The following is a 64,775-nucleotide window of genomic DNA, read 5'->3' as shown; positions in this document are numbered from 1 at the left end:
ATTAGTCCCTAATCATATCGACATAAAAGGGCTTGAATATTTAAAATGTAAAAATAAATAAACAAGTGATAAGAAGTACCTCCCTTAGCATTGGTTAAAGAAACCAAAGAAATAAATGCTGGGAACTGAATGATACATATCGGATAAAAGTACAAAAAGTAATCTAAATAATACAGATGTAAATGATCCCCATTAGACCATTGTTCAATATCAAAAGATGTGCTGCTCAGTACGCATAAGTTGAACATCCCAAACATATAGATAATGCATAAAATAAGAATAGAAATGAAATATAAAGAGTACAAGTGTAAAGATAATCATTGAAATGATGTTTGATACAAATGTGTAAAAAAAAAAACAACAATAGACCATATCTCTCAATGGACCAGTGTTAAATAATCATATCCAATAACGGGCTGCCAGGAAGCTAAAGCCCAATACTCTGGTCCACTGGAGAATTATATAATTTTATATAATGATATTCGTGAATAAGAAATATATATACAATAATGATTAGTATATACAGTATGTAAAAATAGATATGATGATAAATTAATATACCCCCCAAGGGGTGGCTGCAATATATGTCTGGTCAATGGACTAATGAACAGTGACATAACCTACTAATCAAAGGTCTAACCTAAGCAACATGAGTAGAGTAAGTCATGAATCTCAGATAAGAGAATAGAGGGACCAAGGAAGCCCAGAAATGAGTCTGTTCTTGTTCAATATCTCCTTTCATTTAGGAGAATGAGTTACTTTAAATCGCTAACATCCTTAAGTAAACAGTTATTTTGTTTACCAGCCTTTAATGCGTTTTTTTTTTCACTTTGTGTTGCTTTTTCTTTTTGTATGGCCACAGCTTGGGGTTTTTTCCAAAATCAAAATCCTTATAACCTCTAATAAAATTTAAGTACTCCCCTTAAATTGATTATATCCTGTTTCGGTTCTGATAGCTGTAGTGGATTTTTAGTCAGTTTTTCACTAACATTCTCTTTACTGTTTGGGGGTTCATATGAATTTTATGCTCCTGCTATTTTTGTTTTTTTACAAGATGGCATGATTCCCAAATAGGTAGAAACGTTGATCCAATGAGTTTAAGGAACAAAACTACATGCTGTCTTTTTAAAGGAAAATGAAAACCAAACATTTTCTTTTGTGATTCAGAGAGAATTTTAAAAAAAGCTTCCTATGTACTTCTATTATTATTATTATATTTGCCTTGTTCCCATGATATTCTTTTTTGAAAAAGATACCTAGGTAGGCATCTAAAGCACTACAGGGCAGGAAATAGTGCTGCCATCTAGTGCTTTAGCAAATGGGTTACATTCTTGCAAAACTGCTGCCATACAGTGCTCCAGAAATTGGGAGGCTCATAAGCATACGTCCATGCTTTTCAACAAAAGATACAAAGAGAATGAAGGAAAAATAAATAGAAGTAAATAAGAAAACATAATTTTGCTTACCTGATAAATTTATTTCTCTTGTAGTGTATCCAGTCCACGATCATCCATTACTTGTGGGATATTCTCCTTCCCAACAGGAAGTTGCAAGAGGATCACCCAAGCAGAGCTGCTATATAGCTCCTCCCCTCACTGCCATATCCAGTCATTCGACCGAAAACAAACAGAGAAAGGAGAAACCATAGGGTGTAGTGGTGACTGTAGTTTAATTAAAATTTAGACCTGCCTTAAAAGGACAGGGCGGGCCGTGGACTGGATACACTACAAGAGAAATAAATTTATCAGGTAAGCATAAATTATGTTTTCTCTTGTTAAGTGTATCCAGTCCACGGATCATCCATTACTTGTGGGATACCAATACCAAAGCTAAAGTACACGGATGATGGGAGGGACAAGGCAGGATTAAGCGGAAGGAACCACTGCCTGAAGAACCTTTCTCCCAAACACAGCCTCCGAAGAAGCAAAAGTATCAAATTTGTAAAATTTTGAAAAAGTGTGAAGCAAAGACCAAGTCGCAGCCTTGCAAATCTGTTCAACAGAGGCCTCATTTTTGAAGGCCCAGGTGGAAGCCACAGCTCTAGTAGAATGAGCTGTAATCCTTTCAGGGGGCTGCTGTCCAGCAGTCTCATAGGCTAGGCTTATTACGCTCCGAAGCCAAAAGAAAGAGAGGTTGCCGAAGCTTTTTGACCTCTCCTCTGTCCAGAGTAAACGACAAACAGGAAAGATGTTTGACGAAAATTCTTAGTAGCTTGTAAGTAAAACTTCAAGGCACGGACTATGTCCAGAATGTAAAAGACGTTCCTTTTTTGAAGAAGGATTAGGCACAACGATGGAACAACAATCTCTTGATTGATATTCTTGTTAGAAACCACCTTAGGTAAAAACCCAGGTTTGGTACGCAGAACTACCTTATCTGCATGAAAAATCAGATAGGGAAATCACATTGTAAGGCAGATAGCTCAGAGACTCTCCGAGCCGAGGAAATAGCCATCAAAAACAGAACTTTCCAAGATAAAAGTTTAATATCAATGGAATGAAGGGTTCAAACGGAACTCCTTGAAGAACCTTAAGAACCAAGTTTAAGCTCCACGGGGAGCAACAGGTTTAAACACAGGCTTAAATCTAACCAAAGCCTGGCAAAATGCCTGGACGTCTGGAACCTCTGCCAGACGCTTGTGCAAAAGAATAGACAGAGCAAAAATCTGTCCCTTTAAGGAACTAGCTGATAATCCTTTGTCCAAGCCCTCTTGGAGAAAAGACAATATTCTAGGAATCCTAACTTTACTCCATGAGTAAGTCTTGGATTCACACCAATAAAGATATTTACTCCATATCTCGTGGTAGATTTTCCTGGAAACAGGCATTTGTGCCTGTATTAAAGTATCAATGACTGACTCGGAGAAGCCACGCTTTGATAGAATCAAGCGTTCAATCTCCATGCAGTCAGTCTCAGAGAAATTAGTCTTAGAGGCAGAGTCCATGGTGGAAAGGATGACATGTCCACTAGGTCTGCATACCAAGTCCTGTGTGGCCACGCAGGTGCTATCAGAATCACTGATGCTCTCCCTGTTGATTTTGGCAATCAGTCGAGGGAGCAGAGGAAACGGTGAAAAAAGGCAGTTACACTAACAAAATTTTTACAGTGTATGTAACAAGTTAGCAGAGCATTGCACCCACTTGCAAATGGATGATTAACCCCTTAATACCCAAAACTGAATAATAAAAGACAAAAACTTTTTTTTTTTTGTTTGTTTTTTTTTTCAAACAGTCACAACAACTGCCACAGCTCTACTGTGGCTTTTTACCTCCCTCAAAAACGACTTTGAAGCCTTTTGAGCCCTCCAGAGATGTCCTGGATCATGCAGAGGGAAGCTGAATGTCTCTGTTAGTATTTTCTGCACAGAAAAGCACTAAAAAAGGCCCCTCCCACTCATATTACAACAGTGGAAAGGAAACTGTTACTAGGCAAAATTCAAGCCAGCCATGTGGAAAAAAAACTAGGCCCCAATAAGTTTTATCACCAAATACATAAAAAACGATTAAACATGCCAGCAAACGTTTTATATTACATTTTTATAAGAGTATGTATCTCTATTAATAAGCCTGATACCAGTCGCTATAACTGCATTTAAGGCTTTACTTACATTAGTTCGGTATCAGCAGCATTTTCTAGCAAGTTCCATCCCTAGAAATATGTTTACTGGACATACCTTATTGCAGGAAAACCTGCACGCCATTCCCTCTCTGAAGTTACCTCACTCCTCAGAATATGTGAGAACAGCCATGGATCTTAGTTACTTCTGCTAAGATCATAGAAAACGCAGGCAAATTCTTCTTCTAAATACTGCCTGAGATAAACAGTACACTCCGGCACCATTTAAAAATAACAAACTTTTGATTGAAGAATAAACTAAGTATAAAACACCACACTCCTCTTACGACCTCCATCTTGGTTGAGGCTTGCAAGAGAATGACTGGGTATGACAGTTAGGGGAGGAGCTATATAGCAGCTCTGCTGTGGGTGATCCTCTTGCAACTTCCTGTTGGGAAGGAGAATATCCCACAAGTAATGGATGATCCTGGACTGGATACACTTAACAAAGAAAGTTGTTTAAAATCACATGCTCTATATAAATCACAAAGAAAAAATGTTGCCTTCATATCTCTTTAACTTACAATCAAAGAGCTCAAAGATGCACTATACAACCAAAAGTATTTGAATGCCTGACCATCACAACTATATGGGCTTGTTGGACATCCCATTCTAAAACCATGGATATTCATTTGGAGTTGACTCCACTTTTGTGGCTATAACTTTTCTGAGAAGGCTGTCGAAACATTGTGAACATTTTGAGAATGTGTGAGGTCAAACACTGATGTTGGCCGACAAGGTCTAACTTGTAATCCCCTATTCATACCAAAGGCATTAAATGGGATGGAGGTCAGGGCTCTGTGCAGGTCACTCCAGTACCTCCACATCAAACTTTTCAAACCATTTCTTCATGGATCTTGCTTTGTGCACAAGAACACAGACAGGATAAAACAGAAAGGGCCTTGTCTAAAATGTCTTTGTATCCTGCAGCATTAAGATGACCCTTCACTGGAATTAAGGGGTCTAGCCCAAATCCTGAAAAACAGCTCCAAACAATTAGCTCTCCTCTTTTACATTTTACAGTAGGTACTACACATTCCAGTAGGTAGTGTTATCCTTGCATCTGCCACACCCAGATTCTTCCATCAGACTGCTAGAAGGTGAACTGTGATTCATCACTCCACAAAGTTCATTTTTAGATAACATTGATTTACTCTGATCGCCTGTTAAAAAGCCCGCACAAATTGTTCCTTAAACTCACATGATTTGTAAAATATATTTTTTCCCCATTTACTGTCCCTTTAACTACAAAAACTATGGGGATTTTTTTTCCAATTCTGAGCATTGTAAGTGCACACAGACGACATGCATAAACCTGCTTCATATATGTCCTTAAAGGGCCATAATACCCAAATGTTTAAACACTTGAAAGTGATGCAGCATAGCTGTAAAAAGCTGACTAGAAAATATCTCCTGAACATCTCTATGTAAAAAAGAAAGATATTTTACCTCAAAAGTTCCTCAGTAGCCACCTCCCATTGTAAAGGATTTCTAAGCAGCATTTTAGTGTGTCTGTCCTGGGACAGCTGAAAGGATGAGCCTCGTGAACTCTCATATTATTTCAACAATCAGGTAAAGGAAGCTTATTATGAAATCTCATGAGAGTTAAGTCAAATCTCATGAGATCACAGTAAGAGTTCATGACCTCAGCACTGCTGATGCTGATTGGCTGCTGTTTCATTTCTTTTCTTTTTTACCTGCAGCTGGGAGCAGGTGAAGTATAACTTTTTACACAGCACTTACTCTGCTGAGCTGAGGAGATTGTGAGGTAAAATATCTCCTTTGTTATATAGAGATGCTCAGGTGATATTTTCCTGTCAGCTTTTTCCAGTTATACTGCATCAGTTTCAAGTGATTTAGCACATGAGTATTATGTCCCTTTAACCGGATAACCAGTGTCAGCAAAGGGCAAGATACTGACAAATAATACGTTTTCTATCAAAATGGTAATGGCAAGCCATTTATACTCAAGTCCTTATTGGCCCCTCCAACTAAGGCAAGTGATAGGGAGAGTTCAGTGACCCCGTAAATTGATTATATCCTTGTTAGTTTCTGTCAGCTCTGGTGGATGTCAAAGGTCAGGCTGAATTTTGATTTTATTATTATTCCTAAATCTTTCTTCCATCAGGCCTAGTTCCTTTCTAGAATTTTCACTGAGTGAAATGCGAGTCCATTTTTAGATGCCTTTCTCTTGACTTCTTGGGCAATCATGAATTGTTTGCTCTTGTGGATTTAATTACAAGATTGCATGAATATTAACATTTGATGGGCTACATTCCATCCTTTTTCTCATAAGAAAGTACATTTTCTCACTTAGTGTATTTAAGAGTTATCAAAGCCCAGGGAAGGCTTTTGTTTCTAGGTTTTGTGCTGGACACAAGTCTTCTCTGCTTTGTCCAAGATCCTCTTGAGAATAAACTAGTGTTTCTGCCTCTCACAGTTCTTTACTTTCTCATTTTATTTTACTATCAAATAGAACTAACTGATTCTATGCTGGTACAGAAGTAACTAAAGCTTGAATCTGGTATTTACTATTCAAATCCTATAAGCTTTAAAGCACAAGATATTTTACAGGAACATCTTCCTTGGGCTTCACTATTATTTCTAGGGGTTATAAAGCTTTTTTAAAATAGTGTTGATACGGAATGTCATCGGTTTATAAACTTTGCATTTTGTTGGGAAAACAATCCTTTGAAGGTATTTCTTCTCTTTTTCAAGCATATCATCAAGATAACATTTAATTCCTTTCAGGTATTTTCATCAGTTTTGGAATTATGCTTGGTTGTCTTCAGAGGTTTTCTAACATTTAAAAGACTGGGTTTTTTTTTTGCGGTTTTGTTCAAAACCTAAAACATTTAGAGCTAGTTGTACGCTCTTGTTTTATTGGCTTAGTCATGGGAATAAGACTGTTCTTCTCACGTCTCTACAAGTTCTCTGACAATGGGTAGTTAACAACCCCAGAGTATAAATTCTGTTATCACTAAGAGTCTCTGGCTGGGATTCTTCTGTTCTGCATGAAGTCTCTAGGATATTTAGCTGGACTATTTACCTGCCTGTTCTTTATTCTGGGGTAATAGTATAAAAAAGGAAGAGTCCAAAGTAGAGTTTTGGACATGGCTCTGTGTTCCAGTGGCTAATTAATTTAAAGGGACATACAAACACATTTTTTTTATTTCATGATTCAGAGAGCATACAATTTTAAACCACCTTCCAGTTTACTTCTGTTATCAAATGTTGATCATTTTCTTGTTATCGTTTGTTGAAAAGCAGAATTGTAAGCTCAGAAGTGTGCATGTATTAGCAGCACTATATGGAAGCAGTTTTGCAACAATGTATTACATTAGCAAGAGCACTAGATGGCAGCACTATCTCCTGTCATGTAGTGATTCAGGCATGTGCACACTACCTACCTAGGTATCTCTTCAACAAAGAATAACATGAGAATGAAGGCCATTTGATAACAGAATTAAATTGGAAACTTTTTTAAATTGTATTCTCTATCTGAATAATGAAATAAATGAAGTATATAGCATTAGTCCACAGCTATGGCCATTTCATAGGCTAGCTGTCATAAAGCCTCTTTGGTCTTATCACCCAGGTCAGAGCACACAATCAATGTGTTATGATTGTTTCATCTCAAAAGAGCATTTGGTAAAAAAAAAAAAAAAAGACCAGTGCCCCACTGTACCTTGGAAGAAGTTTTATTTTGTTTTTGATACTGACCCCATTAGTACCAGAATTAATATCACAAGGAATGTGAGAAAAAAAAAATAAGATTCCTACTTACCACTTAATCATTTTGTTTTTCCTTACTCAGTCACCCTCCATAAAGGCTTCAGCTTGGTTTATGCAGGAAAGTGAAGTGTAAACATAGGAAGAGGAGATTCGCAGAAAACCTCAGGGCATTGTCACACTAGTACTTAAAAGGGACACTCAAGTTCAAAAGAAACTTTTATGATACAGATAAAGCAGCAGTTTTAAGACACATTCCAATTTACTTCCATTATCAAATTTTTATATTCACACTTTCTGTGGAAAAAAATCCTACTGAGCATGTGCACAAGCTCATATGGTATATGTATACTAGTCTGTGATTGGCTGATGTCTGTCACATGATACTGGGGTCGGCAAAATTTGTCAAAAAAAAAAAAAAAATCTACTGCTTATTTGAATTCATACTGATCACCTGCTTTTTTTTTTTTGCTTAAATAGAAAGTTTCTTTACAGAGCAAAGCAAGAAACTTTAATAAAATGAAAAATGTCTTCTTTTAAATGGACACAAAAAAATGCACACTATATCCTTATAATAATTACCAACATTTCAGGACTAATTAAAATGAAGACAGCTGCAATCACAAATGGTTTTCTAATACTTTTTTTTAAATCTAAAATATTCCCAAAATATATAGTCTCCTAATAATGTTTTCTTAATAAGTAAATAGACTGAAATCAGTATTTATTTTACTGTTGAAAAAAATAGACCAGAATATAGTGTCTGATGTTTATTGCAATCTCTCTATGTAAAAGTCATGCACGGCAGCTCTGCATTTCTTGCACCTGTAGAGTACAACTGCATATTGACAGCGTATAAAGGCAATTCTGGAATACTGTGTGCATAAATGATGCTATATAAATGCAAATTATCAATCATCTCTACCAAATTATGCCCACAAAAGGAAAATCATAGAGTATACTATTAGCATTTTGTTCTGAATTATGTGCAAATAGGGCAATTACATTCTTACTCAATCTCTGTGTCAAAAAAAAAATGTAGACCTAAGAATATGCGGAGGCGAGCAAATAGCACATAAGGAAGCCTGGTTTCAATAAATGCCTGGTGAATCACCTTACTCGCTCCTGGTGTCACTTTTGATCTGCTGACATATTACTATTCTTGTAAAATGACTGCAGTAATATAACCCTGTTTTTTCAGGTCACATGTTATCAAGGTGAAGGAAAACCAGAAATAAAAATACGGAAGCCAAAAAGAAAATAAATACAAATTTAAGTGTGTGAAATATAAATATATTAATTATTTATATATTAGGGCTGTGCGATTTACCGCAGATGCGGTTTTAAAAACCGCGAGAGTCCGCGGTTTAAAAAAAATAAAAAATTAGTCTGATCGTCATGAAAACTGAGGCGGAGTCCTCCAGGGTTCCATTGTATGAGGGAGGATGAGAGGCGGACCTGAGAAGTCTGCAAAACGTCTTTTTTTTTTTTTTGCAGAGTATGTGGGAGCAGTGACAACAGCCCTTCATCTGGGAGTGTAGCAGTGGTGTGGCGGTGGTCAAACGGTGGGACATGCGCTCAAAGTTGTGACTCTAAAGTGAGTAGTATTGTACAAAAACGTTTAAGTGCCACTGACTTTTTTTTTAATTAACTTCTGTGATGCATAACATTGATTGATTGCATTCCCTGATAATTGAGTTGAGTGAAAACATGGACAATGTGGTAAGAAGAACTGGCCAGCTAATTTCATTCCAATTAGCTGCGTGTGTTTGAGTTCACTTGTTTGTCTTATGTTCTCTAACTATAACTGTTTCACTTCTTAGTGTTCTGTTATGTACTACAGAATAGCGGGGACTGTGTACTGTACACATTAAGATTCTGTAGTGTTAAATACATTTTTAAATGAAAATGTAAGGTGTTTTAGTCATTTTTAATAAAATCGCAAAACCCAATTTTTTTTTTAAATCACACAGAGATACAGGTGGCCCTCGTTTTACAACGTTCAATTTACACCGTTTCAGAATAACAACCTTTTTTTCCAGTCATGTGACTGCTATTGAAAAGCAGTGCATTTATTAAAATAGCCAGTAGGTGGAGTTGTCCGCTTGTGTTGCAGCAAAGCCAAGCAAGCTGAAATTAATCAGTTTAACCAGACCTGAGCTATCGAGCAGATTTCAAAGGAACAAGATCTTCTTGTCTATAAATCAGTCCAGATTGGAATGCATAGAAAGAACTGTTTGCAGAAAAATGCAAGTGAAGTCTGTGTTGTGTGATTATTTTATTAGGTTTATAATGCTGTTTAGCAAATGTTTTTGTTCATTTAACTTAGTTTAATTATATATTCTGTGTTGTGTGATTATTTTATTAGGTTTATAATGCTGATAAGCATTTAAAGTCTTCATTTCAAAGCTTTAAAAATAATGTATTAAGTGTTACTTATGACAATTTTGAGAGGAGCCTGGAACCTAACTCCCTCACTTCTCATTGACTTACATTATAAACTGGGTTTCAATTTACAACGGTTTCGATTTACAACCATTCCTTCTGGAACCTAACCCCGGCTAAACTGAGGGCTACCTATACATACATACATATATATATATATAATATATATATATATATTATATATATATATATATATATAATATATATATATATATACACACACATATATATATATATATATATATATACACACATATATATATATATATATATATATATATAAACACACATATATATATATATATATATATATATATATATATATATATATATATATTATAATAAATATATGTATGTATATATATATATGTATATACATACATACACATACATATATACATACATATATATATATACATACATATATATATATACATACATATATATATATACATACATATATATATATATACATACATAATATATACATACATATATAATATATATACATACATATATATATATACATACATACATACATATATATATATATACATACATATATAATATATATACATACATATATAATATATACATACATATAATATATATATACATACATATATATATATACATACATACTATATATATATATATATATATATATATATATATATATATATATATATATATATATATATATATATATATATATATATATATATATATATATATGAGAGGAGAGAGATTTATATATTTTACAAGGATGATTGGCACCAGAATAAGTATGATTAGATCCAGCAAATACACACTTGCTTCAATTAGGGTACTTGCAAGTGTGCAGTGCACAGAGGTAGTAATATTATTAATGCTTTAACAACCAGAGAAAATCATGGGGCAGAAGTGCAAGGTACTCAAAATTCCCTTCCACAAATGCTCCAAAAGACTACCCTTATCTGGCACAGTACTATAAGTATCACAAATAAAAAATCAGAAAAATGCCACCTTGGTATGCAGAAAAAAAAAGTCATTTAATGTGAATAGAAATATAAATACAAATATAACAACATTAATATGTAAATATGAATAAAGCCACTATAGCGGTGTAATAAAGTAGTGTCCACTGCAGAAAAATATCAACAACAAAAAAATATCAAAAAAAATAATAACTTCAGAGCTCTCAAAAAGAATTAATTATATATCCATATTAGGGTAAAGTTAACCACGCAATAGGAGTTAGTATCCCAATGGTAGTTAATCCTGGTCTCCAAATTTCATATGGCAATAAGCAGTCAAAAAGCAACAGCAGTAAGTCCAGGTTAGAATAAGACAGTAGCGGTAAGATAGAAGCGCACAGAGCAGTCTCCCCCAGTAATGACAATGCAGTCCATATAAAGCAGATGCTAGTATAGGCAGGGTTAGTTAGTCAAGCATGCATTTCCCAACCATAGTTGTCCAGGGCACGATATCCATGTATTTGTATCACCATAGTGAATATAAGATGTGTTACTCACCTAACCCTCCTGACGATATCACAACTAGCTCCAGTGGCTGGGAGGCCGGTTGCCTGTCACTATGCACGCTTACCGTATGGATCCAATGCTGTAATGCTGTTTGCGCAAACTTTTACCTCAATGCATATAAGGTTCCTTGTTGAGGAGGCGGGGCGTAGCCGTGCAGGAACATGGCTGCACTGTAACAGAGCTCCGTTGCCTTTCCCCTTCAATTGGCATATAAACGGAGCAATTTTGCTCTGGCAACCGTAAAAGCAGCAAGCAAACGAACCGGAACTTCTACGACCTCCTTACTGGAACTTACAACTAAAAACGAGTCGGCAGATTCCTTTGCAAATCGGGACTTACAGATTTACAACAAGCGCCATCTTGATAGCGCAACCTGAACCGACTGAGCCCTGCAACAAAAAACACGGGGCACGACAGGGCAGAGAACACCAAAACAACTGTTTACCTCCAACAAACTATAAGTTCGCGCTCCATAACATAAGGACGAGACTAAAGCAGGGCCGCGGTCACTCCTCTCTTACCGCGTTCAGCCACATCACAACACCCCAGCAAGACCACGCGGCTACATAACTATACCCATGGCGGCCAGACTGGGATACAAACAGGTAAAAACATGACCTGGAACTGCTTACCTATCCACATTGGCAATATCATATCATAACAAATGACTGTTTAATGGGGGCTAACACTGTCAATATACATTAGTACAAATAAGAAACAAGAAGATAGCTCAGCTGCAGCACACACCTCACAAATACGTTGCACTTCCCCCTTATATGACCACCTAGCTCCAATACTGGACACTCTGTTCTGGCCAAAGTCATTGGCCTCACCGTCCCCCATAATATTAGCACATGGCAACAAGGAGATCTACTAGACCACATAAAGCACCGCACAAGGTAACACTACCTAAAAAATCACCATCAGTCTGCACCTATTTCAAATCTACGCAGAAAAATTCACCTCACCAGCTGGAAAATCCTGACAACCCTAACACAATGGAATCACAACCTACTACAAGCCTTGCTCCTCTCCCGCAAGACCAACTCTCACAGATACAACAAAATATAGCCTCCTTACCCTCCAAGAGCGACATAGCTGATTTGAAAACATTTATCAAGCATGAGATTTCATCTTTACGAAAAGATATGTCTGACATGAACTCTAAACTTGAATATACTGGAGGAAGGACAAGAATACCTAGAGTCACAAGTAGTGATAACATCCAATGCCTATAGCTGTCCAGACTCCCATTATCAGTCACTACAACTAAAGGTCGAGACCTTGATAACCGCAGTCGTCGCAGCAATCTGCGCATCCGAGGTATACCTGAGGATGTTACCCAGAATCCATAGTCGAATACCTATTACAATTTTTCAAACAATTAGAGCCCCCACAGAGACCTGTGAAACAACCCTTGAGAGGGCCCATCGCGCCCTAAGACCGAAACCTACTCCGCCGAGTCCACCTAGGGATGTGATCCTGAAATTCACTCACCTTTCACCAAAAAACATAATTTATGTAAGAACTTACCTGATAAATTCATTTCTTTCATATTAACAAGAGTCCATGAGCTAGTGACGTATGGGATATACATTCTACCCAGGAGGGGCAAAGTTTCCCCAAACCTCAAAATGCCTATAAATACACCCCTCACCACACCCACAAATCAGTTTAACGAATAGCCAAGAAGTGGGGTGATAAGAAAAAAAGTGCGAAGCATATAAAATAAGGAATTGGAATAATTGTGCTTTATACAAAAAAATCATAACCACCACAAAAAAGGGTGGGCCTCATGGACTCTTGTTAATATGAAAGAAATGAATTTATCAGGTAAGTTCTTACATAAATTATGTTTTCTTTCATGTAATTAACAAGAGTCCATGAGCTAGTGACGTATGGGATAATGACTACCCAAGATGTGGATCTTTCCACACAAGAGTCACTAGAGAGGGAGGGATAAAATAAAGACAGCCAATTCCTGCTGAAAATAATCCACACCCAAAATAAAGTTTAACAAAAAACATAAGCAGAAGATTCAAACTGAAATCGCTGCCTGAAGAACTTTTCTACCAAAAACTGCTTCAGAAGAAGAAAATACATCAAAATGGTAGAATTTAGTAAAAGTATGCAAAGAGGACCAAGTTGCTGCTTTGCAGATCTGGTCAACCGAAGCTTCATCTCCTAAACGCCCAGGAAGTAGATACTGACTAGTAGAATGAGCTGTAATTCCTCTGAGGCGGAATTTACACCGACTCAACTATAGGCAAGATGAACTTAAAGATTTCAACCAAGATGCCAAAGAAATGGCAGAAGCTTTCTGCCTTTCCCTAGAACCGGAAAAGATAACAAATAGACTAGAAGTCTTACGGAAGATTTCGTAGCTTCAACATAATATTTCAAAGCTCTAACAACATCCAAGAATGCAATGATTTCTCCTTAGAATTCTTAGGATTAGGACATAATGAAGGAACCACAATTTCTCTACTAATGTTGTTGGAATTCACAACTTTAGGTAAAAATTCAAAAGAAGTTCGCAACACCGCCTTATCCTGATGAAAATCAGAAAAGGAGACTCACACGAAAGAGCAGAAAATTCAGAACTCTTCTAGCAGAAGAGATGGCCAAAAGGAACAAAACTTTCCAAGAAAGTAATTTAATGTCCAATTGAATGCATAGGTTCAAACGGAGGAGCTTGAAGAGCTCCCAGAACCAAATTCAAACTCCAAGGAGGAGAAATTGACTTAATGACAGGTTTTATACGAACCAAAGCTTGTACAAAACAATGACTATCAGGAAGAATAGCAATCTTTCTGTGAAAAAGAACAGACAGAGCGGAGATTTGTCCTTTCAAGAACTCGCGGACAAACCCTTATCTAAACCATCCTGAAGAACTGTTAAAAATCCTCGGTATTCTAAAGAATGCCAAGAAAAATGATGAGAAAGACACCAAGAAATATAAGTCTTCCAGACTCTATAATATATCTCTCGAGATACAGATTTTACGAGCCTGTAACATAGGAGTAATCACGGAGTCAGAGAAACCTCTATGACCAAGAATCAGCGTTCAATCTCCATACCTTTAAATATAAGGATTTCAGATCCGGATGGAAAAAAGGACCTTGAGACAGAAGGTCTGGTCTTAACGGAAGAGTCCATGGTTGGCAAGATGCCATCCGGACAAGATCCGCATACCAAAACCTGTGAGGCCATGCCGGAGCTATTAGCAGAACAAACGAGCATCTCCCTCAGAATCTTGAGATTACTCTTGGAAGAAGAACTAGGCGGAAAGATATAGGCAGATGATACTTCCAAGGAACGTGATAATGCATCCACTGCCTCCGCCCGAGGATCCCGGGATCTGGACAGATACCTGGGAAGTTTCTTGTTTAGATGAGAGGCCATCAGATCTATCTCTGGGAACCCCACATTTGAACCATCTGAAGAAATACCTCTGAGGTTGAAGAGACCATTCGCCCGTATGCAACGTTTGGGCGACTGAGATAATCCGCTTCCCAATTGTCTACACCTGGGATATGAACCGCAGAGATTAACAGGAGCTGGATTCCGCCCAAACCAAAATTCGAGATACTTCTTTCATAGCCAGATGGACTGTGAGTCCCTCCTTGATGATTGATGTATGCCACAGTTGTGACAGTGTCTGTCTGAAAACAAATGACGATTCTCTCTTCAGAAGAGGCCAAAACTGAAGAGCTCTGAAAACTGCACGGAGTTCCAAGATATTGATCGGTAATCTCACCTCCTGAGATTCCCAACCTCCTTGTGCCGTCAGAGATCCCCACACAGCTCCCCAACCTGTGAGACTTGCATCTGTTGAAATTACAGTCCAGGTCGGAAGAACAAAAGAAGCCCCCTGCATTAAACGATGGTTGATCTGTCCACCACGTTAGAGAGTGCCGAACAATCGGTTTTAAAGATATTAATTGATATATCTTCGTGTAATCCTGCACCATTGGTTCAGCATACAGAGCTGAAAGAGGTCGCATGTGAAAACGAGCATAGGGGATCGCGTCCGATGCAGCAGTCATAAGACCTAGAATTTCCATGCATAAGGCTACCGAAGGGAATGATTGAGACTGAAGGTTTCGACAGGCTGTAATCAATTTTAGACGTCTCTTGTCTGTTAAAGACAAAGTCATGGACACTGAATCTATCTGGAAACCCAGAAAGGTTACCCTTGTTTGAGGAATCAAGAACTTTTTGGTAAATTGATCCTCCAACCATGATCTTGAAGAAACAACACAAGTCGATTCGTATGAGACTCTGCTAAATGTAAGAACGGAGCAAGTACCAAAGATATCGTCCAAATAAGGAAATACCACAATACCCTGTTCTCTGATTACAGACAGAAGGGCACCGAGAATCTTTGTGAAAATTCTTGGAGCTGTAGCAAGGCCAAACGGTAGAGCCACAAATTGGTAAATGCTTGTCCAGAAAAGAGAATCTCAGGAACTGATAATGATCTGGATGAATCGGAATATGCAGATATGCATCCTGTAAATCTATTGTGGACCTATAATTCCCTTGCTGAACAAAAGGCAAGATAGTCCTTACAGTTACCATCTTGAACGTTGGTATCCTTACATATCGATTCAATAATTTTAGATCCAGAACTGGTCTGAAGGAATTCTCCTTCTTTGGTACAATGAAGAGATTTGAATAAAACCCCATCCCCTGTTCCGGAATTGGAACTGGCATAATTACTTCCAGCCAACTCTAAATCTGAAACACAATTCAGAAATGCTTGAGCTTTCACTGGACTGATCTTACTGGGACATGGGAAAAAAAAAATCTCTTTGCAGAGGTCTCATCTTGAAACCAATTCTGTACCCTTCTGAAACAATGTTCTGAATCCAAAGATTGTGAACAGAATTTGATCCAAATTTCTTTGAAAAAACGTAACCTGCGCCCCCTACCAGCTGAACTGGAATGAGGGCCGTACCTTCATGTGAACTTAGAAGCAGGCTTTGCCTTTCTAGCAGGCTTGGATTTATTCAGACTGGAGATGGTTTCCAAACTGAAACTGCTCCTGAGGACGAAGGATCAGGCTTTGTTCTTTGTTGAAACGAAAGGAACGAAAACGATTGTTAGCCCTGTTTTTAACCTTTAGACTTTTTATCCTGTGGTAAAAAAAGTTCCTTTCCCACCAGTAACAGTTGAAATAATAGAATCCAACTGAGAACCAAATAATTTGTTCCCTGGAAAGAAATGGAAAGTAGAGTTGATTTAGAAGCCATATCAGCATTCCAAGTCTTAAGCCATAAAGCTCTTCTGGCTAAGATAGCCAGAGACATAAATCTAACATCAACTCTAATAATATCAAAAATGGCATCACAGATGAAATTATTAGCATGCTGGAGAAGAATAATAATATCATGAGAATCACGATTTGTTACTTGTTGCGCTAGAGTTTCCAACCAAAAAAGTTGAAGCTGCAGCAACATCAGCAATGATATAGCAGGTCTAAGAAGATTACCTGAACATAGATAAGCTTTTTCTTAGAAAAGATTCAATTTTTCTATCTAAAGGATCCTTAAACGAGGTACCATCTGATGTAGGAATGGTAGTACGTTTAGCAAGGGTAGAAATAGCCCCATCAACTTTAGGGATTTTGTCCCAAAATTCTAACCTGTCAGGCGGAACAGGATATAATTGCTTAAAACCGTTAGAAGGAGTAAATGAATTACCCAATCTATCCCATTCCTTAGCAATTACTGCAGAAATAGCATTAGGAACAGGAAAGACTTCTGGAATAACCGCAGGAGCTTTAAAAACCTTATCCAAACGTATAGAATTAGTATCAAGAGGACTAGAATCCTCTATTTCTAAAGCAATTAGTACTTCTTTAAGTAAAGAGCGAATAAATTCCATCTTAAATAAATATGAAGATTTATCAGCATCAATCTCTGAGACAGAATCCTCTGAACCAGAAGAGTCCAAAGAATCAGAATGATGGTGTTCATTTAAAAATTCATCTGTAGAGAGAGAAGATTTAAAAGACTTTTTACGTTTACTAGAAGGAGAAATAACAGACAAAGCCTTCTTTATAGATTCAGAAACAAAATCTCTTATGTTATCAGGAACATTCTGCACCTTAGATGTTGAGGGAACTGCAACAGGCAATGGTACATCACTAAAGGAAATATTATCTGCATTAACAAGTTTGTCATGACATTTAATACAAACAACAGCTGGAGGAATAGCTACCAAAGTTTACAGCAGATACACTTAGCTTTGGTAGATCCAGCAGGCAAGGTTTTCCTGTAGTATCTTCTGGCTCAGATGCAACGTGAGACATCTTGCAATATGTAAGAGAAAAAACAACATATAAAGCAAAATAGATCAAATTCCTTATAGACAGTTTCAGGAATGGGAAAAAAATGCCAAACATCAAGCTTCTAGCAACCAGAAGCAAATGAAAAATGAGACTGAAATAATGTGGAGACAAAGGCGACGCCCATATTTTTTGGCGCCAAATAAAACGGCCCACATTATTTGGCGCCTAAATGCTTTGGCGCCAAAAAATGACGCCACAATCCGGAACGCCGACATTTTTGGCGCAAAATAACGTCAAAAATGACGCAACTTCCGGCGACACGTATGACGCCGGAAACGGAAATGAATTTTTGCGCCAAAAAAGTCCGCGCCAAGAATGACGCAATAAAATGAAGCATTTTCAGCCCCGCGAGCCTAACAGCCCACAGGGAAAAAAGTCAAATTTTTGAGGTAAGAAAATATATGATAATTAAAGCATAATCCCAAATATGAAACTGACTGTCTGGAAATAAGGAAAGTTGAACATTCTGAGTCAAGGCAAATAAATGTTTGAATACATATATTTAGAACTTTATAAATAAAGTGCCCAACCATAGCTTAGAGTGTCACAGAAAATAAGACTTACTTACCCCAGGACACTCATCTACATGTTTGTAGAAAGCCAAACCAGTACTGAAACGAGAATCAGTAGAGGAAATGGTAAATATAAGAGTATATCGTCGATCTGAAAAGGGAGGTAAGAGATGAATCTCTACGACCGATAAACAGAGAACCTTATGAAATAGACCCCGTAGAAGGAGATCACTGCATTCAATAGGCAATACTCTCCTCACATCCCTCTGACATTCACTGCACGCTGAGAGGAAAACCGGGCTCCAACTTGCTGCGGAGCGCATATCAACGTAGAATCTAGCACAAACTTACTTCACCACCTCCATCGGAGGCAAAGTTTGTAAAACTGATTTGTGGGTGTGGTGAGGGGTGTATTTATAGGCATTTTGAGGTTTGGGAAACTTTGCCCCTCCTGGTAGGAATGTATATCCCATACGTCACTAGCTCATGGACTCTTGTTAATTACATGAAAGAAAGAAGCAGTGTGGAAACAAGCCCGTAGCCAACGATCAATATCCTTCCAAGGCCATTCCATCCAGGTCTACCAGGACCTTAGCCCGGCTACTATTGAAAGGAGAAGAAACCTACGCTTTATCACAACCCTCCTGCAAGAACATAAAATAAAATAACGATGGGGATTCTCCCCTTTAGCCTTTTGGTGCATAAAGATGGCAAAACCATCGCTTACAAGGGTCCAGAAGACTTGGAAGCACTATCTAAAAATCTCAATATTAACTTTCCGGACCCCCTTCTCCAGCAGCGTCGACCAGAGACACCGCACAAGATGATCCTCCAAAGGCCCAAAGGTCGACATGGACCAAAGTACCCAGGAAAAATGTGAAAGACCCCAATCCTAAATGAGGCACATATTTCTTACCCACAGGAGCCCTCACGATGCGAGACCCAGTAATATGTGACAGTAAGGTCATATACCTCAATTGTATGACAGACACTGTGAACTCACTAATGCAAACTAACATTTGCTCTTTGCCTAATGCTGAGAAGATACCAGAGTTTACCTGACTTTATCCTTAGCAGAGAAGGATTACCCACAGGGAATTGTTTCTACCACTTCTCTTATCATATCAATCCACCAAAGTTATATTGTTATGTTATGCCTACTTACCCCCTTATTTTTCTTACTAAACAAATGTTTACATTTTAATGCATAGAACATCTACCTCTGCTGACTAACCATCATAGCCAAGATGTTCGAATACAGGTAGATATATATTAAGAGGATTCTTAATGTCCGTATGTTTATTGTTTAATGCCTATATGATGTACTATATACCAATGTTAATGTACCGAGCTGCCTTGTTTGCCTGTTATAGGTTGTTATGTTTTAACATGCTAGGCCAGTAAGTCTTATTTACAAGCAAATTAGTTAAGTTACCATAACTAGTATAAACTGTTGATTGCTGTGAAAAGTTAACTTAAGCCAATGTAGGGAAACGCTTCCTCTACATCTTATTTCTCTCACCAATGTTTTTTTCCACTCTTTCCTCCTTACCTAACCCCCTTACCCTTTGCTGTGTTAAATTACCACTAATACTATCACTTGATCAAACTACCTAATCATATTGACTCCCACACAAACATTGCATTAACATACTCTATAGACAACTACTATAATCTCACTTTGCACTACTCTAATGGCTGAACACTCACACAGAAAACCACCCACCAACTTAATAAGGATCCAATCTATAAATGCAAAGGGACTCAATATCCCCTCAAAAAGACTCAGGCCTTGAGAGATGTTAATAGATACAAGTCAGACCTACTGTTTCTTCAGGAAACACACTTTCGCAAAGGAAGGGAACCCCTCACATTTACCCTCAAATTTGGAACCTGCTTTTATGCCTCCCATCCCAAATCTAAAAAACATGGAGTGGGAATACTGATAAAGAAAAATATCCCTTTTAAAGAAATTAAAATCATTAGAGACAAAGCTGGAAGATATATTATTCTAATAGGCTTACTATATGGCCGCCCAGTCACGTTAGTATCTATATACACCCCTAATACAAAACAAGCCACATTTATCAGCAATATAACTAATCTTATTCTAGAACACCAAAAAGGAGTCTTAATAATCTGCGGAGACCTTAACATGCCGCTTAACCCAACTTTGGATTGCTCCTCCTCTAATTCCTCAGTCCCTACTTCACAGATAACTCGTACACTCACCTCATTGAAGAAACTAACAGCACAAGACTTATGGAGAACCCACCACCCTAACAAGGAAGACTATACCTTCTACTCACACCTTACAAACAATACTCTAGAATTGACTATATTTTCACTGACGTCACAGGCCTGTCACTATTTACATCTACCCAAATTACCCCTATAACATGGTCGGCACCATGCATCAGTACTAGGTACATTAACATGGCCGTCTAAAACCTATACACTACTATATATGGAGATTGGATGAACAGCTCCTCTCCGACCCTATAATATCCCAACAAATATCCAAATCCATATCGGAATACTTCACCCATAACTCCACAGAATACACGTCCCAATTAATATATGGGAAGCCCACAAATGCGTAATTAGGGGCGACCTTATGGCCATTAAGGCCTCCATTAACAAACAAAAGCAAGCATTTCTATCAACACTTCTCTCAGCAATTGACAAATTAGAAACCCAACATAAACGCTGCCCGACTGACCACGACCTCCTACTCTCTATCCAAGCTGAAAAAGATAAACTAGCACTCTACCTAAATAAGGAACACAAACGTCAAGCACTCCGCTTTACAACAAGCGAACTATGAAGGCCGCAACAAATCAGGCAGATCCCCTTGCTCGTTACCTCAGAGTAAAACAAAAAAAAAACTACATCCTACACATCAAGGACGATAACAATACATCACACTTTTCAACCCAGGCTATTACGACACCTTTAGGACATACTTTCAAAAACTATATAACTTGCGCTCCAACCTGGCAATTCAGCGACCCCACAAACAGCCCTATGTGACGACATAAATACATACCTATCATCCCTTCATCTACCCCATCTTACCACTAACCAACAAAACCAACTAGAGGACCCCATAACAGCAGAAGAAATCAAACTAGCCATTAAAGATCTCCCATCTGGGAAATCACCAGGACCAGACCGTTTTAGCAATCGATATTATAAGACATTCCAGAAGAATTACTCCCTCACATTACCTCATTTTTCCAATACATAGATGAATCTAAACAATTCTCCCCTACATTGTTAGAAGCCCACATCATTCTCCTTCCAAGCCTAATAAATCATTAGAACACCCCTCTCATTTTCGTTCCTATCTCACTAATTAACTCAGACGTTAAAATATTCGCAAAGATATTAGCTAAGAGAATGAATCTGATTTTACAGACCTGATCCACCAGGATCAGGTGGGGTTCGTCCCTAGGCGCGAGGCGAAAGACAACACGGTCAGGGCCCTCAATCTAATTCAATACATGCAAGATAAGGAGGTCCCAGGGATCCTTCTGTCAATAGACGCCGAAAAGGCTTTGACCGTGTTGGCTGGGATTTCCTTAAAGCTACCTTAACTAAATTGGGTCTCGGACCTAAGATCATTACCAGAATTTTGCCTTATACTCACACCCCAACGCAAAATTACTTATCAATGGCACACTATCCAATTCTTCAACATAACCAACGGCACAAGGCAAGGCTGCCCCCTATCTCCCTTATTGTTCGCCTGCTTCATAGAAACCTTAGCTACAAAGATCAGACAAAACCCCTCAATTAGCGGAATACAAGTAGGAACACAAACATACGTAATGTCTTTATTTGTCGACGACATCTTATTTACGTTACAAACCCCGAATACTCAATAACCCCTCTCTTACAGGAATTCCAAATCTTCCAGTCACTATCCAACTTCTCTATAAATGTTTCCAAATCCGAAGCTTTAAATATTAACTTAACTGACACAGCTCTAGCACATATTAAAACCCTAATGCCATTTACATGGCGAACCCACTCCCTACACTACCTAGGAATACAACTAACCACTTCTATCGAACAAACCTACACACAAAACTATATACCATACAAAAAACAATTATTAGGGACTTATCATCCTGGCTGGGCAAAATAAATGTTCTCAAAATGAATATATTCCCACGACTATTATATATAATGCAGGCCCTACCAATCCCGATCCCTAAAAACTACATTCCCACCCTACAGAAAGCATTTAGTGACTTTGTCTGGCGCCGCCGCCCCCCCAGGATAAATAAAAACATCATGCAAACCCCAAAACTCCAAGGAGGACTAGGCATACCCAACATATCAAAGTACCGACAAGCCATATTCTTGCAAAGGATAGTTGACTGGTGTATACATTATGAACATAAAAGATGGGTTCAACTAGAACATTCAATATCAAACAACCCGCACCTAGGAAAACAATGCTGGAATCTTGACAACCAACTACAAAGCTTAATTATAACTCTTATCTGACCACAGAAACGTATAAAATATGGGAATTCACAATAGCTACCCACGCCTACATATCATCTAAACCTTCTCCACTAACCTCAATATAGATAATGGCCAATTCACATTAGGAACACCCATAACAACAGACACCCCGGGTTCATACTATAGGGATATCCCTATTCACTATATTATATCAAATGAAAAACTATTACCACAAGCGGAACTGATTGACAAGGGTTACACTCTTTTCCAAAACTGGTTTCCAATATGCCCCGCGTCCATCACTTTATAACAACACATGAACACTCTAGAAACATGGTTCGACCACTAACCAACTTTGAGAAACTATGTATAAGAACTCCTCCAATATCACACACTCTCGCACTAATTTTATAGAATATTAACACAAAACTACCCTGGCCAAACCCCTCCATTCCTAGAAAAATGGGAAGACGAACTAGGTATAACAATCTTACCCCTCACCAGCACTCTAATCTTCCAAATATCACGAAAACATCAATTTCACTCTCCATACAGGAAATCAATTTAAAAATCTTACACAGATGGTACCTTTCCCCGACTAAACTACACCGTCTATACCGCGACACATCCAAGCAATGCTGGAGATGTGGACTAGCTGTGGCAATCTGGCTCACATGTGGTGGTGGTGTAATGTGGTCCCAAAACTACTGGAGAGATATAATCAGAGAAATAGAAAAAGTCCTTGATACCCAATTCCCCCTAGACCCCTCAATCTGGCTACTAAGTAGACCTCCCCATATTAAACAGAAACATTGCCTCAAACTTTTTTACATCATGACTAATAGTGCTAGATACTTACTGGCTAGAAACTGGAGAAGCAAGGAGGTCCCCTCCACATTGCTTTGGATTAAGAGAGTATCAGAATTCTGGACCTAGAGGAGTATTATTTCGTTAAATACGCCAAAATGGAAACATATGCTGAGATGACAGCACTATGGGAACACTACCCTTAAACTATAACACTCTATACTAACCACGCGCAAACAAAACGAATTACAATAAAGCGGCCTAGTCACACCCCCCAAAAAAAAAAATAAAAAAAAAAAAAACACAGATAAGGTGGGAAAACACACACACATCGCCAGCCCCATGAAACCCTAACTGTCTAAACAGAATCCTAAACGAGTCAATTTGTTTTTAACCAAAAGAAAAAAATTGTTGATAACTATCTCAATAAGCACAGCAACACTAACCCCCTACCCTTCCCCTTGTTCATCCTCCCCTATTTTCTTCTTTAACCCCTTTTCTATAGTTTAACTAAATTGTTTTACAATACTTTTTGAAAAATGAGGTTTCATGTACGGGATCCATAAGTGGTCTCTTATTCTCTGTGAGAGCCTTTTTACTGTTTTATGTAGACAAAGGGACCCAAAAGAGGCCCCCTCCGAACCCTAAAAGGCTCGAAGACTGTAAGGCATGTTAAACTCTGTTAAGATTGTATTCCGATATTGTTTTGTTTAAATGTTATCCTGACTTCAAGAATTTTTGTAAGCCTTTATCAAACCTCAATAAAAAAAAAAAAAAAAAAAAAAAAAAGGTTCCTTGTTGAGACTAATCCTTAGTTCCCAGTTTCTGTAGTGGAACACATGTAGCTGCCTTCTCTTGCCTTGCGCTACGTACGTTTAAACCCCTTATGTCTTTTGGAGCATTTGTGGAAGGAATTTTGAGTACCTTGCACTTCTGCCCCATGATTTTCTCTTGTTGTTACAATATATATATATATATATATATATATATATATATATATATATATATATATATATATATATATATATATATATATATATATATATATATATATATTGTTATAAGTTGTAGAAAAAGACGCCGCAATTGAACAAACAGAGACCTGGGGACTACACAGACCTACGGTTGCTATCCAGACGCTGGAGACACATGAAGAGCGGTGAGTGGGCACAGCAAATTACTGTATTTGGGCACGGGCTGCTCTAGGAGGTCCCACCTCATACCGCTAGTGTCAGCAACACTGGGGATCGATTTCCGCCTCAGTTTGTTTGCAGGTGTCTAATCTTGCATTGCTAAGTGTGCATCACAGAGTGAACTTTCACGTTTATAACAGAAGGAGATACACTATATGCTGAGTCTTGCTAAAGAGTATATATTACATTGTGCAGTTTATTGAACACTTCTTTTCTGGGAGATATATATATATATATATACACACACATGCATATATACATATACTGTATATATAAAATTTCATTTTGGTAAATAACCGAACCTCTACATTTGTAATATTAGTTTAATTTGCATACTGAGTTTATGTTATTGATGTTTTTTTTTGGGGGGGGGGGTTATGTCCCTTTAAGGGCTCTGGGACAGCCTCCCACCACAAGGTGCGCGTTCTACTTCCAATGAGTGGCCGGATGTTGATGAAGCAAAACACAATTTCTGTTATATGTAAAAAAAAAAAAAAAAATCAGTCTATATAAATAAATCAATATATATATATATATATATATATATATATATATATATATATATATATATATATATATATATATATATACACATACACACACATACATATATACATATACTGTATATATAAAATTTCATTTTGGTAAATAACCGAACCTCTACATTTGTAATATTAGTTTAATTTGCATACTGAGTTTATGTTAGCGATTTACAGTATAGATTTACAAATATTTGTTTTACTATTTAGTATACATTATTCATTATGACTTACTTAACACTTTTTTGGAATGAAATATAGTTATACGGGGAAAAATCACATGGTTTATAGAAACAAATGCTGTTTAGGTAAAAGGAAATTATATGAAGAGAAGATGCAAAATTTTAAATTAATTTTAAAATATACTTGTACATAAAATTGCTACTCCTCATCCCACTATTTGGCGTTTTGCTAATTTTGGAGTTATTTTTAGGCTTAAAGGGACATTAAACATTATGAGATGGCAATATAAAATGATAAACCCTATATATAAAAATACTATATAAATTTTCATTATTTATTTTTCCCCTTTTCCTGTAATTCCATTATGAAATTGTGAGCTTTTCAGTTGCTGTTAGAAATGGAAGTGCAGAAAACTGTTATATTCCACACAGCCATTGGTTGCAGACTCTAGTGACCTATTTATAACTGTCTCTAATTGGCCGCAGCAAAAAAAGGTAACCTAAGTTACAACATGGCAGCTCCCACTGTTTTATAGACACTAAAACTTTACAGTTGTTTTGTTAATATTTAAACAGCTAATCAAACTTTAAAAAATACACCAAAAATCTGCTGCTCCCTCCCCTTTCCACTCATCTCCAACCCTCTTGTGCCCAGTTTTGTGTTAAAATTAGATCAGCCATTCTTCACTTACCACTTTTTTGAAGTCATCCTCTGCTTCATCCAGCCTTCCTTGTTTCAGCAATAGCTGCCCTCTTTGTAATCTTGCCTGATAAAATACAAGTTGATCAGTTGGTGCATTTAAAGAACTAGAGGCCTTTATACACAGACACACTAGAAAATGAAAATGTCATCATAAAACAAAGGACCAGTTATGTGAATGGGCAACTTAGATTAGTACCTTAAGGCAGTTATCATTCACTTGCTGCCAGCCTGGCTAGTCATAGATCAATAAGAAAATAATGACATTTTTATATATAGAGATTTCCAGTTGTCCTGGATGACTTTAAATTTCCTCCGGACGACTTAGGAAAACGATCCACCATTTTCTATATATGTATTTTATAAAGCCTTACTTCTGTTTCTGAAGATATTCCTGTGCACATGCTGTAACGGTGTACTGTGCACAGGCTTCTGTAGAGAAAGGAGGTGCAGGAAGTAGGGTGGCTATGCAGCATTCAGTAGCCCTGTAGCTACCACTGCTGCCCTGGATGGACAGAAGTAGCATGACATTACTTAGGAGGGCTTTCCCTCTGAATGCAGCCCTGATGCCAGCAGCCTCAGTGCCCAGGGAAGTGCTCTGCCGCTCATATGTGCTACCAAAGGGCACTTTCTGCTGGTATTGGACTCACTGCTGACTCTGTGTAGGTGCCTAGCTCTCAATAAAATTACATTCTGTTTAGAAATACATTTCTGATTGATGAAAATGTACTCTGTAGACTGTTTTGGTATTGTAGATGTTTGGATTTTATGCTCCTCTCTTTAATATTGTATATAGGTTTTTATGTTTTATGTTTTAATGATATACAGACACTGTTCACCTATTCTATTGAAAACCCAAAAAGACATCATAATAAAGAATTGATGTACTATATGTTACAACCACAAGATGTCACTGTTGCAATTGCAACAGTTGTGTTTTTCATAGAAAGGGCTAATGAACAGCAGATTAACAGGTGAGGGTATAAAAAGCAGGAACCTGTATAATTAAGATGTACATGATTAAGAGCCTAATGTTGGCTTGAAACGTTGTATATTTGGACCCAGAATAAGATAATAAAGGTATTTTAATGAAGTTGGAGGCTGGAGTTTTTTAAATTTGTAGGTGCCTAGCTAGCCATGCTGTGTATTGGCTCCTGGTCCTAGCTAGTTAATAATTTTACTGCTTCATTCTGAATTATTGGCTGTGGTTCTCTGTACTTATGATCATGTGCTATCTGCTAATGTTCTTGTAGGTCATTCTAGATTGGTGATACTAGTTTTGTTTAGTTAATGTCAGAAAATCCAGAAAAAGTGGGAGCACCGTATGGAAATCAATATTTATTAGCACACAAACACAGCAACGTTTTGGGAACCACTTCCCTGTGTCATGACTAAGGGAAGTGGTTCCCGAAATGTCGCTGTGTTTGTGTGCTAATAAATATTGATTTCCATACGGTGCTGCCACTCTTTCTGGATTTTCTGGATTTTTCTGGATTTTCTGATATTGTGACTGAGGGTACAAGTAGTGACCCTTGAGTGGCGTGCAGTGGCCTAAGGTGCTGGACTGGACTCTCTGTCTTACTGGATTTGTTTAGTTAATGTTCTGTACTCTTTACCCTGTGCATGGCAAGTCCCCTGTGGAGCAAGTTGGTGCATTCTCCCCTCAACCTGGCTAGTTATATTTGTGTCATTTGCCCAGTGCTCTGACTATTTACCCACTGGTTCTTTCATTCTGGTAACTTTAACTACTAGTGACCAATTATTTTCTGGAGCTTTTCTCACTTTCAGAGGTCAGATAAGAGTTAATTTGACATTATTTTATCTGGAGGATAATATACCCAAATATGGTGTATATACATGATAACCCATATAGGTTGTATATACACGATGCTGTGAATGTATTTTAGTATGAAATGGACTGGAAATGTCCACTAAACCTAGTAACTAACTGAATCAAACAAGAGATATGGCTTTTTCAAAAGTGAAATGAACTAGTAACATTGTGCCTTGATTAGTATAATGATATGTATATACAGTGCCAGTGAAACCAGATAATGTTTGTGCAGTGACCTTGTGCCCAGGTATAAAGTAATATTATTGAGGGTGCTTAGTGTACAAGCCTTGTATTTTAAGCAATAACCATCAGTTGGCGTTGCCAGGATCTAAGCCAGCAAACCATTGCCTTATTATGTGTATGTGTGTCTGACTTTCCCTGTATGTTTGTTTGTGTGTGTGTGTGTGTGTGTGTGTGTGTGTGTGTGTGTGTGTGTGTGTGTCTTGGCCCTGACCTTTGTGAGTATGAGATTGTATATATGCATTTTGCGTGTTTGTGTGTGGCCCTGTCTTTGTGTGTATCTGTCTATCCTTTCATGAGTGTGTGTCTTTTTGCATGTGCTTTTATGTGTTTAGCCTTGCCTTCCTGTATGTGTCTATCACTTTCTGTGTGAAGGCACATGTATGTAGGCCTGTGTAAGAATGTATATGTGTTTTTATGTGTGTGTGCGCGCATTGCTACCTTTGTGTACCTGCTTGTATATGCGTTTCCTTCATGTGTGCCTCTGCCTGCTGTCATATTAATAGTGCAAAAGCTAGTGAAGATAGTTAAGCGCTAAAAGCACGGGTTAAATATTTTACAAATAAGTGTAAAGATTATTTAAAAATGAAGGGCAGATTTTAGCTAAACATCAGAAAAATAGTAAATGTTATGTTACCAGTGTAAAGAGGTAAAAGATGTGTCAAAGTGAAACAACTCTAATGTAGTCAGAATAACAATTTAATAAAATACAAATGTATCCTGTAAAACATATAAAACATGATAGAAGGGATGTCTCCCTTATAACAATTAATGACTACTAATTAGCTTAGTGGTGATTAAAAGCGCAAGTACTTTATTTTAAGCAAAGTTTTTTTTATCGCCACTAAGCTAATTAGTAGTTATTAATTGTTTATATGGGAGACGTCCCTTCTATCATGTTTTATATGTTTTAGAAGATACATTTGTATTTTATTAAATTGTTATTTTGACGCATTTTTTACCTCTTTACACTGGTAACATAACATTTACCTTATTTGCTACATAATTCAGCGCACTTTTATTGTATATTATTTTTCTGATGTTTAGCTAAAATCTGCCCTTAATTTTTAAATAATCTTTACACTTATTTGTAAAATATTTAACCCGTGCTTTTAGCGCTTAACTACCTTCACTAGCTTTTGCACACCACGTTTTCTTGGAGGGGAAATCACTAGTTGAGCAGGGTTCTTATATCCTCTAAGCGCTTCTACTTTTTTCTTTGTCATATTAATAGTGACCAGCCTCTGCCAGTGTCCTGGCATCTTATGTTTATATAAGGCCTCAACCCGTTTCCATCCGAATAAACAAACATATTTTTTTAGGTAAGGGAATATGTTTATATTATTTATAAGTAAATACAAATAGTGTTTTATTCTTCTTAATATAAATGTATAATAGAAGCATATAACATATTACAATTTTACATATGTCACTGTGAAAATTTTGGAGTTGAAAAAGTGGACTACTAAGAATTAATATAAGGAAAAGAAAACCCACTTTTTAACCAATCAAAACAGGTGTATATAGATGTCAGGGTTGTGTTACCTGTAATAGCCTTATACTAGGGGATATGTTTACCCATATTGCTACAGGCAAGAAATATATCTTAATTGTGAATCTAAGTGTATTATCTACAAAATGAAGTGTCCAGGTGGGCAGTCCTACACTGGAAAGACAGAATGTACCCTTAAAGAGATGATTGCAGTGCATAGCTCCTCTGTTAGACAGGCATTAGAACAAGGAAAAACTGATCAACCAGTGGCCCACAAACATCAGTTATCCACCCTAAGATGTTGTGTTGCCCCAATGGGAGGTGATAGAAAATCATTATTATTACAAAAATAAACAAACATTTTGGATAGTGGAACTAGATACCCTATACCCAAAAGGGTTAAATACCTATAATTTTACAGGGTTTTTTTTTTTAATGAAAACTTATTGTATATAGTAACATCAATGCGTTTGTCAATATGTAATAACAAAGTATAACTTTTTGGTTAGATTTTGTATTGTGAAGAAAATGTTTCATTTGTAAACTTATTTCTGACACTTGTTTCTCTGTTTATTTTTACAGCAAGCAGAATACACCAGTTTGAAGCAAAGGGTGCTACATAGAGAATGGCCAGTAGATGGCGGTAGAATAGTGAGATTGCTTGTGACGTGTCAGAGTAAGCGGCTGTTAATTCAGATGGATAGGCTGTACTTACTATATATGTATTACCCAAGGAGGGACAAAACAATGGGATTACACTATGTTTGGGATAAAATGGAGTTATGAGCAAGTTATGAGTACTGAGTCTTTGTATTGGAACTGTTTATTTTATTGACTTTGGTGAATAGAATGTTATATATTTGGAGATTTTTTGATTTATATACTGTATACTGTGTAAAAGGGGACAGTAAAGTAAAAAACTTAACTTTTTGATTCAAATAAAGTCTGTCATTTAAAAACAACTTTCCAAGTTATCTCTATTATCCAATTTGTTTTATTCTCTTGGTATCTTTTGATGGCAGCGCTATTTCCTGCCATATAGTGCTTTAGATGCCTACCTAGGTATTTTGTCAACACAGAATATCATGGGAACAAAACACATTGGATAATAAAAGTAAATTGCAAACTTTTTAAAACAGTATTCTCTGTCTGAATTACAAAATATATGGGTTTTTTTTGGGGGGGGTTATGTCCCTTTAAGGGCTCTGGGACAGCCTCCCACCACAAGGTGCGCGTTCTACTTCCAATGAGTGGCCGGATGTTGATGAAGCAAAACACAATTTCTGTTATATGTTAAAAAAAAAAAAAATCAGTCTATATAAATAAATCTATATATATATATATATATATATATATATATATATATATATATATATATATATATATATATATACTATATATATATATATATATATATATATATATATATAATAGTAACAAGCTAAGATACGGAGTAAAAAAAATGAGAACGTTTATCTGCTGCTGGGCACTTTGTTATTGGTTTTGAGGTCAAGTGTTACCAATTGCAGGTGACCCCTATAAATAGGATGGAGTGTGGTCCCTTGCTCAGTTTTAAATAACAGAATCCTACCTGTAATTACCCTCTACATAACCCCCCACCAGTAAACCCCATCTAAAATCTAAATAACCCCCCATACAATACATATTAAACACACAACATCATATATTAAAACTGTTTTTTACAATTTATATTACACCAATTATATAGTTTTAAAAAAGCACATTTTTAAACATATTCTTCAGTGAATGTTTTTTATCCTTGAAACTATACTAAAAACATCAAAATAAATAAATTTCCCAAATGCATATTTATCTAAAAATAATGACTGAATACAAAACAACTCATTAATATATTGTGTCACATACTATAAGATGAAGCAATATATTGTCTCACATACTATAAGATGAAGCAATATATTGTCTCACATACTATAAGATGAAGCAATATATTGTCTCACATACTATAAGATGAAGAAGCAATATATTGTCTCACATACTATAAGATGAAGCAATATATTGTCCTCACATACTATAAGATGAAGCAATATATTGTCTCACATACTATAAGATGAAGCAATATATTGTCTCACATACTATAAGATGAAGCAATATATTGTCTCACATACTATAAGATGAAGCAATATATTGTCTCACATACTATAATATGAAGCAATATATTGTCTCACATACTATAATATGAAGCAATATATTGTCTCACATACTATAAGATGAAAAAGCAATATATTGTCTCACATACTATAAGATGAAAAAGCAATATATTGTGTCACATACTATAAGATGAAGAAGCAATATATTGTCTCCCATATATTGTCTCACAGAAGAAGCAATATATTGTCTCCCATATATTGTCTCACAGAAGAAGCAATATATTGTCTCACCTACTATAAGATGAAGAAGCAATATATTGTCTCACCTACTATAAGATGAAGAAGCAATATATTGTCTCACCTACTATAAGATGAAGAAGCAATATATTGTCTCACCTACTATAAGATGAAGAAGCAATATATTGTCTCACCTCCTATAAGATGAAGAAGCAATATATTGTCTCACCTCCTATAAGATGAAGAAGCAATATATTGTCTCACCTCCTATAAGATGAAGAAGCAATATATTGTCTCACCTACTATAAGATGAAGAAGCAATATATTGTCTCACATACTATAAGATGAAGAAGCAATATATTGTCTCACCTACTATAAGATGAAGAAGCAATATATTGTCTCACCTACTATAAGATGAAGAAGCAATATATTGTGTCACACACTATAAGATGAAGAAGCAATATATTGTCTCACCTCCTATAAGATGAAGAAGCAATATATTGTCTCACCTACTATAAGATGAAGAAGCAATATATTGTCTCACCTCCTATAAGATGAAGAAGCATTATATTGTCTCACCTCCTATAAGATGAAGAAGCAATATATTGTCTCACCTCCTATAAGATGAAGAAGCAATATATTGTCTCACCTCCTATAAGATGAAGAAGCAATATATTGTCTCACCTCCTATAAGATGAAGAAGCAATATATTGTCTCACCTACTATAAGATGAAGAAGCAATATATTGTCTCACCTCCTATAAGATGAAGAAGCAATATATTGTCTCACATACTATAAGATGAAGAAGCAATATATTGTCTCACCTACTATAAGATGAAAAAGCAATATATTGTCTCACCTACTATAAGATGAAGAAGCAATATATTGTCTCACCTCCTATAAGATGAAGAAGCAATATATTGTCTCACCTCCTATAAGATGAAGAAGCAATATATTGTCTCACCTACTATAAGATGAAGAAGCAATATATTGTCTTCACCTCCTATAAGATGAAGAAGCAATATATTGTGTCACATACTATAAGATGAAGAAGCAATATATTGTGTCACATACTATAAGATGAAGAAGCAATATATTGTCTCACATACTATAAGATGAAGAAGCAATATATTGTCTCACATACTATAAGATGAAGAAGCAATATATTGTGTCACATACTATAAGATGAAGAAGCAATATATTGTGTCACATACTATAAGATGAAGAAGCAATATATTGTGTCACATACTATAAGATGAAGAAGCAATATATTGTGTCACATACTATAAGATGAAGAAGCAATATATTGTCTCACATACTATAAGATGAAGAAGCAATATATTGTCTCACCTACTATAAGATGAAGAAGCAATATATTGTCTCACCTACTATAAGATGAAGAAGCAATATATTGTCTCACCTACTATAAGATGAAGAAGCAATATATTGTCTCACCTCCTATAAGATGAAGAAGCAATATATTGTTTCACATACTATAAGATGAAGAAGCAATATATTGTCTCACCTCCTATAAGATGAAGAAGCAATATATTGTCTCACCTCCTATAAGATGAAGAAGCAATATATTGTCTCACCTCCTATAAGATGAAGAAGCAATATATTGTCTCACCTCCTATAAGATGAAGAAGCAATATATTGTGTCACATACTATAAGATGAAGAAGCAATATATTGTCTCACATACTATAAGATGAAGAAGCAATATATTGTCTCACATACTATAAGATGAAGAAGCAATATATTGTGTCACATACTATAAGATGAAGAAGCAATATATTGTCTCACCTCCTATAAGATGAAGAAGCATTATATTGTCTCACCTCCTATAAGATGAAGAAGCAATATATTGTCTCACCTCCTATAAGATGAAGAAGCAATATATTGTCTCACCTCCTATAAGATGAAGAAGCAATATATTGTGTCACATACTATAAGATGAAGAAGCAATATATTGTGTCACATACTATAAGATGAAGAAGCAATATATTGTGTCACATACTATAAGATGAAGAAGCAATATATTGTGTCACATACTATAAGATGAAGAAGCAATATATTGTGTCACATACTATAAGATGAAGAAGCAATATATTGTGTCACATACTATAAGATGAAGAAGCAATATATTGTGTCACATACTATAAGATGAAGAAGCAATATATTGTCTCACATACTATAAGATGAAGAAGCAATATATTGTCTCACATACTATAAGATGAAGAAGCAATATATTGTGTCACACACTATAAGATGAAGAAGCAATATATTGTGTCACATACTATAAGATGAAGAAGCAATATATTGTCTCACCTACTATAAGATGAAGAAGCAATATATTGTGTCACATACTATAAGATGAAGAAGCAATATATTGTCTCCCATATATTGTCTCACAGAAGAAGCAATATATTGTCTCCCATATATTGTCTCACAGAAGAAGCAATATATTGTGTCACATACTATAAGATGAAGAAGCAATATATTGTCTCACCTACTATAAGATGAAGAAGCAATATATTGGCTCACATACTATAAGATGAAGAAGCAATATATTGGCTCACATACTATAAGTTGAAGATCCTTTGAATACTTCTTAAAATAAAGATTTAGGCTTTGCTGAGTATTATATACCAGAAATATTTAAGCAACTGATTTTGTTCCTGCCCTGTGGTTAAGCTTAAAAAGAACTTACTGATGTAAAATCTGGCTTCAGTTCAATTACTCTACTTAAGTCAGGAATTGCAGCTTTTGATTTGCCCATAGCCAGGAATGCGGTGGCTCTTCGATAGTATGCCAGGTAGTTATCTGGTTCTCCATCTAGTCATAAATATAGAGAACAATGATTACTAATAAAACTGTAAATGTTGTATTAGATTTAAAGGGACAACGTATTGTAAAATTTGTTTCATCGTAACATGCTTTTTTTTGTATTTGAAATAGCTGGTTTAACTCACTGAAACCACAACCCATTTTAACACACAGAAAAACAACTTAATTTTCTTATCTTTCTCTTTATACAAAACCTTTTTCATCTTAAAGGGACATTATACACTAGATTTTTCTTTGCATAAATGTTTTGTAGATGATCCATTTATATAGCCCATACAGTTTTGTTTTTGTTTTTTAAAATAGATAGTTTTTCTTATTTTTAAATAACATTGCTCTGATTTTCAGACTCTTAAACAAGCCCCAAAGTTTTAGGAGAATACTGACGTATGCCTACTCCAGCTTGCTCCTGTTTGTGTAAAGGGTCTTTTCATATGCAGAGGAAGGGGGAAGTGTCTGATATTTCCCACTTGCAGTGGGTATTCCAGTAACCTTTTAAACAGAGCTAAACTGAAAGCTTCTAAGTAAGTTTTTTTTAAACGGTTTTATACTGGATTTTTAACTCTTTCAGTGTGCACAATTGGTCTCTCTAAGTATTAGCATTTTAGCATTTCTTTCCCACCCCCGCCGTGATAATGATTACAGCTCCTGCCTCTTGCTTATAGCTAAGCTACAGCAGAATTCACAATTTCAGTAAAGGAAGTAGTTTTAGGGGGAAACCACAGCTACTTTAAAAGACAAAATAAAAGTAAAGGACCTATTTGTAAATAATTTAATAACCTCCAGGAGTTAAAAGGGATCATTGGGAAGACATTACAATGGGGGGGGGGGGGTGAATGTACAGTACAATATCCCTTTAACACAGATCATATAATATAAACAAATTAGTGATATCTAAATAGGACTATAAACAAATATGCATATTTACATATACGCACACATTAAATATATGCAAAATTAAAATAAGTTTTGCTGACATAGGATGTTTATTCAGTGTTGTATTTGTTCATTGATCACACACCTATATTTTTATGCATTGCTAGTAACAGCATCTGGGAAAAGCTAAGTGGATTTATTTATTTTTTTACAAAAAATGTAGTACTTTCAAAGGAAGAGACAGTTAAAAGTAGTGTGCCTCAGGGATCAATGTTGCTACAGGTTTTGTATAAAAAAAAAACTTTTGGAAGCAGACATTATTTGCAGAGGATATGAAAAGTAATTTTTTCTGTCAACTACTCTTGAACTACTCAGAACAGTTTGGAAACCGATGTTAAATTAAAAAAAGAAAAAAACTATGTGACAATTGCATGATCATAGGACTAGAGCTTTGAGCATATGTATCCTTTGACTAGTGTTTGACGGCTCTGTGCAGACAGTGTACGGAAAAAGAACACACAAAGCCGACAATGTTGCATAGCTCAATAAACCCTCATGCACTTCCCTGTGCCAATCTCAAAGTTAAAAACGAACCAATTGTAAAATTGCTTTGCCAATGACTAAAGAGCAGAGCTGACTTTCTCACAGAGGTAAACCAATAGTGTTACAAAAACAACAGCAAGTAAAAAGGGACAGTAAAAAGTCAAAATTAAACTTAAATGGGTTGGAAAGAGCATGCAATTTTAAACAACTTTCCAATGTACTTCTATAATCAATTATGTCAATTCTAGGTGAGCTCAGGAGTGTGCACATGTCTTAAGCAATCTGGCAGCTGTGTTTGCAACAATGTTTATAGCAATCTTATACATAGTTGAAAACACAGCTACCATATAATACTACAGACATTCTAAGGCAGGTTTTATTTTTAGATTAGGGTTTGGGCACAGAAAAAGAGCTAAATGCCCTTTTAAGGGCAATGTCCATCCAAATGCCCTTTTCAGGGCAATGGGGAGCTTAGGTTTCTATATAGGATTTTATTTGGGGGGTTTGGTTGTGTGCGTGGTGGATTTTACTGTGGGGCGGTTGTTTGTATTTTTTTTTTCACAGGTAAAAGGCCCTTTTAAGGGCTATTGGCAGCCCAGGGGCAGAACTTTCTTTCATTTTCTGCGATGAGATTTTTTTTTAGTGAAATTTTTTCTGCAGTGTCTTTAAGAAGCTGGTGTTGCTGTGTTTGTTGCCCTTAATCGGTGTGCATGAGGACATGTTCATGTACAGCCAGTGTATACACCATAAACACAAACATCATATACATACACACACACACCATATATACACAACATACATTCCCACAACATTAACAAAACATAAACACACACTTTTATTAAAGAATAATAAATAAAAAAATCTAAGTATTTTGGTTGACTCCTACACTCCTAGAATACATGTGTTAAGCCCTGACTCACCTTTTCTGCAATGTGCTGTTCCCTGTACCGCACTGGAGATCAGGAAGTGAGAGTTAATTGAAAAGAGAGGAACGTAGCAAATATTTCCATTGAAATAGAACGAACAGTGACACCTGCAGGCAGAAATTAAAAGTGCAGGCAATTTTTTTTTTCTGCAATAAGAACGCAGATCACACAGTGTTCTGCCTTGGGGATTAGCAGTTTAGTTTAGGCTAGGGTTTTTTTTTTTGGGGGGGGGGGGTCTTTTTATTTTGATAGGGCTATTAGATTAGGTGTAATTAGTTTAAATATTTGATAATTTCTTTTTTTAATTTGTGTAATTTAGTGGGGGGTTTTTTGTAATTTAGTTAATTGTATTTAATTAATGTAATTTATTTAATTTTAGTGTAATGTCAGGTGTTAGTGTGAGGCAGGTTAGGTTTTTTTTTTACAGGTAAATTTGTATTTATTTTAACTAGATAGTAAATAGTTAACTATTTACTAACTAGTCTAACCAGTTAAAATAAATACAAAGCTGTGAAATAAATACTTAGTTGTGATATAAAAATAAACCCTAAGATAGCTACAATGTAACTATTAGTTATATTGTAGCTAGCTTAGGGTTTATTTTATAGGTAAGTATTTAGTTTTAAATAGGAATAATTTAGTTAATTATTGTAATTTTTATTTAGATTTATTTTAATTATATTAAAGTTAGGGGTGTTAAGGTTAGACTTAGGGTTAATATATTTATTTAGTGTTTGTGATGTGGGAGGCCAGAGGTTTAGGGCTTAATAACTTTAGTATAGTGGCAGCGGCCACGTTGGGGGAGGCAGATTAGGCATTAATAAGTGTAGGTGGGTGGCGGCGACATTGGGGGCGGCAGATTAGGGGTTAATAAGTGTAATGTAGGTGTCGGCGATGTCGGGGCAGAAGATTAGGGGTGTTTAGACTCAGGGTTTATGTTAGGAAGCAAACAGAAACTGAGAAGCACAGAGCTTGATGCAGAACAAGGATCCGAGGATTGTCTCAACCGGAAAGCACACATTGGAGCTGCACACTCAGCCGCATCTCAGGTTTGAAGTGGATATAATACCAGAGCATTGCAACATTGGAGGTATGTGCAGCATAGCTCTGAGGCAATCTGGTTTGCTACTTGTCCCTGTCAAGCTATAGTAAAGACTATATACACAAGTGTGCTTTAAACTGAAAGGTTAAGTTCCTATTTAATAACGTTGTGAGGGGAGGGACGATTTCCCCCAACGCTGTTTACAGGTGCTTCATTATCAGGGGGTGAGCAAAGGTTAAAAACCAGATAAGTGGTTTGAGCAATATTATTTGATACAACTACCTACTACTTTGCTATTATCCATTTCACCCTGATATAACTCACACCACATAACTGTTTCCTTCATCTATTGTTTTTATGTTAGGATGTTAGGTGTAAACATAAATTTTCTTTCCCCATAGGAATCAATGGGGCTACGTTACGGAGCTTTATGCTCCTTTATTGCAGGTGTTAGGCTTTTTTTTTAGCCGGCTCTCCCCAGTGATGTCTATGGGGAAATCGTGCACGAGCACGTAAAACCAGCTCAAAGCAGCGCTGGTATTTGTGTGTGTTATGGAGCTCAAAGCTGCCATATTGCCTGCTAACGCTGGGTTTTTGCAAATCTATAATAGCAGTGCTATTAAAGGTGAGCGGTGGAAATAACTTGCAAGTTATTACCGAGCCGCTCATAACGCAAAACTCGTAATCTGGCTGATAGTGTAGAGTGTCAATGAAATAAGCGCTGCATGCGCATCAAAAATATGCTTACCAAATGACAGGTGGAATTGGCAGTGAGAGTCAAATAGTCAACGCGATTTGGCCCTTCTGTATTAGGCCTTTTTCAAGACTCAACTGTGTTTTTTTCACCATGAGACCTATCTCTGGATGAGATATATTTGAATATATCACCCTTTTTTTTTTTTTTTTTTTTTTTTTTAAGACAGCTCCTTCTTAGAAAAACACTCCCTGACTAAACAATGTTGCCCTTTTCACATATGTAAAAATCAGTCTGCTACACTAAAACCATTCAATTGAACAGTGCCCAAGCAAATAGTACAACGCTCAAATTAAAAGTGCCCCACAAACATAAGACCCCCTGGCTCTAATGTACCCATACAGTAGACAATAGCCAAACCTGTGGGCTGTGAGTGCAAAAATGTATACGTACCTCTGTAAATACTGACCTACTGAACTTACCTGTGTCCAGTAGAAAAACCCCATCCTAGCTAGATGACCCTAACTACTCAGGATATTTCTCAGGAAATACCTTGACTGAGCCAACAGTAGGTGATTAAGGACCCATTTCCAGTGACCGCTGTGCCCAGCTAGCAACAACTCCCATAGAATATTTATATCTTCCAGCTATGGTACCCCTATACACACATAACTACAGAATTTTGCGTCACTATACAAATGAGTAATATATATATATATATATATATATATATATATATATATATATATATATATATATATATATTACGCATTTGTATAGTGAGGCACACATACACACACAGTAGAAAAATGCTAATACATACCTATAGCAGAATGAAAATGAGATAATGCATCTGCCAGCTGCCCTGCAGCTAATAATTTTTTTCCCATTTCCAGATGTCTGTCAACATCTGCATTTAATCCACATTGCACACCTAGGAAAAAAATAGATATGAAGTAAAGATGTTATCAAGAAAAACAAGGTGCAAATGGTCTTAATATTAAGTTACTTTTAAAGAAACCACCACAAAACAAGTTGGACATTTAGGCATTTACAGAAACCTTTTAAGAATTGTGTGCACTTTAAAAAAAAAAAACTTTAGCTCACTGTGCACTTTAGAGTATTTGTAGAGGGAAAAAAAATATTTATAAATTCTAAATAATTTAAAAATTTAAATAACAAATACATAACAAGCCATATATACACACATACAGAGAGAGAAGCGCACTCTCAGGAACGAACACCAGTTTGTGTGTATATATATATATATATATATATATATATATATATATATATATATATATATATATATATATATATATATATATATATATCTCAGGCACAGAAAAGGCACTCGCTGGTTAGGTAAAACATAACATTTAATAAGTTACATTAAAAAGCATCACGTTTCGGAGGCATTCCGCCCTCTTTATCAAATGCACGATACAGCTTGAAAAATTACAAACACCAATCAGCAGCTTGCTCCCAGGAGTTGCTGCTCCTTAGCCTATGTATGTTTTTTTATCAAAAGATACAAAAGAGAACACAGCAAATTAGATAATAACGTAAAGTAAAATTGGAAAGTTGTTTAAAATTGCTCTGCGCTCCCCATTTTAAGTGAATCCTAACCATACTGACCGCGCCATCACAAGTTAATTCTAGCCACACTGCTGCTGCATTAACCCCCTATCAAACCTCCATTAGAAAAAAACTAAAAAAAATAACCCTCATCATCAAATACATCTAAGCAATTAACCCTCTCTCTCAAACCAGCCCAAGCAACCAAAAAATTCTGTATCTCTCACATTATCAGATACAGCTGGCAATGGTACCAAGAAATATTCACAATATTCATGCAAAGGATAATATCTGAGTAGACCCTAATCAAAGAAGTATTGGGTGAGCAGTAATGGTATATAAGTCGTAACCAATAAACAATAAAAGCTGCAAGAAATAAATAAGACCTGGTGGTCTAGGACAATGCCTATAGTGTGTAAAGCAGCAAGTCTCAAGTAATTAGGTCTATGTCCCAATTAGTGAGGGTAGTGTGCTTGCCTCAGTCTCCCAAGGTTGGTTCCCAAAATGCCGTAATGCTCCCCTTCCTCATCCGATACTACCTGCTTTTAGTGGACAACCTCCGTAGACGATTCTGGTCTAGCGATGAAGCCCTCCAGTCACGGCTGTGGGAAATATCCTCAGGCTCGGTTGATTCCTTCCGTCAGAGTGGGCGTGTCTCCTCACTCCTTGATATGACGTTGTACGTCTCTTTGCCTACGATAGGCTCCAGATGCAGAGACTGACAAAGGTGATGGCTGACAGCACCAATCAGAGTGGGACAGGGCTCAAGTCTTGAAAAAGTGCCAAATAGCAGAGTTCCCAACCGCATAAACTTCCTATAAGATCCAAAGGAACAGCAGACATAGTTCAAGTTGAAAAGCTATAGACAGCTCAATTTATTTGGAAGTTCCAAACAAGAAAAGTTACAGTCAGACAACACCTGACGCGTTTTGCGCATTTGCACATGCGCTTCATCAGAGGCTAAATGATTCTATTGACAGTAGGGTTTAAAGGGACAGTCAAGTCCAAAAAAAACTTTCATGATACAAATAGGGCATGTAATTTTAAACATCTTTCCAATTTATTTTTATCACCAATTTTGCTTTTTTTTCTTGGTAGTCTTAGTTAAAAGCTAAACTTTGGAGGTTCATATGCTAATTTCTTAGACCATGACTGCCGCCTCTAAGCTGAATGCATTTTGACCACTAGAGGGCGTTCGTTCGTGTGTTTCATTTAGATTACATTAAGCTCATGCATGTGAATTTATCGAGGAGTGAGCACTGATTGGCTAAAATGCAAGTCTGTCAAAAGAACTGAAATAAGTGGGCAGTCAGCAGAGGCTTAGATACAAGGTAATTACAGAGGTAAAATGTGTATTATTATATCTGTGTTGGTTATGCAAAACTGGGGAATTGGTAATTAAGGGATTATCTATCTTTTAAAACAACAAAAATTCTGGTGTTGACTGTCCCTTTAAGTATGCAGCTCTAGCCTATGCCTGTAGTAGACAGCCGCGGCCAATGGCAGTATGCATCATCATACTCAGCTGTGTAAGATTGGCGGAGATGCAACTCTTCTCCTGTCAATTTTAATTTTTACGAACATTTAGTGTTCACAAGATAATAACCTAAAAGCATAAATATGCAAAGTTATTGTTCTGAAAAATGCTCAATCATATAATATTCATTTGTTAAAGGGACACTGTAGCCAAAAAAATTATTTTGTGATTCAGATAGAGCATGCAATTTTAAGCAACTTTCTAATTTACTCCTATTATCAAATTGTCTTCATTTTCTTAGTATGTTTATTTGAAAAGCAAGAATGTAAGTTTAGATGCCGGCCCATTTTAGGTGAACAACCTGGGTTGTCCTTGCTGATTGGACAGCACCTTTAAACAAGTGCTGTCCATGGTTCTGAACCCACAATTTGCTGGCTCCTTAGCTGAGATGCCTTCTTTTCAAATAAAAAGAGAATGAAGAAAAATTGATAATAGAAGTAAATTAGAAAGTTGCTTACAATTACATGCTCTATCTGAATCATGAAAGAAAAAATTTGGGTTCAGTGTCCCTTTAAGTAACAATTTGCACAAAAACAGTTATAAGAACTGTTACATTGTTTCACAAAATACAGAAATAATAATATATAAAAAAAACAGTTACTTCTAAGCATTGTTTAGCGTTAGGCTATACAAAATAATAAGATTAGCCGTATACCTTCCTTATACATTCCATTACCAATGACATAGAGCTTTGGTCAAAAAAACAATGTTTAGAAGTATTTTATTTGTATTATTTTATTACAGGTTTTCTACAAAAAATAGTTTTCTTACGTTTTTCTTGGATCATATATTGTCTTTTAATGTTCTCTTTTTAAAAAAAACAAACATTTATGTACTGAATTGTCCAAATTATTTTTCTTTTTTTTAACTAATGATTGCATTCAAGTGAAAGTAAATCCTAGCGTTTTACAAAGCAAATAAAGGGCACTTTCATTCATGAAGTATAAGACACTTCATGTAGAAAGCTCCTTTATTTGTTTTAACTGATCGTCATTCTTAGCTCCTACAGCAGCGCACGGCTAAAAAAAAAATTTCGCTAAGAGGTGAAGTTTTCACTTCTTAGCCAATAGCCGTGCGGTAAATCCGGCTCCCATGGGCGCCAAGCCAGATTTACCGCACAGCTATTGGCTAAGAGGTGAAAACGTCACCTCTTAGCAAAAAAGTTTTTTAGCCGTGGGCTGCTGTAGCAACTAAGAACGGCGATCGAGTGAAACAAAAGGAGCTTTCTGTATCTTATACTTCATGAATGAAAGTGCCCTTTATTTGTTTCAATAGTCAATCCTAGCGTTTGTAAAACGCTAGGATTTACTTTCACTTTAACCGTTTTCCTTTTATACTATTATTTCTGTATTTTGTGAAACAATGTAACAGTTCTTATAGCTGTTTTGTGCAAATTGTTACTTAACAAATGAATATTACATGATTGAGCATTTTTCAGAACAATAACTTTGCATAGTTATTATCTTCTGAACACTATGGGGTAGATTTATCAAAGCAATGTGCCTGTAACTGCGGGCAACATAACGCATACGCACCAATCACCATACTTAGAAAAGCCTATAATTGAGCAAGTCTGAAAGAAACTTCTTCGCACTCTGCTTGCATTCGCCTAGGCGCACCAATATACATTAGTAATAGGCGTAATTTTGCAGCCCGACCTACAAATTCACCCAGTTTCTTATTTATCATTGCTTTGCGCCGATAGGGAACTGAAATTTCTCCTTAAATTGAGTGTTCTATATTTCGCCATACAGACTGAGGCGAACACCATTATCATACATGCTTTTACATCTTGTGATGCAGTACTTTCTTTTAACTCATTTTTCAAAGGCTCTGCACCAAGGAGAGACTGTTATTGCCAGAAATTTGCGCTTCCACAGGTGAATACGGGTACCAAGAGATATATATATATATATATATTATAAAAAGTCGACACACCCCTGTTAAAATGTCAGGTTTCTGTGATGTAAAAAAAATGAGACAAAGATAAATAATTTCAGAACTTTTTCCACCTTTAATGTGACCTATAAACTGTACAACTCAATTGAAAAACAAATTGAAATCTTTTAGGTAAAGGGAAATAAAAATAAAAAACTAAAATAATATGGTTGCATAAGTGTGAACACCCTTCAACTAATACTTTATTGAAGCACCTTTTGATTGTATTACAGCACTTAGTCTTTTTGGGTAGGAGTTTTTCAGCATGGCACATCTCTTGACTTGGCAAGATTTGCCCACTCTTCTTTGCAAAAACACTCTAAATCTGTCAGAATGCGAGGGCATCCGTCTTCAGATCACCCCACAGATTTTGAATTCGATTCAGGTCTGGACTCTGGCTGGGCCATCCCAAAACTTTAATCTTCTTCTGGTGAAGCCATTCCTTTGCTGATTTGGATGTATGCTTTGGGTCGTATTGGGACAATATTGTCTGGTATTTAGAACTGTTCATTATTCCCTCTACCTTGACTAAGGCCCCAGTTCCAGCTGAAGAAAAACAGCCCCAAAGCATGATGCTGACACCACCATGCTTCACTGTGGGTATGGTGTTTTTTTGGTGATATGCAGTGTTGTTTTTGCGCCAAACATATCTTTTGGAAGTATGGCCAAAAAGTTCAACTTTGGTTTCATCAGACCAGAACACCTTTTGCAACCTGCTTTTGGGAAACTTCAGATGTGTTTTTGCAAAGTTTAGCCGGGCTTGGATGGTTTTTTTTTTGTAAGAAAAGGCTTCCGTCTTGCAACTCTACCCCATAGCCCAGACATTTGAAGAATACGGGCGATTGTTGTCACATGTACCACACAGCCAGTACTTCCTGCAGCTCATTTAATGTTGCTGTAGGCCTCTTGGCAGCCTCCCAGACCAGTTTTCTTCTCGTCTTTTCATCAATTTTGGAGGGACATCCAGTTCTTGGTAATGTCACTGTTGCACCATATTTTCTTCACTTGATGATGACTGTCTTCCCTGTGTTCCATGGTATAACTAATGCCTTGGAAATTCTTTTGTACCCTTCTCCTGACTGATACTTTTTAACAATGAGATCCCTCTGATGCTTTAGAAGCTCTCTGCGGACCATGGCTTTTGCTGTAGGATGTGACTAACAAAATGTCAGGAAAGACCTACTAGAACAGCTGAACTTTATTTGGGGTTAATCAGAGGCACTTTAAATGACGACAGGTGTGTACTGACTCTTATTTAACATGATTTTGAATGTGATTGCTTAATTCTGAACACAGATACATCCCCAGTTATAAAAGGGTGTTCACACTTATGCAACCATATTATTTTATTTTTTTTATTTCCCTTTACCTAAAATATTTCAGTTTGTTTTTCAATTGAGTTGTACAGTTTATAGGTCACATTAAAGGTGGAAAAAGTTCTGAAATTATTTATCTTTGTCTCATTTTTTTACATCACAGAAACCTGACATTTTAATAGGGGTGTGTAGACTTTTTATATCCAATGTATATATATTAATTTATTGATTTTAGGATCTTAAATTACCAATATATGGCAAAAACAGCATGGAAACATTATATAATATAAATATGCGCAAAATATATACCTAAAAAATGCTTTTTTCATAATCAAGACATGGCATCGAGTAAATGCTTTTTCCGACAGGCAAAATTTATCATTATTACGCCCCAGCTCGCCTTTTACTAAAAGCGCAAAATCTATTTTTTTTATAAATTCAGGCACACAAGTGCGCTTCTCCGGAGGCGAGCTGGGCCGCAGTTACAGGCGAAGCACATAGAGTTCGCCCAGCCTTTGAAAAATCTACCTATATATGTTTGTTGACATTAAAACTGACAGGAGAAGAGTTGCATCTCTGTTCATCTTACACAGCTGAGTATGATGAAGCATACTACCATTGACCGCGGCTGTCTACTACAGGGATTGGCTGGAGCTGCATACTTAAGCCCTACCGTCAGTAGAATCATTAGCCTCTGATGAAGTGCATGTGCAAAACGCGTCAGGTATTGTCTGACTGTCTACCTTTTCTTGTTTGGAACTTCCAAATAAATTGAGCTGTTTCTAGCTTTTCGACTTGAACTGTGTCTGCTGTTCCTTTGGATCTTATACAATGGTACTAAGATACAAATGCTCGAGCACATGCAGCCTACAGCCATCTCTCTGTAACATGGCTTTGGTATTTGAGCTGTGGCCTTGTACAGACAAACAATTTAGCGTTATTTTCCTGTGTAACCCCTGATCACACGTTTCTCTCATTCAGTAGTTGTTGGTGTTGAATTACCAATTTGTGATACTTTTTTTTTTTAATGGCAGTAATGCCAAAAGGGCATGAAAGTCAAAATTAAACTCTCATGATTCAGATAGTGTAAGTTTAAACAACTTTCCAATTTACTTCTATTAGCAAGATTACTTGTACTTTTTATGAAGAGTGTAAGCTAGGAAGGCTCAGGAAAGTGCACCTGTCTTGAGCACTATATGGCAGCAGTGTTTGCAACAATAATTGTAACAATGTTGTACACTGTTGCAAAAACAACTGCCCTATAGTGTTTAGCAATGTATTACAAAGTTAGAAGCATTGTTACAAACACTGCTCTTATATAGTTCACAATAAACATGCACGCTGCTAAGCCTATCTAGGTATGTTCTTTAATAAAGGCTAACAAAAGAACAAAGTAAATTGGAAAGTTGTTTAAAACTGTATACTCTATTTGAAACATGTACCTTTAATACAATTCAACACAAATGAAAACAGTGTTAATTATGTTTATATGCAGGCAACATCACACAATGTGCACTACTAAATACCTTAGCCGAGATTTAGAACCATAAAAGTAAAGTACAAACACGCAGATCAAGAATGTCACTTGAATTTGGTTGACAATATCTATGACGTGGAACAGTGTGATTCTGTAATGAAACAGTTATCAGTTTAAATCTGCTAATCTAATGATGCTGTTTCCTATACACACAGCGTAACTGTTGTGGAATATTATCTCTCTTTAAAGAAGCCTAATTATACTCATTTTGATATAATTATATGCTTAAACCACCAAGGGCAGTTATTACTTCTACGCTCGCAGGGTGCTCCATTAAGATGTAACTAAGAATTAGGCTTCATTAACCCTCAGAGTGCCGAGCAGGTTAAAATGTTCATCTAAGTGGGCTTTTAGGACCCAGATCATTTAATAAAAGTGTATAAAAATGAAGCTGGCTACTCCTAAAAGGTGATCAACTTAGTTTTGGGTGTATGGAGACAGCGCAGTCTCACATCTTCTGTTTGCTTTTTTTTAACAAAAAAACAACAAAAAAAAAGTGTTTTATTTTAAATAAAAAGTTTATTTAAATAAAAATAGTATATTTTACAAATAGTTTACTGCCTCACTACCGGGCCTCCCCTGGGGGGCACAAGAGTAAATAAGAGAATGAGTGGGAGCAGTGACGCTTTTCACTATCCTATGGAAACCATAAGCAGCAAAAAGAGCTGACGGTGACACTTGACATTCCGTAGTGCAATGTAGGTGGAAAAAGGCAATGAGGCTGAAATCGCTCAGACCGTGTAGCTTTCGTTGTCTTGATCAGTAACTTGCGTTAAACACAGCGAGGGAACCCTGAATCAGCTGTAAGTTCCCCAAATTAAAGCGAAAAATAAATATTACAGTTTTCTATTATGGTGGGGGGGGGGTGCTGTCTGTAAATTTGTCAGAGGGGAGGCCCACCGCATACGACTTTGTAAATCTCCGCCCTAAAGCTAAAATGATTGCCCTCCGCAGAGTACGCCATTGTCAGAAGGGTCTCACACCTGGATGGGCAATGCTACACACTAGCATGGAACACTGTGCTTTCATGCAGATGTACCCCATGTCTTCCCTTCCTGGATGTGCTGATGTCACCCCTGGCTCTCCTCTGAGCCAATCAGACTTATATGTGGAGAGACGTGAACGCATATTCTCTGGATGCAACATTGCTTGTCAGAGCACAGTGCTGCACTTCCAGGGGTGGGGCTGCTGAAATCTAGTTGTCCCCAGAACCCCTTTACAAAGAATATTAAAAACATTTAAAAAAAAAAAAACCAGTCAAGTCAAAATTAAACGTTCATGATTCAGATAGGGCATGCAATTTTAAACAACTTTCCAATTTATGTTTATCATCAAATTTGCTTTGTTCTCTTGGTATTCTTTGTTGAAAGCTAAACCTAGGTAGGCTCATATGCTAAATTCTAAGCCCTTGAAGGCTGCATCTTATCTCAGTTTTTACAGTTTTTTTTACAGCTAGAGGGCATTAGTTGATGTGAGCCATATAGATAACATTGTGCTCACGCCTGTGGAGTTACTTAGGCGTCAGCAGTGATTGGCTAAAATGCAAGTCTGTCAAAAAAAACTGAGATAAGGGGGCAGTCTGCAGAGGCTTAGATACAAGGGAGTCACAGAAGCAAAAAGTGTATTAATATAACTGTGTTGGTTAGGCAAAACTGGGGAATGGGTAATAAAGGGATTATATATATTTTTTTATTTTTTTTTAAATAGCTTTCGATGTTTTTGGAAAATAGATCTGGGACTGCTGCCTCTAGCCAATCAAGTTAAACAAAATTGTTAGGTACATATCCACTGGACTGTCCCACCTCAGGCATTCTCCCACTCTTATACACAAGGCCCCAGGGGCTTTCCCATCCTTACACATTACCCCCGTTTGCACTGCTCCATCCTTATGCATACACAAGTCACCTCTCTCACCCATATAAACATCTCTAGCCATTTACTGACGTGTTTGCCCATCAAATGTTCTTTCACTTTTACAGATACATACAGGGTTCTCTACTACACACAAACTCAGGTGGGCCTTCCAACTCCTCTACACACCCCTAGGCACAGGTTTGAACACACCCACCAAGTGGTTTTGCTTCCCTTTGTAGGCTTGTCTAAGTCATGCACACAACAGGTAGTTTTGTACTATTAGGCACACCCTCCATGTACCATTCCACAATTATAACCCCAGACAGTGTAAGAAAAATGCCTTAGTACTCTTCCACTGTTAAAGGGACAGTCCACTCCAGAATGAATTTGTATTGTTTAAAAAGATAATCAATTTATTACACATTCCCCAGTTTTGCATAACCAACACTGTTATATTAATACACTTTTTATCGCTGCGATTACCTTGTATCTAAACCTCTGCAGACTGCCTCCTTATCTCAGGTCTTTTAACAGACTTGTATTTTAGCCAATCAGTGCTAACTCATAAATAACTCCATGGGAGTGAGCACAAAGTTATCTATAAGACACATAAACTAGCGCTGTCTAGCTGTGAACCGGCAAAATGCACTGAGATAAGAGGCAGCCTTCAAGGGCTTAGAAATTAGCACATGAGCCTACCTAGATTTAGCTTTCAACAAAGAATACCAAAAGAAAAATGCAAATTTAATTATAAAAGTAAAATGTTAAAGATGTTTAAAATTGCATGCCCTATCTGAATCATGAAATTTTAAATTTTGACTAGACTGCCCCTTTAAACTTACTTGCATGTGCTATTGCCACCCTTAACACAAGCCTCTAGGCCCAGAGATGTATTACATCCTGTGTCTTGTTATACAGTTTTGTTTCAATAGCTTATTAGAAATGTGTACTATGCAAAAATGATAGATAAATAGATAGAGCATTCATTTCAAATAAACAATGTTCCAGCAAGACAAATTCTATCTCTTTACTTCTATATAGTCAAAGTTGCACTAACAGCCTGCTTAAAGGGACACTGAACCCAAATTTTTTCTTTCATGATTCAGATAGAGCATGACATTTTAAGCGACTTTCTAAATTTACTCCTATTATCAAATTTTCTTCATTCTCTTGGTATCTTTATTTGAAATGCAAGAATGTAAGTTTAGATGCCGGCCCATTTTTGATGAACAACCTGGATTGTTCTTGCCGATTGGTGGATAAACTGTTCCACCAATAATTAAAAAAAAGTGCTGTCCATAGTACTGAACAAAAAAAAAAAAAAAAAAAAAAAAGCTTAGATGCCTTCTTTTTCAAATAAAGATAGCAAGAGAACGAAGAAAAAATTGATAATAGGAGTAAAAAAGAAAGTTGCTTAAAATTGCATGCTCTATCTGAATCACAAAAGAAAAAATGTGGGTTCAGTGTCCATTTAAGATAAGGATATAACAAGTGACTATGGCATACACTTGTATGCTTGATTCTCAGTTAGGGCCTAATTATCAAAACTCAATGACAGAGAGAAATCATGCAGAATCCTTGGAAATTTTTGTTAGCATTAAATTGCAATGTATGTTTTTCTCTCCTTCACATACAGAACCCTGTTTACAAAGATAAGCAGGCATCAAACTAAAATTTGCCTTTGGAAGGACCTTGCAGTAGTAACAAGACTTCTTAGATAAAATCGCCAAAGCAGACATCTTACAGTAGGCCTGCTGCAAAAGCTGAAGGGTCAGGTGTCCTTGCTTATGCTTTACAGTAAGCCTGATGTTAAAGTCGAAGGGTCAGGTGTCTTTGCTTATGCTTTACAGTAAGCCTGCTGTTAAAGCTGAAGGGTCAGGTGTCCTTGCTTATGCTTTACAATAAGCCTGATGTTAAAGCTGAAGGGTCAGGTGTCCTTGCTTATGCTTTACAATAAGCCTGATGTTAAAGCTGAAGGGTCAGGTGTCCTTGCTTATGCTTTACAATAAGCCTGATGTTAAAGCTGAAGGGTCAGGTGTCCTTGCTTATGCTTTACAATAAGCCTGATGTTAAAGCTGAAGGGTCAGGTGTCCTTGCTTATGCTTTACAATAAGCCTGATGTTAAAGCTGAAGGGTCAGGTGTCCTTGCTTATGCTTTACAATAAGCCTGATGTTAAAGCTGAAGGGTCAGGTGTCCTTGCTTATGCTTTACAATAAGCCTGATGTTAAAGCTGAAGGGTCAGGTGTCCTTGCTTATGCTTTACAATAAGCCTGATGTTAAAGCTGAAGGGTCAGGTGTCCTTGCTTATGCTTTACAATAAGCCTGATGTTAAAGCTGAAGGGTCAGGTGTCCTTGCTTATGCTTTACAATAAGCCTGATGTTAAAGCTGAAGGGTCAGGTGTCCTTGCTTATGCTTTACAATAAGCCTGATGTTAAAGCTGAAGGGTCAGGTGTCCTTGCTTATGCTTTACAATAAGCCTGATGTTAAAGCTGAAGGGTCAGGTGTCCTTGCTTATGCTTTACAATAAGCCTGATGTTAAAGCTGAAGGGTCAGGTGTCCTTGCTTATGCTTTACAATAAGCCTGATGTTAAAGCTGAAGGGTCAGGTGTCCTTGCTTATGCTTTACAATAAGCCTGATGTTAAAGCTGAAGGGTCAGGTGTCCTTGCTTATGCTTTACAATAAGTCTGCTGCCAAACTCGAAGGGTCAGGTGTCTTTGCTTATGTTTTACAATAAGCCTGCTGTTAAACTCGAAGGGTCAGGTGTCCTTGCTTATGCTTTACAATAAGCCTGCTGTTAAACTCGAAGGGTCAGGTGTCCTTGCTTATGCTTTACAATAAGCCTGCTGTTAAACTCGAAGGGTCAGGTGTCCTTGCTTATGCTTTACAATAAGCCTGATGTTAAAGCTGAAGGGTCAGGTGTCCTTGCTTATGCTTTACAATAAGCCTGATGTTAAAGCTGAAGGGTCAGGTGTCCTTGCTTATGCTTTACAATAAGCCTGCTGTTAAACTCGAAGGGTCAGGTGTCCTTGCTTATGCTTTACAATAAGCCTGCTGTTAAACTCGAAGGGTCAGGTGTCCTTGCTTATGCTTTACAATAAGCCTGATGTTAAAGCTGAAGGGTCAGGTGTCCTTGCTTATGCTTTACAATAAGTCTGCTGTTAAACTCGAAGGGTCAGGTGTCCTTGCTTATGCTTTACAATAAGCCTGATGTTAAAGCTGAAGGGTCAGGTGTCCTTGCTTATGCTTTACAATAAGTCTGCTGTTAAACTCGAAGGGTCAGGTGTCCTTGCTTATGCTTTACAATAAGCCTGATGTTAAAGCTGAAGGGTCAGGTGTCCTTGCTTATGCTTTACAATAAGTCTGCTGTTAAACTCGAAGGGTCAGGTGTCCTTGCTTATGCTTTACAATAAGCCTGATGTTAAAGCTGAAGGGTCAGGTGTCCTTGCTTATGCTTTACAATAAGTCTGCTGTTAAACTCGAAGGGTCAGGTGTCCTTGCTTATGTTTTACAGTAGACCTTCTGCAAAAGCTCAAGGGTCAGGTATTCCTTGCTTATGCTTTACAGTAGGGCTGCTGCAACAGTTGAACAGTCAGGTATTTCACTAGGCAGCAATGACAAACCCAAAGCCTTATCCTTTTTTGCATCCGGTGACCTCACTGAGCCACGAACCAATCAGATCATGCATTAACGGCCGAGGGCAGAAACACTCCAGAGAGTTTTGTTCTAACCAGAGCCTCAGGCGATGTAATCGCCTCTGGGAACCTAACCCCCCACAATGTGCTTTTAAAGGTTCTCGGACAGACCGGACTCTTATCCGACGGACATTTGTCTGTCAGATAATTATCTGTTGAACACGTATTCTGTCCGAGAACTTTTAAAAGCACATTGTGGGGGGTGGGACCCATGGTTAGGTTCCCAGAGGCGGTTGCGGCGCCCGAGGCTCTAATTAGAACAGAACTCTCTGGAGCGTATCTGCCCTCGGGCGTTAATGCATGATCAGATTGTCCATGTCTCTGAGGTCATCGGATGCACAACCAATCGGATAAGGCGTAGGGTTTGCCGCTAGCGCCTTGTGTTATCCATGCTTATGCTTTACAGCAGGACTGATGCAAAAACCGAAGAGTCAGGTATCCTTGCTTATGCTTTCCCGAAGGACTGCTGCAAAAGTCGATGGGTCAAGTATCTTTGCTTATGCTTTACAGCAGGAAAGCTGCAAAAGTCAAAAGGTCAGGTATCCTTGCTTATGTTCTGCAGTAATGTTTAGCCTATAAATATGGTCTTCGATGTATGAAAGGTCTCAAGCTATTTGATACCTAATCTAACAAGACAAAAGAATTAATAGGAAAGTTATACTACTTTTAAATGAAACATGACACACTGATAAAAGTAACATATTCCTTAAAGCCTAGCAGTTTAAAATTAGTTTTATTGGGATTTAACATTAAAAGATAACCGATAGCCACTAAGAACCTACATTAAAGGGATATTAAACCCAAAGTTTTTCTTTCATGATTCAGATAGAGCATGCAATTTTAAGCAACTTTCTAATTTACTCCTATTATCAATTTTTCCTTATTCTCTTGGTATCTTTATTTGAAAAAGTAGGCTCTGCACTCAAATAGGAAACTGCCTGTCAGTCTTGACTAAACATATTCAGGATGCAGGTATCAAGGTATCCGAGAGAACTGTTCAGGGCTGATAAGCTGAAGAGAGATATGAACCCAATCGAGAATATTTGGGAGTTCATGAAAAGAGAAATTATTACAACTGCTCCTATCACTAAAAGAGAACTCATAGAGGCACTTATCATGATGCATAGCAAATATTGATTTTCACTTGACCTAATTTTATTTTGTTATAATAAATATTTTGTAAGCAAACTAGCTGTTTTTTTTAATATTTCTTAAAGTGAATGTAAATTTTGATGCTTAAGTGCCCGGTTTTTAAAAATTTGATTAAAAACAGGGGCACTTTAATTCATCAAAATTTACATTTCACTTGTGTTGTGAAAAAAACTTCCCTTTAAACTTGACAGCAGCTCCAGCTTCCTCCGGTCGTTGCAAGCCATTTCTGATGTCAGAAATGATGGATAAGTCATCCTCCAATCACGGCTTCCCCCCCGGGGGAATCAGTGTCTGATTCAACGCCGTGATTGGAGGAAGCCGGATTCCTCATTTTAGACCCAGGAAGAGGCTTTGCAACGGGCAGAGGTAGCTGGAGCTGCTGTGAAGTTTAAAAGGTAAGTTTTTTTTCACAACAGGAGTGAAATGTAAATTTTGATGAATTAAAGTGCCCCTGTTTTTAATCAAATTTTTAAAAATTCAAGAAAATATTTATAACAATTGTATTTATACTAAGTTATCATAACTAAAACAAATAATTGTTTTTTAAAAGGGACAGTCTAGTCCAAAATAAACTTTCATGATTCAGATAGGACATGTCATTTAAAAAAAAACAAATTTACTTTTATCACCAATTTTGCTTGCTTGGTATTCTTAGTTGAAAGATAAACCTAGGAAGGCCTTCTCTTATCTAAATGCATTTTTACAGTTTTTCACAGCTAGAGGGCATTAATTAATGTGTGCCATATAGATAACATTGTGCTCACATGTATGAAGTTACCTAGAAGTCAGCACTTATTGGCTAAAATGCAAGTCTTTCAAAAGAACTAAAATAAGGGGGCAGTCTGCAGAGGCTTAGATACAAGGTAATCACAGAGGTAAAAAGTATATTAATATAACTGTGTTGGTTATGTAAAATTAGGGAATGGGTAATAAAGGGATTATCTATCTTTTAAAACAATAACAATTCTGGTGTACACTGTCCCTTTAAGCATGGATCTAACAATTTGGCAAGGTACTGTATATATTTTGTTTGACAGAATCTGCCTTTTGAGGCTACCTTGCACTTTTGGGTTTATTTATATTTAATAGTTATCAAACTGTTGTTACAATGGAAAAATGAAACATTAAATTTATTAAAACTGATGCATAGAATAGAGAAGTGCTTGACAAATCTGTTTAAAAATTAGGAGCCAGTAAGAATATTTAGGAGCCAGGCATATTTTAGGACCCATACCTTGGCATTTGTATAAAGATATATGGAGAATAACCCCAAAAGTTAGGAGCCAGTGGCTCCCAGACTCCTGTGTTTGTCGAGCACTATCAATGGAGAATGCTTGAAATTTTATAAGCTTCGAGATTAGACACAATATGTACATTTTTAGGAATGGTATTTATAGTTCTAAAAGGTTTACACTTGTTTCATGATATGTAAACCAAAACATGTTGCCATTTAAGAGGGACCCAAATATTTGGGAAACAAATATAGAATTAAGAGAATGTATTTTATATAAGGTATCTACAATTAAGGTAAACGTATAAGGAAGATCTATCTGACAGCCCAGACCTCTGCAGTTTTACCTACTGAGATAGGTTGTACTAAGCTTGTCCTAATGCAAAGGTCTCAAAGTGAGACCCTCATTCTGGCACTCCCTTGCTTATTAGGTAAATAACTCATTTGGAGTTCTAAGAGGTGTAACAAGTTGATGTTCTATATATATATATATATATATAAATATAATATAATATACCTATAACATTTTATTCAGTTCCAGAATGATCACTTCACTTGCCACTCACAAGATATACACTGTGAATGCCTATTCGGGACAACAACTTCTATCGTACACTACTGTTTGGGTAAAAGTCACTTCCAATTTCTAGTATATGCAATTCCAGAGCACTCATTCTGTTCAAGTGGCCCCTATTGGAACACACTTGGCGAGTGGCCACCGGATACAATGAGCTTGATACCCCTGGCCTAATGGAAACCCAACTCATGTAGCCTGCACTAATGATATGATGCATGTAATGGTGCAGCTGGCAATCGTACTGTAAGGGGTGACTGTCATCTTACCTTCATACTGCAGATCAAACAGAACAAGCAGGAATGGAAAGAAGGACAAGAGCTTCTGGGCACAGATGGAGGGAGACACCATACTGGTGTGCAGAGAGGACAGCGCTACACACAAGGGCTTCTTGGGGCACCTGACTAGCGTATCACACCAGTATGTATAAACTTTAACAATAAACACATCAGCGTTCTCTATCTACACTTCCTCCACTGTGCTGCAAATGCTTGCCCAGTTCCAGTTCAACTAGTTCCCAGTAAGTTGAGCCCTGATCGTGGTGTGCTGGGATTGGCTGAGACACAGAAGCGCCAGCCCCTCTATCCCTATAGGAGAACGTGGAACCTCTGACAAACAGAGAGTCTGCTCCGAGTCCTCCTCTTCACCTATCCTTCCTGCCTGTAAGCTCTGCTCTGCCAAGGAAAGCCGAGCTATTCCGGGGTTGTTTACCACGCTGATATGCTGCTTTACTGATTGTGATGTTATACACCGTATATATGGCAGAACTGATTAGCAAATATTAGCTTGAGTGACAATTACATTATACCAGCAGTTCTTCAAGCTGTCTATATGGAAACATAGGGACATCCTTGGTAGCAATAGCCCCTCCCCTTCTATATCCAATGCTCTACTGCTGTGTGTTCACTGTGCGTGCAATACAGATCCGAGTTTGCAAAGTTGATGCTGTCGTAGGCTGTCCCTAAATTATTTGTTTACTAACAGCTGTTTAATCAATGGTTATTGACCACTTAAAGAACGAAGATCGTTTCAAAACTGAAGTGTTTAAGAGTACATTTCATTTTTAATAGAAATGTTTTTGCAGCAAGCGTATTAGAAAATGTTTTTAGTAAATACCAACATCAGTGAGTTATTTTACTGTTCTGGCATGTGGAGCATATCTAAATATGTGCACAAGCATTTTAAACAGAATGCTCAGAGCATGCAGTGGTTTGTAATTGTATCATGTAAACTGAGCCATCACCAACTCGAATGACCTGGGTAAAAGCTAATCACAGGCTTACCCATATAGAAAAAAAGATGCTTTAAAATAAATTATTTTTTAAATTCTTTCAAAATGTAGATACATGTTTGTCAGAAATTTACTAATTAAAAAATACTTAAAACAGTTTACAGCTTTAACATTTTTTATTGCTTTAGTTTAAAATAACATAAACATTTTACTTGATATGCACAGCAGGAGGGATTGATTGGTGCACACTTTTTTAGGTTTATGTGTCAGTATCTCGAATGGATGACATCGGTCAAGTTCTTATTTTTTTATATAAGGATATCAGAGCAACCTGTAGCCACTAGCCAGGCATCCTGCGGTGGTTCGCTACACTGTCAGTTACATGTGATCACTGACCATGTTCCATACATCTTCAAACCAATTAGACACATCAGTTCTGGACACTTATTCCAGGTCTTAAAGGGACACTGTACCCAAAAATTTTCTTTCGTGATTCAGATAGAGCATGAAATTTTGAGCAACTTTCTAATTTACTCCTTTTATCAAATTTTCTTCATTCTCTTGGTATCTTTATTTGAAATGCAAGAATGTAAGTTTAGATGCCGGCCCATTTTTGTGAACAACCTGGGTTGTCCTTGCTGATTGGTGGATAAATTCATCCACCAATAAAAAAGTGCTGTCCAGAGTACTGAAACAAAAAAAAAGCTTAGATGCCTTCTTTTTCAACTAATGATAGCAAGAGAACGAAGAAAAATTGATAATAGGCGTAAATTAGAAAGTTGTTTAAAATTGCATGCTCTTAGTAGGTATTAATCTAGCTAAATAGATAGAGGCACCTCAAAAACATAATAGTTAAAGGGTGTACAAAGTCAACTTGGATCATCTATTTTTACTCTGGGAAATTAATCCACAACTATTTATAAGGTTAGGCTCCATCACAGTATTTTAAAATAAAAAACATCCCAAGATTCCTAGATTATATTTAAAAATGGGAAAAAAATTATATATATATATATATATATATATATATATATATATATATATATATATATATATATATATATATATATATATATATATAAGAATCAGGTCATCTGAAAGGTGAATTGGGATCTACTCTTGGTAATAGTCAACTAATCAAACTCTGTACACACATAAAAGGTAGCTAGGTTTAAAGTATAGACAAACTAGACACAGGTAGATTTAACACATAGAATACACACAAAAATCGGTTTAAACCTACTAAGGGGTACTGTAGTCCCAGGTGACACTTGTTTTTCTGATAAGCCACTAGATAAGATATCTCAAATTGTACTTAAGATAGACTGGATGTGATCACTATTTTTAAAGCCTGCTAACGTTAAGTAATTCTTACCTAATCTCACAAAATTTACATAAATTGTGGCAATAAGTCACCTTTTTCCTTTTTGTCACTGCCTTTTTTTTTTTTCTCCCCCACACGTCCTCACGCAATACCTTCACATTCACTTTCACCTCCCCCCCCCTGTTTTCCCCCATTATTATTATTTTTTTTTTATTTTTTTTTTTTATTTTTTTTTTTTAATTTCTCACATTTGGCACTTTTTAGGTAGGGGGCACTCTCCCCCACCTTCTATAAAACACAATTAACTTATGGATAAATTTGTACACGCGCACACTAAGACTCCTTCACCAGCCATGGCGGCAAGACACAGAGATAGGAAAAATAAAAACACTATAGAGACCCAAGTGGACATTCATCCAGTTTCTATCAATCCTTTATATGACAAAGAAGTACCAGATACTCAGATCCTAGAAGCCAGTATCACAGATGCTGTCAGACAATTTTCAAATAGGCTTGAAGAAGTAGAACAAAGAGTGTCAGACTTGGAGGATAACAGTACAATTCATAAAACCAAACTAGAAGCTACAGAGAGAATACTGTCTAAAATGCAAGCTAAAATTGAAGACCTAGAGAACCGCTCTAGGCGGAATAATATAAGAATAATAGGGGTCCCTGAGGGGAAACAGTCTGAAGATCTAGGAAAATTTATATCAGAAACCTTAGTGCAACTACTAGGACTACCCCCTGCATACCCTTCAATACTAGTCGAAAGGGCTCATAGAATAGGTTGTCAAGTAGAAGAGGGCAGGGGAAAGGCTAGAGCAAGGCCAATTATTGCAAAACTGTTAAACTTCCAGGATAAAATCACTATATTCCAGTACTATCGGAAAAACCAACCAATCTCTTTTGGGGATGCTAACATACTTTTATTTCAAGATTTCTCCGCTGAAACAGCGGGGAAAAGGAAAGAGCTATCCCCTATTTGTACAAAGCTTATCAAGGGGGGATATAATGCCACTATAATTTATCCGGCAAAACTAAAGGTCACAGTTGATAGTGAAGTTCACTTTTTTAAATCTGCTAGAGAAGCAGAAAAATTTATAGAAGAATTAGAGAAAAATGTTATTAGGTGATAGAAGATTTACCTTCCTCTGGCTGTAATTTTTGGTTATTTCTTTTTCTTTCTCACTTTTTTGGAAACTATTACTTCATTTATGATACAAGGTATAAGGGTCACCAAGGCGCTATGCGGGGCCCCATGGGGTTCTCCCGCACTAGGGTTGTATCTAATTTTAGGAACCTTCCCCTGCATCAGAGCCGCTGGGGAGGGGGATTCTTGTGTTGTCATTTTTTTTTTTTGTTTTTTTTTTGTTTGTTTTTTTGTTTTTTTTCTTCCCCACCCACCCACCCCCTTTTTTTTTTCTCTCTCTCTCCATCTCTCCCCCCTCCTTCCTGCCCTATCGCTATGTTCTCATTGGTTGGCTAAGGGATGAGCAAAATAGATAAATGTAAAATAACTTCTTGGAACATTGGGGGACTTACCTCTCCCATTAAACGAAAACTAATTCTAACCCACCTGCGAAAAATTGACACCGATATAGCTTTCCTTCAAGAAACCCATCTAAATCTAGAAGAGGTATTAAAGTTAAAGTCTTCATGGGTTAAAGAGGTGTTTGCTTCCACAGGAGTAAAGAGGAAGAGAGGGGTGGCAATCCTTTTAGGAAAAAGAAATAAATATGAAATTCTGCATCACATCTCAGATTCAGAAGGGAGATACATAATTTTAAAATTAAAAATAGAAGGACTCATGTACACACTTTGTAATCTTTATGCTCCGAATGTGTTTGACCCAGTTTTCTGGGATACTTTGCAGTCCAAGATTCTCACTGAATCAGTAGGATATTTAATCCTAGGGGGGGATTATAATATGGCTCCTAATTATCCATTGGACAGGCTCAGACAGAAGCCTATGTTGGGGAAGAACAAGCGAGACAGTTTAGAAATCAAGATGTTCAAGAAAATAATGCAAAATTTGATGGTTAAGGATATATGGAGAATACAGAATCCAGATGCAAGAGACTTTACATGTGTATCTAGAGCCCATAAAACTTTATCGAGGATAGATTTATTTCTTGTTGACGAAAGATTATGTAGAAAGCAAATTAAAGCAAACATTTTACCTATTTCTATATCAGATCATAGTCCCATTACATTAGAAATACATTATAACAAGCCTAGATTAAAGGGCCATAATACCCAAATGTTTAAACACATGAAAGTGATGCAGCATAGCTGTAAAAAGCTGATTAGAAAATATCACCTGAACATCTCTATGTAAAAAAGAAAGATATTTTACCTCAAAAGTTCCTAAGTAGCCACCTCCCATTGTAAAGGATTTCTAAGCAGCATTTTAGTGTGTTTGTCCTGGGACATCTGAAGGGACTAGCATCGTGCACTCTCATATTATTTCACCAATCAGGTAAAGGAAGCTTACTATGAAATCTCATGAGAGTTAAATGAAATCTCATGAGATCACAGTAAGAGTTCATGACCTCAGCACTGCTGATGCTGATTGGCTGCTGTTCATTTCTTCTTTTTTTTTTAATTTGTTTACCTGCAGCTGTGAGCAGGTGAAGTATAACTTTTTACACAGAACTTACTCTGCTGAGCTGAGGAGATTGTGAGGTAAAATATCTTCCTTTTTTACATAGAGATGCTCAGGTGATATTTTCCTGTCAGCTTTTTACAGTTATACTGCATCAGTTTCAAGTGATTTAGCATATGAGTATTATGTCCTTTTAAGATCCTCTCGCTTTTTCTTCCCCACGTGGCTGATGAATGACCTATAATTTAAAAGTTGGTTGAAGAGTAGATATGAAGAATATGCCGAGTTTAATAAAGCCTATATTAATCGCCCAGATGTCTACTGGGAAGCTGCAAAGGCAGTTCTTAGGGGCGAAATAATTTCATATACCGCTAATAGAGTTAAAACATTAAAAGCAAGAGAACTAGAAGTTATAAAATCTGTAACTAACTCGTATAATTCCTATATACTTGTCAACTCAGCGGAAAACTGGGCTAAATACACTAGAGCAAAAAATGAAAGAGATTCGTTTTTAATTTATAGAGAAACACAGAAGGACCTTAAGTTCCAGTCAAGACTCTACCGTTATGGTAACAAAGCAGGAAAGGTACTGGCTAATTTGCTAAAAAGGGAAAAAAGATCTCCACTAATTGATGAACTTAACCATAACCAGAAAACTCACATAGATACAAAAGACATTTCTAATATCTTTGCAGATTATTTCACAGAAATCTATTCTTCCAGAAACTCAGATAAGGTTAAATCTGATGAATTTTGGAGTAAAATTATCCATCCCATACTCGATAACGAAAAAATGTCAGGTCTGAATGCTCCAATTTCAGAAGAAGAGATTCTAAAGGTTATCCAAGATTTACCATTAAATAAAGCATCAGGTCCTGATGCGCTTCCTAGCGAATTCTACAAAGTTCTTACACCACTCATTGTCTCACCTTTGATTAAGCTCTTTAATTATCTATATGTCGACGGGAATGTAGCTTCCCCTCAATTTAGTGCATCATATACCACTCTGATTCCTAAACCAGGGAAGGATACAACGAAGAAGGAATCCTATAGGCCTATAGCATTATTAAACGTCGACTATAAGATTCTGACTTCTATTATAGCTAAGAGATTACAAACGGTACTCTCTGAAATAATTCACAAAGACCAAGCAGGATTTATACAGAAGCGTAACTCATCAGCAAAAATTAGGGAAGTATTATTAACAATAGACTACTTCAAATCAATCGGGATGGCGGGGAAGAGGGGAGAGGGGGATCTCCCAGATCTAGCAATAGTTTCAATCGATGCAGAGAAAGCGTTTGATTCAATTCAACATGACCATCTACTCCTCTCACTTTACAAATTCGGTCTCAGAGGGAATCTACTTAAATTTGTGGAGAACCTATATAAAAAAGCACATACAAGAATAATTGTTAACAATACACTGTCTCAGGAGATACCTTTGGAAAGAGGAACACGGCAGGGCTACCCCCTCCCCCCTCTTCTCTTCAACATCTCAATTGAACCCTTGGCGATAGCAATAAGAAAACCAATAGAAGGTATTAGGATAGGAAGGAAAGAGCTCAAGATCGCGCTCTACGCGGATGATATCCTGTTATATGTTTCTAATCTACGAAACAATATACCCATAATTATTTCAATTATAGAACAATTTGGATCCTTTTCAGGATATAGGATCAATGCCTCAAAATCGGAGCTACTATGGATTAGAAAGAACTCTGACTCTTTATCAGATATACCTTTTGAAGTCCCAGAATCCCTTAGATATCTGGGAATAGAGATCATTGCGGACTCAGATAAATTCTATAATCTTAATGTAGCACCAATATTAAAAGACTTTGGGACTAGTATGAAATTATGGCAAAAGCTCCCACTTTCAATTTCGGCCGTATTGCTGCATTTAAAATGATTCTTCTTCCGAAAATGTTATATATCTTACAGAACACTTCAATAATTCTTAAACGAAAGGACATCGGAAAAATTAATAGTATGATGAGAAATTTCATATGGCAGAACAAAAAACCTAGAATTTCACTACTAAAACTTTAATTACCTAAGAAATATGGCGGGCTTGCACTACCAGATATACAATTGTATAATCTGGCTTTTCTTGCTCGAATAGTAGTAGACTGGATATTAAATAAAGATTATGTAACAAATAATGAACTTGAAAAAAACGTAAGTTTACCCTTCCTTCCTACAGCTTTATTACATTGCAATCCTAAATCAGTTCCCCAAGAAATTAAGAAACTTAAAACACTAATGTGCCCTCTCCAGGCATGGTGGAAGATTTGTAAGATATTATCTATTGAATGTAATGTCTCTAACTATATGCCAATCAGAGGAAATTTTAAATTTCAGGCGGGAGTGCAATCAGCACCCTTTCAGAAATGGCACAGTCTAGGCCTAAATGACATATATCAGATGATAGATTGGAACACACATTGTATTAAAACATTTGAGAGCTTAAGAGAAGAATTTAGCCTTTGTAACAAAGAATTCTTTGCATATCTACAAATAAGACACTTTGTTACCAAGATGGTAAACGAATATGGCTGGAACTGGTCTTTGGGGAAATTGGAAAAATGGCTTGTTTTAGCAAGAAATGGGTTTATGTCAATCTCGCCATGCTATCAAATCTTGGTTACCAACAATGGGGAGGAGAATGTAGAAAATCTAGTATCCACATGGAATTTAATTATACCTCATTACTGTATAAACGTAAGTAAAATATATGTTTCAATTTCAAAAGTATCTCAAGTCACTCTCTCCGCCACATGGAGAGAATCCCACATTAAATTATTGTACAGGACCTATTATACCCCGAAGAAAGGGCTTAGATTTGAAAACATCATTTTCTGCAAATGTCCAAAATGTTCATTTCCTGCAGCAGATCTTATCCATATGATATGGGACTGCCCTAAGATTAAAAAGTTCTGGCTTAAGATAGAATATTGGATCAAGCATGTGTTAAAAATCTCTACTATGAGATTGGACGAAGTCTGTATTATTTTCTTATGGGAAGCAACAACAGATTTGCATAGGTACAACAAAATAGTTAATATGATCATCTTAGCTGCAAGATACTTAATTTTTAAAAATGGAAAGAAACTACAAGCCCCAGTATAAACGAGCTCAAAAACTGTTTAAAAAAACAATGCATGTTAGAACAGAAGGATACTAGTATGGAAGAAGAAAAGGATATTGTAGGGTTTTTTAAAAAGTGGTCAATATTTATTAAAACATTACCATCAAATGAGCTAGATCATATGATATACCCATTCAGGAACTCAGAGTTAGTGCTGCTGGGATTGTGGTAATCTATCCCAGCTTGATGGAGAGGGAGGGAGGAGAGAAGAGAGATATTTTTCCTTCCCCCCTTCTTTTTTTTTGGGGGGGGGGATGGGGAAAGGGGGAAAATATGAATTTATTGTTTTTTTGGTCATAGAGGGGACTCAACATAAAAAAGATAGATAGAGACTATGACATATTCGCAAAAGGTATAAATGTATGAAATGTATGAGATTATTTTATTTTCCGTTTGTCTTTTTTTTTTTTTTTTCTCTTTGCTTATAATACTATTGAAGGCAAACGGATTTAAAATTAATACATTTTTAGTATTAAGGACATGAAATGCATGACATTATTTTGTTTCTTTGTTGTTCATGTTTTCTTTAAATATGCTCTTACTGTTGAATGAAAACGGAATTAAAATATAAGAAAATGTGAGGTTTATATTCTGCCTATAGGAATTTATCTGTGATGTAACAGATATGACTGTATGCCTTTATTAATGTGACTGGTAGGATTTTTCCTTTTTGTATTCCTTTAATGCCTTTTGAAGTATTGCTTGTTGGTCATGTTACATATTAAACCTCAATAAAAATTATTTAAAAAAAAAAAAAAAATTGCATGCTCTTTCTGAATTACAAAAGAAAAAATTTGGGTTCAGTGTCCCTTTAATGCCACTAATTACCAACACTTTTCTGTAAATCTAAAGCACCTTAAAGGGACATTAAAACCAAATTTTATCTTTCATGATTCAGATAGAGCATGCAATTTAAGCAACTTTCTAATTTACTCCTATTATTATTTTTTTTTTCGTTCTCTTGCTATATTTATTTAAAAAGCTTAGGAGCCGGCCTATTTTTGGTTTAGAACCTGGGTTATGCTTGCTCACCAATAAGCAAGCGCTATCCAGGGTGCTGAATCTAAAATGGGCTGGTTCCTAAGCTTTACATTCCTGATTTTTAAAT

At 36.6% G+C, this 64,775-nt stretch overlaps 1 protein-coding gene across 1 annotated transcript; it reads right to left on the bottom strand.

Moving 5' to 3' along the window:
- Nucleotides 1-24,969: 24,969 nt before the first annotated feature.
- On the bottom strand, nt 24,970-55,861 carry LOC128644237 (dnaJ homolog subfamily C member 3-like). Its single transcript, XM_053696921.1, has 5 exons — nt 55,626-55,861; nt 39,768-39,878; nt 34,730-34,854; nt 26,078-26,152; nt 24,970-25,136 (listed from the first exon to the last, which is right to left on the bottom strand). The coding sequence occupies exons 1-5, from the start codon at nt 55,705-55,707 to the stop codon at nt 25,050-25,052; spliced, it is 480 nt and encodes a 159-aa protein (XP_053552896.1). The 5' UTR covers nt 55,708-55,861; the 3' UTR covers nt 24,970-25,049.
- Between the last annotated feature and the right edge of the window lie 8,914 nt (nt 55,862-64,775).

Source organism: Bombina bombina, unplaced genomic scaffold (genome assembly GCF_027579735.1).
Source record: "Bombina bombina isolate aBomBom1 unplaced genomic scaffold, aBomBom1.pri scaffold_752, whole genome shotgun sequence".
Classification (NCBI taxonomy): domain Eukaryota; kingdom Metazoa; phylum Chordata; class Amphibia; order Anura; family Bombinatoridae; genus Bombina; species Bombina bombina.
This window is presented reverse-complemented; position numbering and strand designations above follow the sequence as displayed.

Excerpts from the sequence above, each read along its gene's own strand:
- LOC128644237 (XM_053696921.1), bottom strand. The coding sequence starts at position 55,707 with ATGGTGTCTCCCTCCATCTGTGCCCAGAAGCTCTTGTCCTTCTTTCCA. Across the intron at positions 34,855-39,767 it reads TCATTTTCATTCTGCTATAG|ATGGAGAACCAGATAACTAC; the intron begins GTATGTATTAGC and ends ATTTATGACTAG. Across the intron at positions 25,137-26,077 it reads AGGATGACTTCAAAAAAGTG|AAATTGTGTTTTGCTTCATC; the intron begins GTAAGTGAAGAA and ends TACATATAACAG.